At 36.5% G+C, this 68,792-nt stretch overlaps 11 protein-coding genes and 1 long non-coding RNA gene across 13 annotated transcripts in view; 6 read left to right on the forward strand and 6 right to left on the reverse strand.

Annotated features, from left to right (window-relative positions):
- Positions 1 to 12,294: 12,294 nt before the first annotated feature.
- LOC110781359 (uncharacterized) lies at positions 12,295 to 14,356 on the forward strand. The gene is made up of 4 exons (XR_008924748.1): positions 12,295 to 12,354; positions 13,447 to 13,524; positions 13,621 to 13,677; positions 14,300 to 14,356. It is a non-coding gene; the product is annotated as an uncharacterized lncRNA (long non-coding RNA).
- Positions 14,357 to 14,833: 477 nt separating this feature from the next.
- On the forward strand, positions 14,834 to 15,798 carry LOC130463438 (vicilin-like seed storage protein At2g18540). The gene is made up of 3 exons (XM_056832572.1): positions 14,834 to 14,867; positions 14,955 to 15,596; positions 15,686 to 15,798. Exons 1-3 carry the CDS (start codon positions 14,834 to 14,836, stop codon positions 15,796 to 15,798), a joined length of 789 nt encoding a protein of 262 aa, XP_056688550.1.
- A 767-nt stretch (positions 15,799 to 16,565) lies between these two features.
- LOC130463439 (uncharacterized) lies at positions 16,566 to 20,815 on the forward strand. Its single transcript, XM_056832573.1, has 6 exons — positions 16,566 to 16,596; positions 16,728 to 16,832; positions 17,108 to 17,549; positions 18,196 to 18,523; positions 18,614 to 18,787; positions 20,675 to 20,815. Exons 1-6 carry the CDS (start codon positions 16,566 to 16,568, stop codon positions 20,678 to 20,680), a joined length of 1,086 nt encoding a protein of 361 aa, XP_056688551.1. The 3' UTR covers positions 20,681 to 20,815.
- Positions 20,816 to 20,958: 143 nt separating this feature from the next.
- On the forward strand, positions 20,959 to 22,195 carry LOC130463440 (uncharacterized). The gene is made up of 4 exons (XM_056832574.1): positions 20,959 to 21,072; positions 21,368 to 21,496; positions 21,600 to 21,743; positions 21,823 to 22,195. The coding sequence occupies exons 1-4, from the start codon at positions 20,959 to 20,961 to the stop codon at positions 22,027 to 22,029; spliced, it is 594 nt and encodes a 197-aa protein (XP_056688552.1). The 3' UTR covers positions 22,030 to 22,195.
- Positions 22,196 to 24,720: 2,525 nt separating this feature from the next.
- Positions 24,721 to 27,399, reverse strand: LOC130463441 (protein FAR1-RELATED SEQUENCE 5-like). Its single transcript, XM_056832575.1, has 3 exons — positions 27,336 to 27,399; positions 25,344 to 26,448; positions 24,721 to 25,147 (listed from the first exon to the last, which is right to left on the reverse strand). The coding sequence occupies exons 1-3, from the start codon at positions 27,397 to 27,399 to the stop codon at positions 24,721 to 24,723; spliced, it is 1,596 nt and encodes a 531-aa protein (XP_056688553.1).
- An 836-nt stretch (positions 27,400 to 28,235) lies between these two features.
- On the reverse strand, positions 28,236 to 31,112 carry LOC110800654 (uncharacterized). 2 transcript variants are annotated; one of them, XM_056833635.1, is made up of 4 exons: positions 30,807 to 31,112; positions 28,986 to 30,574; positions 28,715 to 28,894; positions 28,236 to 28,604 (listed from the first exon to the last, which is right to left on the reverse strand). In XM_056833635.1, the coding sequence occupies exons 2-4, from the start codon at positions 30,558 to 30,560 to the stop codon at positions 28,335 to 28,337; spliced, it is 2,025 nt and encodes a 674-aa protein (XP_056689613.1). In that variant the 5' UTR covers positions 30,561 to 30,574; positions 30,807 to 31,112; the 3' UTR covers positions 28,236 to 28,334. The 2 variants fall into 2 exon arrangements, with proteins under 2 accessions (XP_056689613.1, XP_056689612.1); XM_056833634.1 differs by having other exon boundaries at positions 30,905 to 31,111.
- Positions 31,113 to 32,035: 923 nt separating this feature from the next.
- LOC110800655 (sucrose synthase) lies at positions 32,036 to 36,420 on the reverse strand. Its single transcript, XM_022005963.2, has 13 exons — positions 36,020 to 36,420; positions 35,795 to 35,903; positions 35,555 to 35,706; positions 35,280 to 35,472; positions 34,846 to 35,181; positions 34,663 to 34,758; positions 34,415 to 34,588; positions 34,187 to 34,303; positions 33,931 to 34,097; positions 33,618 to 33,842; positions 32,951 to 33,514; positions 32,713 to 32,851; positions 32,036 to 32,627 (listed from the first exon to the last, which is right to left on the reverse strand). Exons 1-13 carry the CDS (start codon positions 36,094 to 36,096, stop codon positions 32,595 to 32,597), a joined length of 2,382 nt encoding a protein of 793 aa, XP_021861655.2. The 5' UTR covers positions 36,097 to 36,420; the 3' UTR covers positions 32,036 to 32,594.
- Positions 36,421 to 36,835: 415 nt separating this feature from the next.
- On the reverse strand, positions 36,836 to 40,337 carry LOC110800659 (scarecrow-like protein 30). The gene has a single exon (XM_022005967.2). It carries the CDS (start codon positions 39,165 to 39,167, stop codon positions 37,110 to 37,112), a length of 2,058 nt encoding a protein of 685 aa, XP_021861659.2. The 5' UTR covers positions 39,168 to 40,337; the 3' UTR covers positions 36,836 to 37,109.
- A 236-nt stretch (positions 40,338 to 40,573) lies between these two features.
- On the reverse strand, positions 40,574 to 45,529 carry LOC110800656 (uncharacterized). Its single transcript, XM_022005964.2, has 5 exons — positions 45,370 to 45,529; positions 45,026 to 45,129; positions 41,428 to 41,509; positions 41,226 to 41,308; positions 40,574 to 41,019 (listed from the first exon to the last, which is right to left on the reverse strand). Exons 1-5 carry the CDS (start codon positions 45,409 to 45,411, stop codon positions 40,770 to 40,772), a joined length of 561 nt encoding a protein of 186 aa, XP_021861656.2. The 5' UTR covers positions 45,412 to 45,529; the 3' UTR covers positions 40,574 to 40,769.
- Positions 45,530 to 45,774: 245 nt separating this feature from the next.
- On the forward strand, positions 45,775 to 48,580 carry LOC110800657 (uncharacterized). Its single transcript, XM_022005965.2, has 10 exons — positions 45,775 to 45,926; positions 46,138 to 46,174; positions 46,519 to 46,599; positions 46,906 to 46,930; positions 47,059 to 47,091; positions 47,182 to 47,303; positions 47,376 to 47,506; positions 47,584 to 47,807; positions 47,901 to 48,139; positions 48,247 to 48,580. The coding sequence occupies exons 2-10, from the start codon at positions 46,172 to 46,174 to the stop codon at positions 48,352 to 48,354; spliced, it is 966 nt and encodes a 321-aa protein (XP_021861657.1). The 5' UTR covers positions 45,775 to 45,926; positions 46,138 to 46,171; the 3' UTR covers positions 48,355 to 48,580.
- Positions 48,581 to 62,727: 14,147 nt separating this feature from the next.
- On the forward strand, positions 62,728 to 64,089 carry LOC130463442 (uncharacterized). The gene has a single exon (XM_056832576.1). The coding sequence runs from the start codon at positions 62,728 to 62,730 to the stop codon at positions 64,087 to 64,089; it is 1,362 nt and encodes a 453-aa protein (XP_056688554.1).
- A 4,495-nt stretch (positions 64,090 to 68,584) lies between these two features.
- Positions 68,585 to 68,792, reverse strand: part of LOC110800652 (suppressor of disruption of TFIIS) — a 2,399-nt gene continuing 2,191 nt past the window's right edge. The window contains exon 9 of the mRNA XM_022005960.2: positions 68,585 to 68,792. This exon is cut by the window's right edge and continues 110 nt beyond it. Coding sequence (XP_021861652.1) covers positions 68,759 to 68,792 — 34 coding nt within the window. The 3' untranslated portion in view covers positions 68,585 to 68,758.

Here is a 68,792-nt window from a genome sequence, read left to right on the forward strand (position 1 = left end):
TATACTTGGGCCTTAGTTTGTTGAATAACAAACACTAAGCTCCCACTGAGTTTGGCAACTCTTTAGATATATATTATCGAAAAGATATTCTGAAATTACTTTTCAATAGCTTTGACGAATTTGGTTTAGTTTAGTGGTAGTTGAGCATTTTGTTTAGAAATTATAGGAAAAGTCTTTATGAATCATCATTGATCGAATCAAGTACTATTGACTTCGATCATTCCAACTTAGATATGCCATATCTTATGGAGCTAGATCGTGAAAGTTACTACACAAAATCATTGATGATCATTTTTGGTCTTAAAGTAATCATCGTCATGATCTAACCTAGATCTCTATGATTTCTTGCCAAGTGGATTTTATACTTCTGAATCTTTGAACTAGCCAAACAGATTCAAACTTATATCACTTTTGAGTAAATAAACCTATATTCACTCAAGTTCATATGAAATAATAAAGTCATAAAATCTTTCTTTAGCATTAAACTCTATTATCTAGGTGTTCTAACAATAGTTCATATCTTTTGTTACTTTAAACAAGTAAGACTTGCCTTGTCTTGAATTGATCTAGAAATCAATCAACTTTCAAGAGTCCATCAAAATAGAGCTTTTGAACGTTAACTTGTTGACATGGTCTAAGCAACAATGCCAAAGATTAGTGGAACTCAAATCAAGGGGTTGATTTGAACCTAGTAAAGTTTTAATTGTTAAAGAGTTGTTTGTTTTAATCAAGCATATTGACTCAACCCGTAAATGACCATTTCATTCAAATAAACAAACATACAAGCATTGTTTTCGTTCTTCTAAAGTTCTTACCATTTATGTTGAATATTCTGTTTCAACTAGATGATCTTACCAGAAGCTTCTAAAGTTCTCTAAGCATCGATATATTCGAATGTCTAGGGACTAGACTCATTCGAGAATTAAATGGAAAAAAGATTTTAGGTTGTTAACCATTGGTAAAGCTGAGCGTTTAAACTCAATGCTTTATGATCTCAAAACTACATTGTATTTTGAATTCACAAGCACCAATCGGTTCGCCATTCGACTTTGATACTCGAAAACAACCATAAAAGTCGCTAAAAGAAACGTACATTTTAAATTGCTCATTTTCTCTCATTTCCGTGAATCGTTCTTGGATTCACTACCAATCGAGGAAATTACTGTTACATTTCTAAAAGGATTTACTGCAGTGCAAGATATTCAATTATAAACAATAATTAAAACATACATTGAAGCATGCAAAGTCTAAACATTTATCATGAGTAATAACTTGAAAATTAAAGCAATCATGCAATTTAAACAAGTCATTGGCATTTTATTCGAATTTATTGTTCCGGCAGGTGTGAATAAAATGATTCCAATATCCTTAAATCATTGAAGAATTAAGCACATTATGTATTTAGACTCAATTCTAAAATATTTTAGGTAAGCAAAAGCCTTTTGCTAATAGTTTAGAAACTACTCTTGGTTGATAGGTACGTCTAAGAACTTATTAGGTAAACCTATCGAATTTTCCACAACATAAAATGACTCCTTACTTATATCGTTGAGTTTCACCAAAACTAACATGTACTCACAATTATTTGTGTACCTTACCCCTTTAGGATCAATAAGTAACACCTCGCTGAGCGTAAAACTATTACTAGATTGATGTAAAGGTTATCCAAGTAAGTGTTATTTTGGCATGACACCTTTTAACTCAATTTTTAAAGTTTGGAACTTAAGGCTCTTACTATGTTGGTTAGATTTTAAGTGAACTAAAATCCTTAATCATGCAACATAATCATGCCATAATCTCATGCATAATTAAGACATATTTAAAACAATAAATAACTTAAAGCATGCATAAGATAAATGTGATCTAGTATGGCCCGACTTCATCTTGAAGCTTCAACTTCAAAGTCCGTCTTGAAAATGGATTGGAAACTCCGTCTTGAATTTCACCATGGGAGGCGCCATTTTCTTCAAATAGGATATGCTATAATTAAACTAATTACAACTATTTGATGGTACGCAGACCATATTTGAATTTTAAAAAAAAATTTGGTGCATTAGACCAATTACATTCAAATTAATGGTACGCAGACCGTATTTTCTATCCTATTTGGGCCATACTAGTCACTTCATAACCTGCAAAACAGTACATATATAATATATACCATTCACCCATTCATTGTCATGAGTGGCCCACATAGCTGGTTAGTAAATCACATTGTTATGCATCACATAAATATTTGCAGCAATTAATCAAGGGCACCAATAATCTACCAATTATTCAGTCCTTATTAATTCTAATCAAGTTGTTTAACCTTAAAGGATTTGTAGACCTAATCAAGAGTTTATGACTAAAGGCTCCCACTTAAACCAATAAATTTATATGCTTTACTAATTTTAAACATAAAAATATATTTCTAGTCTAACCGGAAACATACAAGTTTAATTAAAATTTAAAGCTCATATAAAATTATAATCGAATCCATTTAGTTGATTTAAACGAATTTAAATTAATTCAAGGTTTAATTTTAGTAAAATAATTAGTATAAATAAAATTTATAATAATTATAATATTCAAAATTAAAATCCAAGAAAACAATTTAAATTATTAATTTTAAAATTAATTAAAATTATTTTGAATTGAAAATTTCAAATTAAAATTCAAAACGACTCAATCGTAACAAGACGAGCACTTGGGCTTGCGCCCAAGCCCCATCGTGTGCACGACCGATCGCATGGCCATGGCACAATGCAGAAGCAGCCACGCGCAAACGCAGCAAGCCAAGCCACGCTTGTGCGCTGCCTGCTCACCCGCATGCATCACAGCAGCTCTCGTGGCGAGGCAGCGCTCGTTGGTGCGCGGAGCAGTGCTCGCTGGGCGACCCAGCTTGCGCTCTCCCGCGCGCGCGCCTCGTCCTTGTGCCACGCCCCTTCGCCCACCGCCCATCAACACAGCACACACACGCCCAGGCTCCTTGCCTGGCGCGCGCGCCATGACTTGGTTGCTCGCTGCATTCGTACCGCACGGGCGACGAGCTCCCTTGCTCGTCGTCGCGTGCCCGCACTATACAACACCCCTTAAGGGTAACACGTAGCTTCCATTGCTTTGTGCGTGCAACATTTATGGGCGTTTTTCATAAAAATTTAAAATTTATTAATTTCATAATTTTATGGCAAAAAATCGAAAATTTATTAATTAACATGGATTCAAATCTAGGTCATAAAAATTTAAAATTTAACATAAATTAACAATTTTTATGGTGGTTTTTAATCATGGAGACCTAATTAAATTATTAATTAATTATGAAAATCAAATCAATTCTAAATTATTCGAATTTCAACAAATTAATCATAATTACAAATTAGGTTGTATAATTAACAAGTCTAGGCATTCAAAGTTGTTAAACATATACTGTAGGTCAATCAAAAACTCAAGATTTATCAACAAGAATCGCAAATATTCAATTTAACATCTTAAATTTACAAACTTTTGCGTTCGAAAAACTAAAACCTCCGAAAAGTCATAGTTAGGCTTCGAATTTGGGAATTCTGGGTTCGACCGAAAAATAGACCATTGAAATTATAATTAAGAGAATAATGAATTGTCTCCCCAAATTTGTTTTACTTTTATCCCCCTACCCCGCTTCTTGCGGGAGCCTCTATGGGGCAATGGGGTAATGATAATGATGATTCTCCATGTACATTCTACATTACTTAAGAAATTTGCTCCTTAAAAGTTGTGCATCTATCTAATTACAAGAGTAAGAATATATATCATGTAGAACGTACATATATATTACACTTCAACACCGTTTTATAAATGAAATTCTTTCTATCTTTATGTTTTTGTATCTATTCTTTTAATGTCAAGTTGAGTGTGTAAATTAATCGTAGATTTTCATTGGAAATGTTTCACACATGAAAAATGATGGTGTCTCACTGTCTTGCGACATAATACGGAGTACTAAATATCAAAAATATACATAATATGTTTTGGTGGTTCAAATCGCACCCCTGGTCGTAAAATGACACTCCTTTGTTACTAAGATTTTATTAGGCTTAGACGAAGTATGATTTAATTTCAATGCCACTAACTAACCGTGAAATTATATATCCTAATACATAACTTCAGAGGTATTCCTAATTCCTAAATAACTTTTTATTTTCTTTTAGTTTAGTAATTATTTTCTACTCAAATTCAAAAAAAAGTAAATAAAGAGTACCCAATAATATTTAAACATTAAAGAAAATTTTAAGCCAGAGACATTAAGTAGCAGTAAAATGTGATTATAATTTATAACTTTGGATTTTGTTCATAACACATTTGTTTAATTAAACTTTTTAACATTTTATTTATCCCGTGCATTAGCACGGGCATACACTAGTACCCAATAATTAATTAGTAAATACATAATATGTAAAAGTCAAGCAAATCACTAAAATATCGTCATTTTATATGACGTATTTGTTAGGTTATGATACATATGACAAAACATAAATCATGCGGAAAACCTTAATGCCAGGAAACATATTATTTACACATAATCATTTAGCATAATTTAGGTGCATACACTTTGTAGCGTGTCCTCCCTAGCTGCGCCCGAACCGAACAAGAACAAGTCTTTAGGACTCCAAGTGTCGTCCCTCCGTAGATAGTCCACAGCACGTCCGAATCCGCCTTAAGATTGACCAACTAGAATCGCCCTTAAGGTACTATAATTTTCGGTAATTATGGGCAAGAATGTGACTGATTTTTCTGCTAAAAAATCACTGTTTTATTGTATGAATACTTGTTGAAAAACTCGTGTATAAATTTATGACCCTAGGCATATATTTATAGAACCTTGGAAAGGATTTCGAATCCTGTTAGAATACTAATTAATTAATTAGAATCCTATTATAACTCTAAATAATTAATTTAATCTTTTAGGATTAGGATTTAATCTATGCACAAATTCCGATAGCTTTAGGATTCGTATAGCGCACACACACGTAGCACCCGAGCACCGCACGCCCATGCGCAAGCCTTGCGGCCCACGCTGAGCGCACAGTGCTGAGGCCCATTGCTCGCAGCCCATCGCTGAGCGCTCGCGCCAGCCTTGGCTGGGCCTGGCCATGCGCCGGGCCTGGTCGAGGCCTTGGCGTGTTGTTGGATGCGTGTGGCTTGCTGGGCGACGGCCTGGCTTCGTGCTGGGCCTTCGTCTAGCAAGCCTCGTCCGATGCTAATTCGTACGATACGCTTCCGATTAAATTCCCGATTCCGGAATACATTTCCGATACGAACAATATTTAACGTTTCCGATTCCGGAATTAATTTCTGTTCCGATTCCGATAATATTTCCGATTCTGACAATATTTCCGTTTCCGGCAATATTTCCGATTCCGGTAATATTTCCATTTCCGATAATATTTTCCGATACGTACCATGTTTCCGTTTCCGGCAACATCTACGACTTGGATAATATTTATATTTCTGATACGATCCATATTTCCGTTTCCGACAATATCATCTTTTCCGGAGTATTCATTTCTTGCCTTTGACGATCTCAGCTCCCACTGAAACCAAGACCCGTCGATTCCGAATATCCATAGATGGAGTATTTAATGCCATTAGATACTTGATCCATTTACGTACTATTTGTGTGACCCTACGGGTTCAGTCAAGAGTAAGCTGTGGATTAATATCATTAATTCCACTTGAACTGAAGCGGCCTCTAGCTAGGCATTCAGCTCACTTGATCTCACTGAATTATTAACTTGTTGATTAATACTGAACCGCATTTATTACACTTAACATTAAATACATACTTGGACCAAGGGCATTATTTCCTTCAGTATTTATACCAACAATGACTGGCTTAGCAGTTTTAGAACTGATAGAGATACACAATCTAACAAGAACCATCGATGATTGGCAAACATAAGGATCCTCTTGCAACTCCTTTGAAGTATTTTATTGGCTCGGGTCCATTATCCACTGACGAATAGCGTTGTTATTGAAGTTTTATTTAACTATGGTTTAAGGTTAAAGTGAAAATTAGGGTCTTTGATGAAAAAATAAGTTAAGATCCGTTTTGGACCCCGATCCATAGGATCCGTCGGATATGGATAGATCCTCAATTTCATTACCCAGCGGATCCGTGTAGGATCTAGATCCGTGCCTAAAAAACGGATCTGGATCTAGATCCTAGAGGATCCGGTTCAGATCCTACCCGTTACCATCCCTAGCTGGACCACCTATCTTTCGCCAAATCATTCGGGCAGCCCAAATCCCTAAGGATGTGCAATGTTGACTCCTCGTCACTCATCAGCACCACAGATATAACATTTAGGTACATCAGTCATCCTTCTTTTGAACCTATTTAAGTTTCCTAGAATTCAGTCATGGCAAGCTAACCAAAGGAACGCACGAACTCGTTGTTAAACCGGTGCAGTCCAGATCGCGTTCCAGCAGTCATCATCAATAGTCACTCTCGTGTCTCATCAATCTAATTGCTAATTTAATGGTGAATTTGCCTTTCGAATTCCCCTGCCGGTATACAAGGTCTTGAGTAGTAGTGTCTTCCTTCAGTTCGTATGACTGAATTTGTTTGAGTATATCTTGTCTTAAATATGGTACAAAGACTTCCCATCTCCATCCTTCTCCTAATTCCCACATCTCCCCTACTGTTGCCCCAATCAGTTTCACAGGCACCTCTTGATTGACAAGCTCACTAAGTGGTTTATTTTGGCCCAATTGTGATCCCAAAAACAAGGTGTTAGCCCATTACCAACAGAAGTACGCATACCTTCGCAAAGGAACCTTGCATTATCCGTATATACAAGGTGTTAGCCCCATTACCAACAGAAGTCGCATACCTTTGAGTATTTTATTTAAGTGGAACATTTACTGACAGATTTTAATACAATGATAAAATACTTATACAATATTAATATCTATACCTAGTCTATAAAAAAGAAAGACCGTTGATTGTTAGAAGACACGTGTCGCCTGCATCTTTCATCGACACGTGTCACCTCCATCTTTCATCGTGTTTTTGTTTAATTTTTAATTTTGTTATTGTTTGTTATACGAAGTATTTATTTTACATCTTCAACCCCTCTTCCACTTGATCTTCCTCTTTTAACATCAATTTACTATTTACTTTATATATTCGTTTAACGTCATTCACTCCGATCCATCTTCCGCTTCAACACTCAATATTAATTCACCATCTAATTTATATATTTTCAACTTTCAAATTTCATCTCTATATAAATCATATATTCCCACTAAAATCACAAACTATCAATATAAAACTAGTTATTTATACAAATATTAACCATATATACAAGTCAACAACACTTTTATCCATTTTCCAATTTCTTTTCTTTACCTTTTTATTTTATTATTTTAATGTAGTTATGGGCGCGGAGAGACGACGGTTTATCAATTATCACACCTCGTTCAATGTGTACTTTTACTTCATCTGAGTTCCAACGAACATTTAAGTGATCTAGATTATTTGATGTTATGAATCAAACTCTGATAACATTATTGACACCAAACTTAATTTATCTAAGCTATACTCAACAATCAACATAATTGAGCTTAGGAGAGGAGAACTTATTTCAAAACCCTAGAACAAATTTTGTACTTGCCGTCATAAGATTGTACTTCCAACTGCACTTCAAAGGACATTCAACTGCTGACATACCAAAAATATGATACACAACAAAATATGATTAACAAACACAAACAATTGATAAACTAACAGATTGCATGTTAAAATCATCAACTAATTAATATAACTACATTTTGGCACCTGTTAAAAAGGGGCTAATAAAAACTATAACAAAATAAACTACTATCTTACAGAATCATATCAACAAAAGTTTGATGAAATATGTGCCTGCCGCCCAAAATAAAATAATCCCCGAAGATCTAAACCCATACGGTACCTTATACCAAAAATCTGCAAACCAAACACTCCAAAAATCTGAAACCTAAACCATTAGTAATAATTTACACAAACTAAGCACAAGCTTCCTTAACACGAGGGGTGAAAACTAGCTCCAAATCAGGAATATTGAAGTATCCATTCTTTGGCGGCTCCACCCGTTTCTTCCCAAAATAATACCTCTTTTTCTTCGGCGGCGGTGGAGGCGCTATTGACACAGGAATCCGACATCCGTCGTGCTTCGGCGTCGTACAAATGTATTCATAATCGTGATCATTAACATTATATTCATAATTACACTTAATAGGCTCAATTTCCATGATTAGCAAAGGATTACGGAAAGGAGAGTAAGGGGTTTTAGGTTAAGAAAAGGGGGGGAGAAGGGTTTTGTATTTATATTAGAAATTTAAAAATAATTTAGTGAGGAATAATTAAAATAATTAATTATAATTTATAAGAAGAGAGGTGTTTGGCGTACTCTGGAAGTTGGAAGAGAAGAGTGGATAACAATTCATAAAAAGAGATGAAATCGTGTGGTATAGGTGTTGACAGTTAAGCATGAGAATGGGACAGGTGTCATCAAAAGAAAAAAACCAAGCAAAGACACGTGGTTATGTTATCTACCGCAAGTAACGGTGTTACAGAGTTCAGCCGATTATTCAAAATTGGCGGGAAAATGTGCAATGTTGGGTTGAGACTTGAGAGTTTGAGACTTGAGTGGGGTGGGCATTAATGGCAACTGGCAAGTGGAGGAGGACTGCCCAGAATTAGAGGTTTGGTGGTGACTGGTGAGACACCAGAATGTAGCTACTGTCTACTGTATCTTACGGAGTAGATTTTACACATTTTAGGTATGTTCTCCACTCTTTTTTTTTTTTTTTTCCTTAAAAAAACGTATCCCATAGTTTTCTTATCTTTTCATAAATTCGCAAATCAAAATAGCTCGTAGAAAATTTTCGGCGATTAGTTCCAAAATATTATAAGTACATAAAAAGTGTACATGTATATATATATATTTTTTTTTCGAATTCGGAGTGAGTTATTACAATCTCCTCCCAATTATTGTTGTGGACAGTGGCGGAGCTAGATAGGTGCATGGAGGTCCACCGACCCCCCCAAAGAAAACTGGAAAAAAAAACTTATAGCTGAGATCTAAGAGATCGGATATTAAAGACAACCGATCTCTTAGGTTATACTTAAAAACACCCGCTCCCTACGTAAGAGATCAGTATTTTATAGAGATAATCCTAAGCGAACAGTCTTCAAAACAACCGTTCTCTTAGAGTTTTGAATAACTACAGGGGGATTATCTTAAGAGAGCTGTCTTTAGAAACAACTGGTCTCTTATAGTTTTGAATTTGAACATCCTCCCCCACACATATGAAAACCGTAGAGAATAATTGTAATAATTTTTTACGATTGTGATATGAATATTGATTAATTTAAGGACGATACATTTTTTTTTAGTAATATATTGTGTGTTGTGGAGGATCACCCGACACAATACTCTAAAAATCCTCGGAACGTCACTGCCGACACCCCAAAAAAAAATTCCTGGCTCCGCCACTAGTTGTGGAACACGGAGTCCTCACTATAAAGTTTAGTCTCAATCACATTAAATCAACATGCAACTGGTACTAGAGCTGTCAAAACGGTTACTCGAGTCGGGTCCGGGTCTGGTCATCTCGGGTCACGGGTCATGATCTGGTCGGGTCGTGTCGGGTCATTTTATTACCGGGTGCAGGTCGGGTTCGGTCAGGTTGAAAATTTGTAGGGTCATGTCGGGTTATTTTTGCATTTCGGTATAAGTCGGGTTCAGTTCGGGTTCGGGTCGGGTCTTTTTCAAGTCGGGTAAAATTACGAGTTCGGGTCTTAACGAGTCGGGTCAAGTTAGGATCAAAAAATTACCGGTCTGTTAATATTCAAGTCTGGTTTATTATCGGACACGGGTTAAGACCGGGTACGATAGTTATCAGGAGTAATTAACTTTTATAAATTTGGTTAAATTTGGTTTAAAGCTTTTCACTTGTTCTAGATTAGGTAATTATAAAAAAAAAAATTAACTTGATTTAAGTTAGTATTTAGTTAGGTCAATGGCAAATCGGGTTGTCAACAGGTCGCTTAAATTCAGATAACGGCTTATCAGGAATTGAGTCAATAACAGGTTTTATCGGGTTACAATTGGTTTCCATCGGGTCGGTGTTGAATCGGGTTCGGGTTATTTTTCGGTCGGGTAAGCTGACTAGGTTTTGTTATCGGTTATATTTCGGTCGGGTGTCAGGTTCGGGTCCGGGTCATGCATTAACGGGTCGAAATCGGTCTTCGATTTTAACGGGTTGGATACGGTCGAGTTACGGATTTTCTATTTTAACAAATTTCGGGTCTCGGTTCGGGTCCTTAAAAAAACAGGTCGGTTCAGGTCGATTTTTCGGATCGGATCAATTTTTAACAGCTGTAACTAGTACATAAAAAGTGTATTTGGGTGTACTCCCTCCGTCCCGGAATACTCGACCCAGTTTGACCGGCACAGAGTTTAAGGGACTTGAATTGACTTATTTAATTTAATAGGTAATAGTTGATAGTGGGGTATTATTTTAATGTAGTTAGTGGGAAATGTGTAAAGGGGTGGGGTTGGGGGAGAGTAGGGGTTGAATTTTTAATTATTTTTTGTATGGAGTAGGGGGTAGGTGGGTTAATAGGGGTGGAGTGAGAAATAATATACTCCCTCCGTCCCGGAATACTCGACCCGGTTTGACCGGCACAGAGTTTAAGGGACTTGAATTGACTTATTTAATTTAATAGGTAGTAGTTGATAGTGGGGTATTATTTTAATGTAGTTAGTGGGAAATGTGTGAAGGGGTGGGGTTGGGAGAGAGTAGGGGTTGAATTTTTAATTATTTTTTGTATGGAGTAGGGGGTAGGTGGGTTAATAGGGGTGGAGTGAGAAATAATATAATATTGTTAGAATATTTCCATTTTTAGAAACAGGTCAAGTATTAAGGGACGGCCCGATAAGGAAAACAGGTCAAGTATTCCGGGACGGAGGGAGTAATATTGTTAGAATATTTCCATTTTTAGAAACAGGTCAAGTATTAAGGGACGGCCCGATAAGAAAAACAGGTCAAGTATTCCGAGACGAAAGGAGTACCATTTTATATTTTCCCATTACTTAGTCGGTGATGGTATAAAAATACCTTCTCATAAGTCATAAATATGATAAACACGTCTGCATTAGCAACCATCGAGGTAGTTCTTAACTCATAACATTAGCGAAGCACGGACAGGCCCATCTCGGCCCATATTTATCGTTACTTGTGAGTAAAGCACATATAAGATCTAATTATGATATCCGTAATTGCTATACCCAGGTACAGCCAAGATGGCTGTACCCCCTGCCCAAAACGACGCGCAGCGTCGTTTGGGTAAAATACTGTACCCCCTGCCATTGTTAGGCGCGTGAATCCCACGCGCGGGTAGTTAATTTTGAAAAAAAAAATGGCACGTGAGGGTAATAATTTCGCGCAGGAATGGCCTATAAATACAAAAAAAAAAAGAGGAAAATCATTTCGAAAACCGTTCAAATTCTCAGCACGCAAAAAATTTTCTCTCTCCTCTGCCCACTCTTCTACTTCGTTGTTTTCTCTCTCTTAAAACCGCCATTAAACTTCCTGCAACCACCTCAATCAACTTTCTCTCTCTTCAAACCGCTACTAATCTTCATTATTAAAGCTGAATTTCCACAAAATATCAAGAGAAGAAATCTGTGACTTCTTTTTACTGAAAAAAAAGAGAAAAATGGATGTTCGTGACGAAATTGACATGAACAAGCTTCAAAATCCACCGAAAAGCAAAAAGTAAGTAATTACAATTGATTCTGATGTTTCGATTTTATTTTCGAACTAAAATGAAATCTAATTTTGCTTATTTTCGTTCTATTTCAGAAAAACGAAGATGCCGAAAGAAAAAAAGGAAACGTATGTAATTTAATTTCAGATTTCGAACATGCAACTGTTTTATTACTTAAATATTTGTTTAATTCAGTTATTTTCAGTATTTTTCTTTATAATGTTCAAATAATTTCATTATAATGGTCAATTTTTTGGTTTATGATGTTAGCAAACCCTAACTTCTGATTTTTTGGCTATAGGACTGGAACATCTAGTGAAGAGAAAAAAATCGGGAATGCAAAGCAACTAGACATGAAGGAGTAAGTTATTTTAAGTTTTCGTAGATAAATTCATTTTAATTTACATATGTTCAATCAATTTTATGTTAATGTTCAATCGTTTTTAATTTAATGTTCATTTTCGTTGCGTGATGATTTAACCAAACCCTAACTATTGGTTTTTTTATCACAGAACTGGAAAATACGAAATTGAGAAGGAAATTGAAGCTGAAAAGCAAATAGACACATTCCAGTAAGTAATTTTTATGTTTTTGAATATCTATTTCTATTTAATTTGCGAATGTGCCGTTTTTGACATTTGATACAATACAAATACAAATTAATGATACATTGTTCATATTCATAGAGATTTAACAATAATCTTATTGATGATTAAAATTTGGATTGGGAATGTCAATTAATTTAAATATTATTATAATAATGTAAATGTGATGAACTTTTGTTGAGTTTTTCTAATCTTATGTTAGACGTTCAATTTATGTGTAAAATGTTCATATTGTTTAAGCTAGATAGTCATTTTGGTCCACTGAGTTTTGTTCATTCCTCTGTAAAATAAATTAAGTCTTGAGAACTCATGATAACTATCTTATGCAAAATGTTCAATTGATTATAGCAGAATATTCAATATCTTTTTGGAAAATGATCATATATTCCAAACTGGATATCCTTTTTGGTCTACTGAGATTTTCTTTAGGAATACTGAATTATTTCGAATGTTATATATATAATTAAAATAATTTGAACATTTGTTCATTCATATGTCCAAAAACTAAATCCAGAAATCATGGTAAATGTCTGTCTCCAAAATGTTCAATATATTTTGATAAAATATTCATTTTCTTTTTATAAAATATTCAATATATTTTGATAGTTCATTTTCTTTTTATAAAATGTTCAATTTTTTTTCTGGAATATATTTTGTTACAGAGTTTTGTTTTGGAATATACTATGAATTATTTCTAGTATTATATTCATAATGGAAATGTTCTTTGTACTAATATTCAATTTTTCTACAGTAAAATTTTAAATCTACACTCATCTGCGAAAAATGTTCAATTTATTTTGCTAAAATATTCAATTCTTTTTAATAAAATGTTCGTTTACTCTGATATACTAAGTTGGTTTAGAAATCTTCAATTATTTCAACTACTATATTCATAATTTCAATGTTTGAACTTTTGTTCATTTCTTCAGTCCTTTTTATTATTAAAACTCATGATAACTGTTTTTATGTTAAATGTTCATTTTGTTTTCATAAAATATTCATTTCTTCAAACTGAATTTTGCTCTGGACACTCATTAGTTATACATTTATAAAATCTAGAGAACAACCACAAAGGTTAATACTCAAATTTAAGCGAAGACCAACTAAATCCCAGCCAGAGGTTCAGAAAGTATTAAGGTATAAGATAATATCAATTTTTTTATTAAATTTGAATGATTTTTAATATTATATAATATAATGTGTGCATTTACATCATATTAATAAAAAATACAGTGAAGGAGATGGGAAGGCATGTACAACTTCTGAGACAGAAGTTCAAAAACCATTGAGGTATAATATAATGTCCATTTTTTACTACATTATGCATGTAATATAAATGTTCTTTTTCTTAAAGTTATTTGTTCAATTGTGTATGGCTTAATATTCATTCATAAATTGAAAGTTTATCTCATCTGCGTTTATGAATTATGTTCAAAAAATTTCCTCCTTGTGTTCAAAGTTTTTATGAATTATGATCAAAAAATTTACTTATTATGTTTAAAGCTTCTCCTATATGTTCAAAGCTTTTCTCCATTGTTCGTTCAAATTTTTTAACCTTTATGTTCTAAGTTTTTAGTCATATGTTCAAAGCCTTTCTTTCTGTTTATATCTCAGTCAAACTATTTGGTTATATGTTCAAAGCTTTTCTCCATTTTGTTCAAAGTTTTTAACCTTTATGTTCAAAGTTTTTAGTCAAATGTTCAAATTTACCTATTATGTTTAAAACTTTTCTCCATTTTGTTCAAAGTTTATTACCTTTATGTTCAAAGTTTTTACCCTAATGTTCAAGTTTTTAGTCATGGGTTCAAATTTCACAGTATAATATAATGTCCATTTTTAGCTTTTTAAATAATTTTTTATTAATTTTATATAAAATGACTTGTACGTTTACACCTTACTATTCAAATTACAGTGAAGGAGATAAGAAATCTTCGTCAAAATCACAGCCTGAAGTTCAAAAAACATCAAGGTAAAAATTAATATGAATTTTCAATTTAGTTGAATCGTTCATAATTTTTATATAAAATAGCATGTATATTAAAAATATATTATTCAAATAACAGTGAAGAAGATCAAGAAGAGTCTTCAAAATCTTTGGTACAAAGAAAGATTGTTACAAAAAATAGGTAGAATTTGGCATTTTTTTACAATTCATTTTCTTCTGCATATTTGTTCATAATGGTTTCATTGTTTGTTCATTCATTTGGAATTGTTTGTTCTTTATTTTATATGGTTTATTCTTTATTATTGAACAACTCTTTCTTTCTTCTTTATTTGTAACTTTATATATAAATGATATTTTTCATACGTTTTCATATATATGATCACACATTTGTCGTTTTAATTTATTGAATTTTTTTGTTCTTTGTTTATCAGGGGCAACAACTTACTGAAACAACTTTTAGCAAAGAGCATAAAACAGAACAACAAAAAAAAGGCTGCACAAATGGTAGCTGCAGCTGCTGCTGCTGCAATGGCCAGCAAAGAAGCTGACAAAAGGATAGATACAGCTGCCGTTGCAGCACAAATAGAAGCTGAGAAAATGGCACCTGCAGCTGATGCATAAGACAAAAGAGTCGCTCAGGAAAAGGCGTCTGCAGCTGAGAAAGAAGCCAAAAGAGTGGCTGAGGAAAAGGCATCTGCAGCTGATGCAGAAGCGAAAAAACTGGATGAGGAGAAGGCATCTGCAGCTGATGCCCAAAGAGAAGCTGAGCTGAAAGAAGCTGAAAACAAGAGGATCGAGGCTAATAAGAAGAAGGAAGAAGAAGATAAAGCTGAAGCAATGAAGAAGGATTTAGAGGAAAGAAAGAAAGAATATGAAGAAAAAATGAGCCAGCTTATGGCTAAAAACAACAAAGAGTTGATAGAGGAAGCGAAAAGGAAAGAAGCTGAGAGAAAGAAAAGAGAAGATGAGAGAAAGAAAAAAGAAGACGATGATGCCACAAAAGCAATTGCCATGGTGGTTGAAAATGTAAATGCTTCAGAGAGTGAAGCTCAAACCATTGGTGGTAAAGGCACAAAAAGAGGAAAGAAGACAACAGCTACCAAGAAGAACACCATTCTAAGTATTACTATGGATGAAGAACTACAAAAGAAGTTGCACAACATATCAGATTCATACAATCCGAGAAGAAGTACAAGATCAATGGTGAAAGTGCAACAAAATGTTGGTGCTGAAGTAGTTAGCAAAGAAGAATTTGAAGGCAAAGGTAACTATTTACATTGTTCAATCTTATTTCAATAAATATTCAAAATATATTATTATGTAAGTTGTACTTAGTATTTGTTAATAATGTAGATGTTTCTGGAGTTACTTCCAAAGTAACAAATACTCCAAAGAAAAGGAAAGCGGCTGAGAAAGAAGATGAGGATGAGCCTTTGGATGTTGAGATAATAAAAATAAAAAAATAAAAAGGTAAACATATTTACAAAAAAACATTGTTAAAAAATAATTTAAGATAATTGATAAAATGTTAATATGTTAAATGCATTGTAATTTTTTTTACAGGAGTTGAAAAAAAAGCACCTGTTAAGGGAAGAATTCTTCCTCTTAGGAGTGCATTGAAAAGAAATAAGAAAAATGATATTGAAGAAGTGAAAGAAGAACAGAAAACAGGTATTACATTTAACATTGTTCAAAGTTTTTTCAAAGAACGTTCATTTGGTTATCATAAAATGTTATTTTTGTTTGGATAAAAATTCTTTCTGTTTTTATCTCACAGTTATTCAAACTATTTGGTTATATGTTCAAAGTTTTTCTCCATCATGTTCAAAAGTTTTCTATATTAAGTTCAAAGTTTTCTCCATTATGTTCAAAGCTTTACTATTTCGTTCAAAGTTTTTGGGTAATATGTTCAAACATTTTTACTATTTTGTTCTGTTCACAGAACTTGCAAAAGTCAATGTTAAAGGAAAAAGGAAAATGAAAAAAAGAAAGGAAGAAGAAGAAGAGGTTCAAGAAGAAGAGGAGTTAGAGGGAAATGATGAAGAAGAGCAAGAAGAGGAGGAAGAACAAAATGAGGAAGAAGAGGAAGAAGAGGAAGAAGATGAGGAAGATGAGGAAGATGAAGAATGGGAAGAAGAAGAAGAAAAAGAACAAAACAAGATGCCAAAAGGTATATTTAGTATACTAAAATATTAAACATTGTATTACATGTTTATCAAAACTTCTTAATTGTATGTTCTTCTCCAACAGAGAAAACAGTACAGGTGAAAGAGAGGTTGGTTCAGTTTGAAAAACAAAGACAAAAAATAGGTAAAATTAAAATTTATTTGTTCTCCATAAAATTAAAAATTCTACAATTGTTATTAAAACTTACTTATACGTGTTCCTTTTCCAGCATCAAAAAGAAAAGCAGCAAAAGCAAACCTACCTGCTGAAAGAAAAACAAAAAGGAAAATAACTGATGAAGAATATGAAGTGAAGGAAGAAAATATAGAAAAAGGTAAAATAAACTCTTCCTTTCAACAGTTCCATATGTAAGTATAATAATTGATGTTATTTAAAATGTTCATTTTGTTTATATAAAATGATCAATTTTCTTAAAAAGAATGTTCAATAGTAAAACAAGTAATGTTTAATATATTTAAATAGAATGTTCATAATTACAATACATAATGTTCAAAATTTTGAAATACAATATTCATTATTGAAATAATTAATGTTCTACAAAATTTTGAAATACAATATTCATCATTAATTTTTGGTTTTGTTAATCAGCTTTAATTGTGGAACGGGAGGTTTCCCCTTTGGCGATGATTACCAAAGAAGTTCCTGCAAAAAAGAAACCAAAGAAATCAATTGCTGTTTACAAGGAAAAAGTAGCAGAAGAAGAGGAAGAAAAAACTGGAGTTAGAGGAGGACATGGAAAATTCATCAGTTTCATTTCCATGATGAATGAACAGAAGAAGGAGGCCGTTCGGAATATCGGTCTAGGAGCATTGCTAGATTTCCAGCTACCTACTTCATCCCAACAATTTGTTACATGGCTATGTAACAACTTTGAGGAAAACAGCCAATATCTTTATCTGCCGAAGAATGAGAAAATCCTGATAGAATTTGAGGACGTGAAAAAGATATATGGCCTTCCTAGCGGTGAAGTAGACATAGTTGAGGCAAAGTCTGACAAGGCTAGTGAAGAGTTTTCTGCATTCATGGCAAGGTAAATGATCTTAAATTTATACTTATATTTTCAATATATTATAGACTTCAAAAATCTAACTGCATTATGCATGTACTACAAATGTTCTTTTTCTTAAAGTTATTTGTTCAATTGTGTATGGCTTAATATACATTCAGAATTTGAAAGTTTTACTACAATTATAATGAGAAAAAGTTTTTTCTGTGTTTCTCATAGAATTATTCATAGTTTTTCCTTCTTATGTTCAAAGTTTTTATCAATTATGTTCAAAAAATTTCCCTAATATGTTTAAAGCTTCTCCAATATGTTCAAACCTTTTCTCCATTATGTTCAAAGTTTTTTTCCTTTATGTTCAAAGTTTTTAGTCTTATGTTCAAAATGTTTTCCTTAATTAAATTTTGTTCATTAACAAAAACAGATGGAAGAAGACAGTAATACATGAAAAGTGGAATCCTAAATAAATTTTGTTCATATTTATTAAATTTTGTTTTTCTTAATTAAATTTTGTTCATATGTCTATGCTTGTTCTTTTTCTATAACCCTGATTCATATAATTGTTCATAATTGTTCATAGTTGTTGTTGAGTTTGTTCTTTCTTTTTATATTGGTTGTTCTTTCTGTTTGGGAATGTTTATCTTAATTAAATTTTTCTCATTTAAATAAACAGTTGGAAAAAGATCTTTGGGAATAAGGTCCCATCAGTTCAGAAAATTTTAAAGTACTACAGTCAAGAAGACCAAATTGAGGCTGGACCGGATGCAAATTTCATTACAAGCTTCTTGGTGGTCACTGTCAACACGTTGATCAAGAGCACGTTGTCAAACCAAGCATACTTCAAATTTTTGTTCTCAATGATGAATCATGAGCAGATCCGGAACTTGAATTGGTGCAAGTATGTGTGGGAGGCACTGCTCTCAACTACTGCACAGTATAAGAAAAACCTGAAACAAAAGGACAAAGCAACATTTTTCACAGGACCATTGCCGTTATTGACGGTATAACTTCATTTACACCTTCTAAATTGATGATTTTAATGTACTTGATCAATCTTAGGGATTTTCTAACACTTATACTTTGTATGTCAGATTTTCTATTTTGACAGAGTTCAAAGAATGAACTTTTTTCCTCCAAGACGAATTCCACTTGTGTCCTGCTGGACAAAGGAAATAGGACACAAACGGAATAAATTGGAGGAAAGTGGCTTTGGATTGGGGAAGGTGTTACCCAAAATCAATATTGAAGAAAAACAAACTCGCAAGGTATTACTAAATACATCAAATTCTAATAGATTAAATTTAATTCTTCTGCCAAATATAAATATGGGTAATATTAATTTTATGTTCCTTCCTTTAATATGTTAAATAATATTTTTAGAACATATATAAATAAATGCTCATAACCCTTTGCTTAAATGTTCTTTATTTTTGCATATAATGTTCATACCTCTGTAAGACATATCATAACATAACATAATGAAGAATTAGTGCAATATATAAAGATAAAATGTTCAAACTTCTTTAGTTATTTATTCAAACTGTATCAATAAATGATAAAAAATAAGTGTTCAAGCCTATTTATTTATATATTGTATATGTGCACAAGTGTCATTCAGTATATATAGTTGTTCATACTTTTACTTTTAAATGTTCAAACTGAAACACCTAAAAGTTTACTATTCCCTAATATATGTCAATGGGTTTTAAAACACAGGAGTTTATGGATGAGTTTGTCGGTATAATTCAAGTTGTTGGTGACAATTTGTCAAAGCTTTCTGATTCACTGAAGAAGGCGCAAGAATTCTTCCCAGGAAATGAGTTGGTATCTAAAGTGGAAGAGTTCTTGTCAAAAATGGCAAAAGAACCATCATTAAGCCAAGATGAGTGGTCTGATGACTTCATTAAGGCTCTGTTGGAAAAAGAAAAAGAGTTGTTGGATGCAATTGAGCTGGAGAAAAACAAAGCAAAAAAGGATAAGCAGAGATATGAGTATGATATCAAGAATGCATTCGACTTGGGACTTTCACCATCACCGATAATAGATGATGACAAGTTGAAACGTGAGAAAGCTGGTACATCCACCTCTACGCCAAATTTGTCACTTGAAGAAATAGATGAATCTTTGGCTTCTGCTATGCTGAATCTAAAACAAAGAAGGGAGGAAGAGAAAAAAGAAAATGAAATTGCAAAAGCTAAGAAAATGATGCAAGCAGAATCAGAAGTGAGTGAACCAGCTTCAGAAAAACCAAAAACAACAGTGGAGGAGATTGTTGTACAAGAAGAGAAGATTGTGAGCTCGGATGAAGCTACAGTGGAGCCTGAGTTGCATGTATCAGAAATGATGCCTGTAACTAATGTAATTGAAGAGGAGCCTGCACCAGAAGTGAGAAATGAAGAGGTTTCTGCACCACAAGTGATTGAGAAGAAGGTTACACCAGATGGGGTCGAGGAGCAGCCTGCAAAAAATAAGAAAAATGAAAGTGCTGAACCACAAGTGCTTGAGAACACGGTTTCACAACAAATGGTTGAGGAGCCAGCAGAACCTCATACTCCTACACAGTCGCAGGTGCAACAACCAGTGGAAGCTGAACTATCTGTTGGTGCAGAACAATCTTCTCTTCCTTCACCAAAAACTCCATTGAATGAAGTCTCAATATCAACATTAATTTCAAGCACAAAAACAGATTTGAAATTGGACGAAATTTTTGAAGACAAAGGAGAAAAAGAAGATGAAGGAGAAGGGTAAATTTTAACTGTATTAAAACTGAATTAGTATTTGTGAAACTTTGGTTATATTATGAAAACTATTTTAAAGACATAATAATGTTTTGGTTATTTAAAATGTCATAATAATATGTCATACTCTTCTAGTTTTTGTTCTATCTTTTTCAAACCTGTTAAATTTTTTTGGATCATTCTTTTTGAATGTTATGTTCTTTCTTTTTGTACCTTTTGTTCATTCTTTTTACTTTATATGTTCATACTCTTAATCTTATATGTTCATACTCTTAATCTTATATGTTCATTTTATAATTATGTTGATTTTTTGTTAAATTTTTGGTACTCTTAATCTTATATGTTCATATTATTAATCTTATATGTTCACTTTATAATTATGTTGATTTTTTGTTAAATTTTTTGTATATACAGAAATGAGAAAGGTGACAAAGGAAAAAGACCTCAAAGGATTCACAAACTACCGGCTGCCTTCTCTTCTCCATATTTGGTCAAGTATCGAGACTTGTTCAAAAATCTGGACACAATGCATCAAAGCCTAGCAGATTATGTCTTAAGTGGTTAGGACAACAGGTATTTTCTTTAATTTCACGTAAAAATAATTTAAAATTTAAATTCTTATACTTCCTCCTAATTTACTTCCTGTTTGTAGTGAGGTTCTTTATTTTGATGGATACAACTACATCAATAGAGAGGACATGAAAACACTGGTTGATGAAGAGGAAGTGGTTGACTGTGTGATTGATTCATGGTCAAAGTATCTAAATGCAAAGGGCCATAAAGATAAACTCTTCCTTTCAACAGTTCCATATGTAAGTATAATAATTGATGTTATTTAAAATGTTCATTTTGTTTATATAAAATGATCAATTTTCTTAAAAAGAATGTTCAATATTAAAACAAGTAATGTTTAATATATTTAAATAGAATGTTCATAATTACAATACATAATGTTCAAAATTTTGAAATACAATATTCATTATTGAAATAATTAATGTTCTACAAAATTAAGATAAAAATTACAAATGATTAAATTGAAATTTTCATTATCATTGTAACTAATTTTACATATATTTATAATTGAATGTTGATTATGTTTAAATACAGCATATTATGTGCACAAACAAGGTGTGTCCAGCAGGATCCTCCTACGAAAAAAGGCTTGAGGATTTTAACAGAAGGGTTAACGAAGAACTGGTTAACTATAATTTCAAAAACATTCATCAATTTAAACAGGTAAACCTATATAACTACTAACCCATTCTTCAAACTTTAATGTTCATTTTAATGTTTGTAATTTGTTAATTGTTTTTAAGTTAAATAATTACCTCTTTTTCAGATATTCATCCCTGTTCTTGCTGCAAAACACTTCTATCTCCTAGTCATCAACCATTACAATGCAACTGTGGATGTAATTGACAACAGGCCTCTACCAAGAAATGTAAAATTTGAGGATAAATATGAGGGACACCCAGAAGTTGTGGTAAGAAATAAATCATTCATAAAATGTATATTTGAAACATCGTAGATAATTATCTTACATTTATGAACATAAATTCCAGTTGGATGCTTTTGCAAAATATATGGGCACATTTGGATATGAGGTAGAACCAATGCAAAAGTATGAAATGAATTTGGTCAAGATGAAATGGAGAAGCATGAAAGACTATACAAACTGCGGTGTGTATGTCATGAAGCACATGGAGACCTATACTGGTGATCCAGAACATGAATGGATATGTGACTTGAAGGCAAATGATGTAAGTTGAATTTTGTTCATTCTTCTTTTGTATTTTGTTCATTTATTTTTATTGTTTTGGTCTTTTCTGTTTTATTGTTCTGCCTGTTGAATTTCTTTTATATTCCTCAAATTTATAATTTAATATTTGGATTTTATAAAACATTTTTAATTTTTTTATTTTTATTTTTGATATACAGACAAATCAAATAAGGAAGCTTCGTCTCACTTTCTGTGGTCTCCTAATGCTTTCAAAGCAAAATGAAATGCATGAGTCAAACATAAATGAAGCATGGAGGAGTTAATGAAAAATTAAGCAGATAGTATTTCAAGGTTAACAAACAATAGATAGATTTTTAGTACAATGTAAAGACAATATTTTGGTATTTTGGTGGTTTGTTCAAAAACATATAACTTGGTGTTCATTTCCTTTATGTTTAATATTCAGTTTCCTTTGCTGTAGAAAATCCAATGCACAAACAAATACTCCAAATCAATAATGCATACAAAATAAATGTTTTTTAACTGCTTGATTGATGAAAGTTACATATAATGATTAATATCGTTAAACAATGTTCATTGTAAAAATAGGTAATAATCAATATGATTCATACAACGTTCAATTATTAAATTACTGATATTTATTGTATTTCAATAAAATGTTCATTATTAAAATACTTAATGCTCAAAATTTTCATATAGAATATTCACTTTGAAATACGTATTGTTCAAAACCTTTAAAGAAAACACATTAACAAATACGTATTGTTCAAAATCAAGTGAACAAAAGTAGATAATGTTGAATATATTTGATTAAAATGTTCATAAACTTCAGAAGGATGCCTTAAAAAAAAAAAAAAAATTCAAACATAAAATATTATGAAAAAAGGTGATGTTCAAAATGTTTGACCTCAATGTTCATTCTATTAAAACTAAATGATCAAACAGAAAAAGAGCACATACTACTTGAACTAAATGTTCATTCTATTAAAACTATATGTTCAAAATGTTTGAACTCAATGTTCATTCTATTAAAACTAAATGTTCAACTCAATAATCAACAGTTACTAAATCATTGACTTTTAATGGCTTCTTCAGCAGCCATTGATTCATCAAAAAGAGCTAAGAAAGCATCATACTTAAATTTCAAATAAGCTTGATCATTAGCAGATTGATGAGATCCTTTAATACCCAACGGAGGTTTAGTAACCAATGAAACTTGAGGTCCTTGAACCTTAGATCCAACTTGAGTAATTTTTTCAGCCTGAATAGATCCGTGAACTGTAGGTACTACTTGAATAATTTCTGAAGCATGAATAGGTCGTTGAACTTTAGCTTCAGTACAAGATGGAGCTTTAGTAACAGATGAAACTTTAGTAAGCATCGGTGTTGGTGAAAGTCCCAAGTCAAATGCACTCTTGATATTATACTCAAATCTCTGCTGATCCTTTTTTGCTTTAGTGGCTGATGTTCCTTTAGTAGCCAATGGTGCTTTATTAACCGATGGTGCTTTAGTAGCCGATGGTGCTTTATTAACCGATGGTGCTTTAGTAGCCGATGTTGCTTTAGTAGCCGATGGTGCTTTAGTAGCCGATGGTGCTTTAGTAGCCAATGGTGCTTTAACTTTTGTACATGCATCGGTTTTAGTACTTCCATGAACATATGAATCATTTGATGTTTCATTTGTTGAATTGTTTTCCTAAAATTGACACAAAATGTAAAGACATTCAAAAACAGAAATTTAAATATTCACTTTAAAGAATTAAATATTAATATCTACCTTGTCCGATGATTCTACATTTTTATCAACAGCTGCACCTCTTCTAAAATATTTTGGAGGTGGCTTTGGAAAAGAAGCATCAACCTGAAATAATATAGTGATCATTTATCAAGTAAATGTTACTATATTTATAACTAAATGTTCAAACTTCGCAAGAAAAAAAACCTGAAATAGTGATGGATCTAGTACAACTAGATCAGATGAGTCATTAAGAGAATTAGAAAAAATCACAGGAGCACCAACTTCATCCAACTCCTGCAAAAACCAAGCAAAAAAAAAAAAAAAAAACAAAAATGTTCAATTAGTTATAAGCAAATGATCAGTTTATAAAACATATATGTTCAATATTAATAAATATTTACCATGACTGCAGATTGAGCCTTAAACCTTGTTGCATCTGTAAATTTTGCTTTCCTCCTCCTCCAATTCCCTTTAGCTTTATTGTAGATTTTCTCAACTGTACCCTTCAATCTGTCATTCCTCTCACCTTTTTTCCTTAAATTCTGTGGGTTTTTTTACTAACGGCACAAAGATATCTTCACCCTCTTTAGGATCAGAAAAATCAATAGTACCCCTAATACTCTCCACTTTTTCTTTTAAAAGACCAAAGGCAGAATCAACCTCAGCCCTAGCTTGAAGAGAATCTTGACTAGACATAACAAGCTTAACAAAATTCCTAAGGGTCTGTGCCCTCCAAACAGAAGCCGCAACTATATTAGACTTTTCCCCATCATCTTCAACCAAATGACTGCACATAGCCGCTTTTGTCCACCTCTTCAATATATAAAGATTGGGAATCTCTGGGACACAATGCACATGATAAACACGAAGCGCATGAGAACATAAAAAACCCATTTCAGTAAAGTACTGACAAGTACAATCCACTGCAAAAGTCTCTTGGTTAAACCGAACTTCATGTTTAATCAAGTCTTTTTTAGGCCTTCACACATAATAACTTTTCTCTATAGCTGTGTTTCCACGTATTTCTTCTTGAGAACATGCCATCCCTTTAAGAAATTGTTCTTCAAACAAAACATATGCTTCTATAGTGTAAATCTTTCTCGCATGAAGAAGAATTCCGCAATTTGCAGCTGCAACTTCTGGTCTACCTTTCCAATTTCTGTAGTCATGACCATTCTCTTTGCTCCTCCAATCAGAAATAACATCCAAAAAAACATGATAAAAATCACATAACCCTTGTGTCTTATCAAGTCGATGGAAAACTGACTTGTTGGTAGTTTCACATCGCTGTGATGATAACACACCACCAGACCAATAATTCTTAGAATAAGCAGGACACCACATCTCTCTAATTGTATATAAATTCTTCAACCATGGATTTTCAACGCATTTATAGTGAGTCAACATTCTGAAAAACAAAATGTTCAATATAAAAATCAAATTTGTTCATCGGAATATACCTATTTGATCAAAGTCAGAAAGCATATAACTTAGTAATAACATGAAATTCCTAAATGTTCATTTGTTTGTAAGTAGATGTTCATAAGGTTACAAGTACATATTATTTATTAATTAAAAGTAAATAAGTAATCCAAATTAATTACCTTGGCCAATGATATTCAAACTCAGCAGCAGTTTCACAATACTTCAGAAGATAATTGAATATGTCAGAAAAACTATCTAAAGCTCTATACTGCCCAATATGCTTCTTTGAATTCTCCCCAATATGCCACGTACATAATCTATGTCTAGCATCTGGAAAAACATTCCTTATCCCAGCAGCAATGGATGGAGCTTGGTCTGTCATAATGGTTATTGGGGGATTTCCACCCATGGATGTAAGGAAAGTTTGAAAAAGCCAATTAAAAGATTCGGTTTTTTCATTGATAACAAAACCTATTCCAAACATAACATTATTAGAATGATGGTTCATACCAACAAAAGGAGCACAAATCATATCATATTTATTGGTCCTATAAGTAGTATCAAAAACCAATAAATCCCCAAAATAATCATAATCTCTCTTCATCCGACCATCACGCCAAAAGAAACTTAAAAGTCCCTCTTCTTCACTAAGCTCAAAGTCATAATAAAAACCTTCTTCACTAGAATTTCTCTGAGCAAAATACTTGATTAACTGATGACAGTCATGACCTTCAAGTTTATTAGCTTTTGCACGTGATAAAGCATTATAAGCATCACTAGCTGTAAAACCGACCATAGGTGATCCGCCTACTTCTTTCCTCAAAACCCTCAAGGTATCAGACACTTTAACACCACTAGCTTTTAAAGTAGACATAAAGTAAAGAGCCTCCTTACTAACCTTCCTTTGTGATCTTATCAAATGCCTCTTATTTAGAGGAACCATAGCATGATTATGAATCATATTATGATTCACAACCGTCCATACACCATCTTTACCAATAGAAAACTGAACAAAAGCAGTACACCCAGTACGCGTATCCAATCTAGCATAAGACCTTGCTCTCTTCCTTTTTTCATCTTTAACCCCTTCACAGCTACACAAGAACCGTTTCATAGTATAAAATTCACTGTTTTGACGCTTCCGACCTTTCCCAACCCTAATACCAAAACCTTTACTAAAAGCATATTCATTATACAAATCACAAGCTTCGTCTTCATTTTTAACTTCCTTCATCATTAACATAGATTCTGACCCTTCAACAAAAACACTTACTTCCTTATTCACTGCGAAAGGAAGAAATGTTCAATGTTAAACTAGTGATTGTTCAATGTTAAAATAGTGAATGATCAATTTCAATAATAACTAACAATGGAAAATTGAAATGTTCAATATCCTTAAATAAAATATTCAATATTAAAATAGTAATGTTAAAAATAGAATGTCCATTGCTTAATTAGGTGTTGTTCAATGTACTTAAATAAAATGGTAATTACGAACATAGGTAATATTCAAAATCATTAAATAAAATGTTCATTATAAATTATAAATAATGATAAAATACTTGAATTAAATGTTCATTGTAACATAGGTAATGATCAATAACTCTTAATAGAAAGTTCAATATAATACAATACAATGTTCATTATCTAAATAAAAAATATTCAATATATTTTAATGCAATGTTCATTACTAATATACGTAACATTCAAAGTCATTCAATAAAATGTTCATTATTGTTGTAGACAATGTTCAATTTCCTTGAACTGAATATTCATATATTTGTTAAGAATGTTATAAGTAAACAATGAACAATATTTTCTTTTGGGACAGAACAATTCAAAAATTCATAACATAATATGTATTTTATCAAAATATATAATGTTCATAAGATCTGAGGTAAAAATTCATTAACATTATATACATTGATAATAAATAAAATTATGAATAAAAATCGAACAAAAAATAACGTACAATTGCAAAAAAATAAGAAAATCTGCAGAAAACAAAAACAAAGAAACAAATCAAAATCGAAATATCCAGCGAAAACACGAAAAATAACAAAATTCTAAACACATTTTATCCAAAATCAAAATATAAAATCGAAAACAATCAAAACCAAAAACATTGAAATCAAAACAAATAAATGAAAATAATAAAAATATAAACTTACGTTCTGACATCAATGTACTTAAAATTCCAGAATTAGATTCGAAAAGAGCTTCAGAATTTTCCATAACTGCGAGATCCATGGAAACAGAGGAGAGAGAAAATAGGAGAGAAAAAATCGAAATAAACCCTAAGAACAAGATATATCGCAACTTGAAGAAGAAGAAACAAAAAATTAAAGAGTTGTCTAACTTAGGAAACTCAGGAAGGGGATAAAAATACGCTGAACGACGTCGTTTTCGGGGGGTACAGCCAGCGCTGGCTGTACCCGCATCACACGACGTTGTTTGATTAGGGGTACAGCCAGCTTGGCTGTACCCGAGGGCAGCCAAAAAATTGCGGATTATGCCCTCATAAAAGCACGTTCGTTGGGTCAAAGTCAATATCATAAAGAAGCGTATATATACTCCGTATCAACTACTCACTCCGTCTCTTAATACTCGCACCGTTTTAACTAGACACGCTTGTCAATACACAACTTTGACCACCAATATCTTTAACTACATATTATAAATCCTTTTAAAAAATAATATTTTGAAAATATATATTAAGATGAAGCCAACAATATATTATCTACTAACATTTGTTTTCATATACTAGAAATAAAATAGGGTCAGGAGTACAAACATAAGAAATATTTATCCAGTTATTTGTAATATATTCCATGGAATTAAGCAATATTTATTGAGTTGTTTGGTTGAACCACCCTAAATTTGGATTTTGGAGCATCAGTATAAAATAAATTTGCAGGTTGTAGTGAAAGAATTTCCACAAGTCCAGAAGCATGCAAGCTGATGGTCTATCAGATACGGAGTAATACCACAAGCAGCTGCAAATTGCAATCAAAGACGGACTAATTACGAAAACCAGAAAACAGAATGGTGTTTGCTGATCGGACTCCATGTACATCAACCACAATCTTTTTTTAACACAAAAACAAACCCAAAAATCATACTCCGTACTAGACTAAGACTAGTGTAAGTGTTGGATCAAGCATTTTCAATCAATTACATATATATTTGTTTCGCCACTGGAATTTGAAACAAGACTCGTTTCTAGCTTGGTCATCTTGGTACAGCTCCTCTAAAGATACCAACTTCCCCTTGTCTTTATTATGTCGGTGTTTAACTTCATAATCTTGGATGTTGTGCCACCAATATTTACTGCACAACTGTGCCTCGCAACAGCAACAGCAACAGCAACAGCAACAGCAACAGCAACAGCAACAGGATTCATCTTCACCTTTCTTTTTACCTAGTTTTCCACTCAAGTCCTGAAATTCCAAAGGGAAAAATTAATTATCTAAATCAACAACTACTCTTCTACACTCTTGTTGGTTAATGGTTATGCAGACTTATGCTAGCTTGAATTGGAATGCCTTACCTTTATGAATTCATAATAATCACCATCAATATTCAAGGTAGTCGGACGGGTACTCCAAAACAACCCATCTACAAAAGCACCTATATTTTTAATGTTACACCTGTATAGAATCTGCACTTCTAGGTGAACATTGTTTTGGGAAATCTGACTTGCTTCAAAGTTATTCAGAGCAAATTCCACCTAGCAAAACAAAACAGAATACAAACACATCATGAGACTAATTAATTAAGCACATTATTTTCAAAGTTCTGGAATGAAATATTGCACGTACCAACTGCAAACTCCCAACACTAAGATGCAGGAAAACATATTCATGATCTCCCATCAGCTGTAGAAACTTGTTTAAGCTGATGAACCACGACGAGTTAACACCAGACACCCAAAAACCAATGTATATATTCCGTAATGTAGGTGGTATGTTAAGATAAATAACCGTTGGAATCTTGTGATTCCCATTATACGAAAAGTTGTTTAGTTTTGGACAGTTGATATAAACCTCCTCCAAAACCAAACCTGAGTAGTAGAAATCACTCAGATTTGGGCAATCAACATAAATCTTCTTAAGTGAATAAGTTGAAGATAAATCTAAACTCCTTAGATGAAAACTAGTTGCATTAATCCTGTGTACACGTTCAATATCTGTAAGATATGCTCTCTGAATAAGTGGAAAACTAGTTGTAAGGTCTTGAAACAAACTAGCCTGGTTTACAGAGCAACAACAAAGCTGAAGATCTCTTATATTACTACAACTTTCTGGACTGATCATCCACTCCAAATTACCAATATAAATACGAAAATCTTCAAGCTTATTAGTTCCTCTACTGTCAACTTTACGGAGTCTGCTATTTTGTTGTACACCCTGAAAGAAAGCCTTCTTTAGCTTAGGAAATTTATAAAGCTCAAGGGTTTCAAACCAAAACGCACAACCATCAAACTCTAGATGTTCAATCTCTGGACAACAACTTCCTAAGCTACTTATTAATGCTTCATCACCCAACATAACATACGAGAGCCGCATTTGTCGCAACGAAGAATACTTGCCTACATTGTTGCTCATAAGCTTGCACCATCTAACACTAAGGGATTGCAACCATTTTGAGCCTAATAAAGCCATGTAAGGGAATTCGTAATATAGATCTTCCTCAAACATGTCTTTATAATCCCAACCAGAGTCTTTTGTTTGCACAGAAACACACAATTTCTCAACCTTTGTTTTCCCAACCAAATCCATCAGCTCATCAACATGTGAAAACTCATTGTCAATTACAACCACATCCAAATTTAATTTGAACACTGGTAATTTTTGTTGGTTTATGCTTACCAAATTGTTACCCACAAACTCCATGAATTTGTTCCTTATTTCATGAATTTCTGGGTCTTGTCCGATTTGAGCAGAAACTAGTAATTGTAAAGCAAAAGAGTTGTGATCATAATGCAAAGATTTCAAAATGTTGTATGAAGTACATACTTTATTCAAGTCCTTGGACAAAATGCAGGTTCGACCAGCATCTTTTATAGGAACAAATGATAGAATCTGGTGTATAATGTGTTCTGGCAACTGCGAAATCCGGTTAAAGTCTGCCCATACTTTCTTTATGGGATTGTTTTCCGGCAACTTTGAAATCTGATTTACGTGTAGACATCCTTTGTTTGTGAGATTAATCAGATTATTATCCAGCAACCGCAAGTCTAAACATCCTTCGTTTAGGAGATTATTTTCGGCCAACTGATCCAATTCTACACATCCTTCGTTTATGATATTATGTCCCGGCAACTGCAAAATCTGATCCAATTCTACACATCTTTCGTTTATTTCCGGCGACATGTGTATGAGATTATTGCCCATTGATTACACCTTATCTGTTCATAAATTAGAGAAGAGGAATAAATAAACATTATAAAAATAAAACATATACTATGCTATATTTCATAAACGTAAATTAAAAATAGGTTTGCACATTTTTTTCATCATCAAAATTAATCTAAACATACAATAAATTAGTTTTGCAGCGTATGAGCATAAATCCGAACAAACTACAGAATCAAGATTATGATAGAAATTCGGAGTACGTATGGTAAGCACAACCCTAACCTTAAACATTTACGAAACATTAATAACTCCAATTGACGCGTGATATGATTGTATATAATACTGTACAGAGGTAGTAATAAGGAGATTAAGGAATTTACCTAGAAAAGTGAGATTGAGGAAGACGAGACAGGTTGTGCTTCTGTCGTGATGATTTCTGATAAATGGCCGTGTGATCACTGTTATACTCCAAAAAGTTCCTAGGTTTTTTATTTTATTTTTATTCTCCTAAAGGATATAATTTGATTAGATATTAGAATAGGATTGGGACTTCTTTTTTTACTATCTTGATTCTCGAATACATTCGGTAACGGACTATCTTGATTCTCGAATACAAGGTACAGTTGTATCTAAACCATACATTTTAAAATCAATGGAGTCATTTACCAAGTAGTATATCATTTTCTAATATTTCCTTCATTCCAAAATTATAGTTCTGCTAAATACACGCATTTTTAAAAAAGTAGAATATAATGTGTGGAGAATTAAAATATACTACATCGATGATGAATTTGTATGAGAAAGTAAAATATATTACAGGTAAAAATGAATTAAGTACATGGGAGAAGGAGAACTACATAAAAAGGTTTTCAATGCATTTTTTAGTCCCATATAAGGGTAATGTGGGAGGTATTTTATATTTAAATAAGGAAATAAGACTATAATTATAGGACGCTCATTTGGAATACAGGACTATAATTTTGGGACGGAATGACTAGTAAAATTTTATTTGGTCATGGCCCGTGCAATAATATAAACTAAATCATTGCGTTGCTGATTACCGTGATATTCGAGGCTAGAGGTGATCATTTGCGGGTTTGGACGGATAGCGAGCCGGACCTAGGCTTATTTTTTTGTCCGACTGGCCTAGAATGGAAAAACCAAAACCCTTTTTTGCAGGCTTAACTTTTTGTCTGTACCCGCCTATTAAACCGGCCGGGCTTTCCCGCGAGCTAATAAGCCTACAAAAATTTTAGACTTTTTCCTCTACATATAATTAATTTATTTTATGGTTTAAATTTTTGTTTCGCTTAAATTATCTCGAAATTTTCGAGTTCCTTCTTATGAAACAAAGTGTAAAATTAAAATCCGAGGATATTGAATGTGGGAAAAAAATGTGTAATTTTTTTTAATAACATTATGACATCACATTCCGGTGATTTTTGCCGGAAAATAATTTCGGGTTGTAATTTAATATGGATATATAAGTTTAAGGTTGTAATTGACAAAAATAGAAATTTGAGGTTGTAATTGGCAAAGAGAGAACTTTATTAGGTTGTATTTGACAATTTTTCCAAATAAAAAAAAATACAAGTATAAACAACTAACCTAAAAAATAAAAAAAATAAAATTACACAATTTTAATAAACAAGTTAGGTGGGACAAATATTATCTAACATTAACGGGCCGGGCTTAGCCCGACCAAATTTTTATTTTTATTTTTCAAAATTGGTGTCCAAGCCCGCTATTTAAACGGGCCGAATGGAGCGGGCTTAGCGAGCCGTTCCACCCATGATTAGCTCTGCTCGAGGCCTTACCTGCATCACAGATTCATTAAAGAGGATACAAATTTGCTGAGAACAACTCAATCTATGAGTAGAATGAAGTAAACCTATGAAATATATATGGGGGACAAAGAAATCTGTGTTTATTATCATTTCCAATCATCAAGTGATGATACACAATTGCTTGACACTCTCTAGAAACCATAGCCGAAAGAAGTTATAAAATATAACATATTTAGAGCAATCATAGAGAGAATTGTGCAAGGCTCTTAATATCCTTTACCATCTAGTCCTCCACAGCGAGGGGAATTGATTCAACCTGCAGAAATACAAAGACCAATACATGAACAACGCGCTGTTTGAATAGATGTGAATCCTAAATAGAGCTTATATAGTCAACTTACTAGCTTGTTATAACCAATGGCCAACAACATCTCAATGTAGCGATATGCCTGGCTTTTATCAGGCTTAGAAACATACTTTGAAAAGCTATAAATCCCAGCAAGTGTGAGCAGTTTTTTTGAGTATATTTTCCATGTGTATCTGCACAAATTTCGAGGACAGCACATACAAAATGAAGGTAGGCATACAACATGAAATCCAAAACGAACTGTCAGTATTGTGCATAAAAAATGGTCTTACTTGTCTTGAATTCGTTCTAGTCCTCCCTTTGAGATAAGCTCCCAATGGGTAGGATCAACCTTGCACTTATCAAAGAAATCAACTATTAGTTGAGCTGCTTTGTCACCTTGGTAAGGATCAATATGAAACCCGGACTTTCCATGAACTATAATCTCAGCAGGACCACCATTACAAGTCGCGAAAGTTGGCAGCCCTGAGGTCATTGCTTCTATGACAGTTAACCCAAAGGCTTCGTAAACAGCAGGCTGAACAAATGCTCCCTTTGTATCTGCTATATACCTGTAAAGTTCACCGTTTTTCATCCTGCTCATCTGAACAGAAATCCACCTAAATTGCCCATTCAAGTTGTATTTTTCTATCAGTTGATACATCTTCTTAATTTCCTCCCTCTCCTCAATATCCTCAGACTCCTTGCTCCGGTCTCCACCCACTATTACAAGGTTTACCAATTCCCGGAGCCTATTGCTCTTTCCATACCACTCAACAAGTCCTGTAATGTTCTTCACTCGATCTAGTCTTGCCATTGAGAATATGATTGGCTTGTTTCTGTCCTTTAGTACACACCTGATGGAGTCAAATAATCATTGTTTCAGAATCTTAGTAACTAATAACCTAAGTTATTGATAATAACTATTAAGTGTGTGAGGGAATTGAAAGACAACTTTACATATGTTCCTTGTTCTCAACAGAGCCATAAAGCATTTCTTCAAGCCCGGGATTTAATTGGCTAAATCTCAACTTCTTTTCAGTGTAAGGGAAGTAGACGGACGCGTCAGCTCCTGGTGAGACGATGTTAAATTTGGGATCAAATACATTAATCCCATTCACAACTCGAAACAATCCAGGAAGAGTGAACGCCATGTGTGACTCATACTGTCCTACTTTGTTCATACTGCATGCGAAATTAAAGACCATATTAATCACAGGCTGGTAAACAAAGTCATGTTTTGCTCAGAAGAGTTAGAAATGAGAGCACTTACTTTCCAGCAATCTCTTGAAAAGAACTAGTGATGATGAAGTCCGTGTAGTTCATGGCAAGAAGATCAGCTGTAAACTGACAGGAAAAGTGGTACTTATCCTCAAATTTCTTCCAATAAACGTCTGAATTTGGATATTTTGTCTTCTCTAGAGCGTGAGCAATCGTGCACTTCAAATATACCAGTGATAAATGAGGAAAAATATCTCCAATGAAAAAAAAATAAACAAGGACAAGATCGTTTAAGTAAGGGAACACACCATTGTTACACCTAGTTTATGTGCTAAAAGTAAGGCTACCATGTTCCCATCACTGTAGTTTCCAATTATCAAATCAGGTGAGGTCTGCAGCTCCTTGGAAAGTTCATTTGCCACATCCTAAGGAATTTATTTAAGATAACACCATTTAGATTCTTTAATTTGAAGCAAGCAAAAAAAACTGAATGATTTATGTATACAAACAAGTAGGTGGTGGTTTGTGATATTTACCTCAGTGAAAGTCTCTAGGTAAGGCCAAACTTCAAATCTTGAAATCCATCTTCTAACGATTCCTTTCTCTGTTCTGAATGGCACACGAATGATGTCACAGTTCTGGGTCCCATATACCTTCTCAAGGCGCTGTCCACAGGCAGTACCCACCACGTTTGGTAGCAGACGAGTAACCTGGTATAACAATAGAAGTTGGCAGACAGGAAAAACAGTATTCAGTAAATGCGGGAACTAAAGAGAGAACTTACAATAAGGATTCGAGGGATTATGTCAAGTCCTTGTTCCTGAATGCGTTGAAGCATTTCAGCCTCCAATGCGCGAACTTGATCCAAGATATACACCACCTACACACATAATGATTATATGAACAAGTGCTGTTAATTATACGCATAAACAAAAAGAAGAAAAAAAAAAGAAATGTGATGATGAACCTGGCCACCAGTATCAGGATAGCCTAAGACGTTCTCCTGGGCAAAGTAACCATGAGGTGATAGAATTACGAGGTTAAAAACCAAAGGAATTTTGCTAAGAAACTTGTCGAGGGTACATGGATCAGGAGCATCTATGAGGTCTTGAAGTAGGGTGATCATACCCAAAGAACGCTCAGCATTGTTACCCCATCCTCTTTCAAATCCAATCTCCTGTAGCTTCTGCTCGAACTTAGAGTATGGAGTAGTAGGAACAAGGGTAAGCAGATGTTCTTGTGCCATCAACAATGCAGACTTAAGAGAATTCAAGTTCTGAATCCTGTCATTCAACATCAAGGACTGCACCCAAAATACAACACAATGTTCAAACTTGGGTTAGTCACCAATTAAGTGTAATAACTAACAAGTAACAAGTAAAGGATGGGTTTCATTGTTACCTTCTCTTTATAGTGGTGAGCTCGGAGAAAATCAAGAAGATAAACCAGGCGTTTTCTGTCATTGAACATTGTAGCAGAAAGGCTGCAGTTGAGGAACTCAGCCCCATTTCCAATTGACTTGGTAAGAGATGGAAGGTTTAATGATCCAGTGAACGGCTCAAAATCCAGTTCCAGTACAAACTTTTCCTTCAAGCTGCATTATATCAAACCAACATCAACTAAACAATTCTTGTTTTTATCAATACAATTTTCTGAGTGTAATAAGTTATATTTACTTCTCTTCAACCACCATCTCTTTCAGTCTCAGAAACTCTGCCGTTGTCAGTTCCTTAAAGACGATATTCTTGATGTCAAAAGAAATGTAGTTCCAGACACCAGGATTCTGACGAATAATAAGAGCAATTGATGGAGAGAAAACTATTGCTTCCTGCAGAAATCATTAGAGATCAGAAATATAGTTTGGCTTTTACAATTCAGAATTCAAAAGAGAGGTAAGAACAAAAAGCTTGTAGCACCTGAGCGGATCTTATAACTTCAGCAAAAAACCCATCAGCAAGTTTTATCCCTTCAAATTCAGCAAGCAACTGTTGACGCTGAAGGATTGCTCTCCCGTGCGTCTCAACTCTGCATCAAAGTTCATAGATATGTTAAGCAAAGCTTTATAGTCTACGCATTAATATCATGATTATGCAAGTGGGTATATACGTTGAGACTACACTAGTATAAGAAGAAAAAACGACCTTGAGAAAAACATAAGGATCTCATTTTGGTGAGTGGATAATGCTTCATCCAACCGCTCCTTAAGATTAGCAGCCATTTTAATTGTTATAAAATTAAATGTGGCGAATTAATGTGTATGAACAAGGGTGAAAGATTGCAGAATTTATAGCTGATTAGTATTTTGTCCCAAGAAAACCATCAAATACATTTTTGGTAAGTATCTTACCATCATGCTCTGTATGTAATCTTTTACAGGTAATTTATCGACTTGACAAGAAAACAATACGTCCAGATTTTCTACCAAAAAGCTAAAATCCAGTCATAATTATATGAAAGTTTCCATAAATGCATATATTCCTTTGAATATATTGCCCAAGGAGGATTCACTGCTATAGTGCTATCCAAGAAAGACATAATACGTTGTGCAAATCTCTCAATAATTCTCTTTTATTTCTGTCAAATTAAAATACCTTGAGAATCTATGCAATTCTAAACGAGTTGCATTTTTCACGCAACTTACGAGCATAATGCTTTCTAAATGAGTTGCATTCTGTAATTAAAACACGAAAATCCTGTCATAGAAATATAGTACTAATAGAAGATGCATAGAAAATTGTTTAAGCAGACTGATAAAAGATAATTCATTACCTCATAGAAAAATGCGAAAAACATGCCCTGAAAACTCCTTTCTGCTAGCTTGCTTAAGATCAATAAGATATCAGTGCAACTACCAGAAGTTCGACTGGATGCTCTATGGAAATCTCTTAAGATGGAATCCAAAAACCCAAAAAAAAAAGATAAATGTTGATCTAGGTACAGGAATCACCAGGAACAAATAAAAAAAAACTGATAATTGTATAAACATAGAACAGACGATGACTTTGAAAAAATGTTACAGGGAAGAAGTTAATTTATTGATATAATTTAATTTCAGAGTTACCAGCTACAATCAGTCCTAAGTACAAGCCTTTTAAACTACAATATTACAAAACATGTTATGAGTAGTTTTGATTCGATTGCAGCTGCTATATTTGATTCTGATGGAGCAGAAAGATTTTTTATTTTTTGGCTTCATTATAATTGAAAATGTTAATGTTCATTTTGATCTGTTTAAGCAGGTTTCCAACAGGACATTGCACTCAAAATCCTTCCTTTCCAACCGTGAACCAACCAATGCTTGTCTTGTTCCACCATAAAATCCTTGTGGTAATTTGCTCTTACCATTGCCCTTGCTTTATTTACAATTTCCTGATTAAGCGGCACCTGCATGAATCTAGCCCTCTGATGGCGCATTTGCCACTGCTTGTAAGTCTCGGGCCTCTCAATTCTTTCAGTCCCCTCACAAGCTACTATATTCATGGCATCTTTACCGTATAAGTAATTCTCTATCAGTTGCCTATCCTGATCCTCACGAAGCATGGTAACTTCAAACACATCGAACAAACAAGAGTAGTGATAGAGTGCTTCCCTGAATCGAGTGATAAAGAAGGGAGCATTGAATGTACCATTGATAACACCGTGGATGAAAAGCTCAGGATTTAAGCTTCTGACCAATCTCAAGAAAGAATCACGCGGGCTGCTACCATCAACAGTCTCATCAGGAAGCCTTCTTGACTTGTAAAGACAAGAGACTACAACAAGCTCATCACTTTCTATATTGAAATCTTCTGGCTTTGTGGTATGCCATTGCTGTGCAATGGCCTGAAACTCGAAAGGCACCCCAAATCTCTCACAGTAACCTGCTAATCTTCTACCGGTCTCTTCAACTGTTTGTGCAGGTTTGAAACCACTCTTTGGATTTTCTACTCCTGTAATTTTAAGCCTAGGAGGTCCAAGAGGTCTTCTTGAGAGAGTTTGAATAAGACATGGCCATTGGAAACCCATAAAGATGCCAAAATCAATAATGTGTAATTTTGATGCTTTTTCAGCCAACTTTGCTATTGTTTGATTTGCTAAGAAATAGGACGTTCTCTGGAAAGGAAGAGCTGAAACATATAATTTGTAACCTTTCAAGATATCATAGGAAGAAAATCTCTTCCAATCAGAAGCTTTGTATAACTCTGATCCTGTGCCTGTCATGCGTGCTTCAAGGCCATCTGCAAAATAATGTGCTACTCTCTGTACACTATCCCCAAATGGTGTAGCATGTTGCCTAATTTGCTTCAGTAGCTCATTTGCATTTCTAATCTCAGCGCACGCTACAGCTTCTGCACACTGAATCAGGAGAGTCCTAAGATCCACCACTTCTGTATTAATCTTTTTCTTACCACGCTTTGTTTTACGCTTGCTCTTAGACCCTTTTGGATTTTCATCCTGCTCTGAGTTTTGACTGCCTTCCTTAACAGAACTTTTGCTAGTACAAGGTGAAATATCATTGTTTTCTTCCTTGCTAATCAATACATCATCAAACTTTTCCATTTCTGAATATTCCTCATTATTAGCAGCTAGTTGCTTTGCACTCCTCTCTTCCAGGTCACCAGCATTTTCTCTTTGATGGTGATTCTTCCTTCCCTTAGATCCATTACCAAGCTCTTCCCTTGTTTCTCCGCCTTCAACACCCTTATTATAATTCATCTCCCTGTAAACCCGACTCATACCGGAATTGACTACATTGCTCAGCTCATTGTCAAATAATGTGCTGACAGGAGAGTCTGCAATCCCATCCCTCCAATAATTGAAGCTACTGCTTGACCCAGAACCCTCTGAAGTTGACTCCAACACATGATGAGTATCATCAAATTGTTGAAATCCCACTGATTGACTTTGATGGATCATCCAATTGGACTTGACACTGGTACCATATCTACCAGTGCCCCTCTCACTGCTGCAACTAATGTTGAGATCATCTGATAACGGTCTTTGATCGGCGCAAAGAACATCATAAAATGACTTCTCAGTGGCTTGGAGGGCATGATAATCCTGCAAAGTAGCAGGCCTATCATCTAAATCCTCTTCCATGAGAATATCATTCATATACTTAAGACAAGCATCAGGAAAATCAGGTATTTCTGAATTATCTTCATGGGTTTGATAGTATAAATCATATTGTCGGTCATTTAAGGAGATGGGTTCTTCATATAAACCACACTCTTTAAAAGACCCATTTCCATTAACACAATCTACAGTGCTTTGAAAGCTCGGATACCCTTCCGCAGGATCGAAATTCATTTGGTTTCCCAACCAAAAATCAAAGAAAAGTTGAGAAAAATCAACGAGTTTCTTACAGATAAAACATCAAACAGTTGGTGGGCAACGAAACAGTAATCCCAAAATCTGGGTTACAAAAAGATCAAGAATTAAAATAAAACGTACTTATGTTCAGATCAACGTAGTGGGGGAAATTGAGGAAGACAACAACGAAAACAAAAGGTAGAAATCTGAAGAGGAAATTGAAGAAATGTCAAAGGCAGGACTTTTGAGGAAGTGTTGACTTTTTAAACATAGATTCAGGTATCTAATCAGAAATGACGCCAAAATATATACGAGTATTTCTTGGAGTAGTATGGATATGGAATTCTTAAATATTAACCAAGAAACTTGGTAGAACATGCTTACATAAAAAGAATAACATACATTTTGTTGCATTATTTTTGTTGGAGTGTGTTAGTCTTGCATGAATGTTATTGCTATTAGTTTTGAATCGTGATTGAGCATAGTTAACGGGTAATTTAGTGGGATTTACAGTGAGTTGAAAGTAAATCCACGTGAAACGGGGAAATGTGTAGGATTAATGTCGGAAACAAATCTTAACATAGTAGTCGCATAAGATTCCTTAGTAATTGAGATCATGTGCCCATTTGCCGTCCATTTTTTACAAACATTAACAATACCTTAATAATCATACCCATTGTACCAACAAAAATACAATACCAACGTGGAATTGTGCGATTTCAGACCACTTTCGTCATTTGTCATTTGTCATTTGAGCCAAGGATTGAGTAAGTAGAATATTTTAGACTAATTAAACTAGTCCACACTAACTCCTCTCTAATCAATAATCATGATTAAAAAGCATAATCTTACTCCAACTAATCAACAAATAATGTGTAACGAACAAACGTCAACAGTGACGCATGCAATTGCATGCGTTGACCCAGCTGCCTGGTCAATACATGAATGGTCCACTGTTTTGGCTTATCTCCCAAGCTTCCCCTTCCAATAATGGGCACCAACCCCATATGTTCTAGAAGCTCACATTCAAGTTTTCTTTGGGATCCACCAATCACCAATCACCAATATAGGATTACAGGAGATTGGACCCGATCCCAAGGCCCAAACTAAAATGGACACATCCATGCCTTTTGAGAAGGCACCTTCGGCCCAAAAGTATCATGAAATTGGGCTCAATCAGCACGTCAGTACAACTTAAGTCATATCAGCAAATGTTGTTTTCTGTCCCAACATTAACAAACTCTCTGATGGACAGAAACTGCACCGTAGGTTAACAGAATTCTAGGGCACACATTCTTCAGATTACACAAATACAATTGACAGCAAATCTTAAATTATACTTGAAAACATTGGACCAATTTGAGATTACAAGCATACATAATATCAGCAATGTCAACTCATCCTAGTAGAAAGGGCAGCAGCATAAACACTAAATCACAAACTTGTCATACAAGGAATAAGCTTTCTATGTATCTATCATCCAACTAAAAGTTTCCTTGACAAAACCAACTGCTAAGAATACAACAAACTTTTATGAAATTCCAAATCCGCAATCTGACAACACAACACCCTAAACATCAATCAGTCAAAAAGAATTGACTAACCTCCCCTTCTCTTGCTTTGAGACTTTGGGGGAACTAACACATTGTAGTCCAGTTTATCACGCTTTGATTGTTTGCCGGAACTGTTCTCACTTGGGGATGGCTGTTTCTTACCTTTACTATCTTTCTGCAGCTTTTTTGGATGGCTTTTCTGAGATAATGCCTCAGACTCTTTCCGTTTGAGTTCTCTATCACCATTATCGTCACCCATATTCATTTCAGTAAGCTCTTCTTGTGTGCCATTTTCCCTGTAATTGAAAGCACATCAAGATAACTTTTAACCGATAAGATAGGACTAAAGTCAAAATTACGGGGTGTTAGTTTTTTAGGAACCATTAGACATTTACCCTACTATTTCAGGAGAAGTCACTCATCTCTTTCCATGCCTTGTCCAAATTATTCGTTTCTATGCTACATAGTTACGGCATACTTGACAGTGGAAAAAGCAATTTACCTGCCAAAATTTCTTCCCGTCTGAAAGCCGGAAGATGTTGATGCTTCTGCTTCATGACCATTAGCCGCCTCATCCTTCAGTTTCTACCAAGACAAGCTTTGGAGTGAGAGTAGAAGGCAGAAAATAAGTGCAGGACAACCAAAAGGCTGAAAGTTTTGGGAAAAATTTCAGGTCGCTCGGCCCTGGATACAGTAATACTCACATCTATAGAAGGATTGAAGTTCTGAAATGACATGCGACCTCTTACAGTCCCTGGATGAGGGTCTCCTTCCATAATGACCACACTGCACAAAAAATTAAAGTGATGTCAATATTTCTATTTCAGCAAAAGTAAAGAGCAAATCTAGATAATGCTTTTATTCCAATCTGCATGTTCAAAACATCCAGATCAACCAGCCAAATGACAAAAGATGACAGCTAATATGTGTTCATTATCATCTAGCTCTCAATTAAACTTAACCAAACTTCAAGCCCAACCTTCCCCCAACCTCAAAAGTAATTCCCAAAATATTTTCTTCAATATTTTTTTTTTTTGTTGAAGGAAAAATATTTTCTTCAATTGATGGCTAATATGCCAACCAAATTGTTGATGGCCAAGACAAGTCACAGCATTTGCATGCATGGGTAGCCAATAAAAATTCCTAAGCCAAAGCAATCATGGGGGGCCAATGCCAAAATAAAAAGCCATTCCATTTCCTAAAGGAGCAAAACATTAAGACCCCGATCATGAACCAGAAAAAAGACCAAGCATTAAAGGGCATTAGATCCGAACACCACAAATTCGGGGAAGACCCAAGAAAAATACGGGCAATCAGACCACAAATGGTGTGACCAACCGGTGTAGAGCCTAACACAGAAAAATGGGTCAAGAGTGAATAAAAGACCCTACATGCAGGATCAAGACGCGGAAAAAGATAGAGAATGGAGTTCAACAAAATCTATTCCAGAGAAAGCATGGCAGAAGTACATATGAGAGGGACGCAAAAAGGAAGCAAGTTACAGCAGGAGCAAACATGAGAAGAACATCAACACAGATGCCAAATAAAAACAAAGCAACAATGGAGTATTAAAAAAAGTAACACGAATTGTTCAGACTCAAAAAATAAATACAACACTATTCAAGAAAAAAGTCATAAAAGCCGGAGAGAAGCAAAAAATGTTAACGTGAAATTCTGATTTTTCAAGATTAAGGGAGAGTTTGAAAAAATAAATCTAATAAGATTAAGACTGAATGTAATACAAAATTGAAAGCCTAAAAAACCTAGCATAGGAAACAATATAATAAAGCCTAGAAAGATCCAGTACAAATTAGAAAAGAAAAGAACAGGCAAAATTGGTGCACCAATACAGCCGACATTCAGCTCGTTATACATATCATCATCATTATCATTATCATTACCCCATTGCCTCAAAGAGGCTCCTGCAAGAAGCAGGCTAAGGGGGGTCGAACGTACGCAACCTTACCCCTGCAATTGCAGAGAGGTTGTTTCCAATTGACCCAAAAACGATAACGGTATGACAACGGGACAACCATCTTCTACGTCATGGAAAGGAAGCGAAGAGGTATTAAGAGCCATTTTGATTTAGTCCATTACATCCAACGGCAAAAAAAAAATGAATCTTTGGCTCCATTGGAAATGGACCTTCTAGAATTTTGTATTTGGGTGAAATCATGTACATCTCTTTATGAGCAAGAGTTTCTTTATGGAACCTTGCATATCCACCAAATATCACCCCCACCACCAACCCCCCATATTGTAACAAATATATCATGTTATTAATCTTATTATTCAAAATACATGAGAATTGAATAAGGTTCCGTTCCAAAGATCTTAAAGAACACCACCACCCCGGAAAAGAAAAGGAGGTCAGGGAGATGAATCTGCAGAAAGAAAAGGAAAAATCAAACTTTCCAAAGGAACTTTTAGGGCAAAGAGAAATATATGTTGACAAAATACTGTAAAAGGCCTATTGATTCGGAAGGTACAAAAAAGGAGGCAGTCGTTGTGACGAGATTGTTTTCTTTCACCTGGGGCATATAGGAATTCATGGACAATCAGACACTCAAGTCTAGGGGATTCATTATCAAATACTCAAGTCCTAGGCCTTCATTATCAGATACTTAAGTCTAGGACCTTCATTACCAAATATTCAAGTCTAGGGAAAATCTGCCTCCGGAGACATCTACATGTCAGATAGACGGGTACTAGCAGTTTAGCACCAAAGTTAAATAACACACTAATAAGTTAACAGATCAGGAATAAAGCAAACAAAGAACCTCAGCAAACTAGCTTATATCCAAAAGTTTTAATGATAAAAATAATAGAAATGGTGCTATAAGCTAGGAGAACCTACAATCCTACATGATAGCATATAGGACTATATTGCTTATGCAAGTTAACAACATATTCAGACTGCAAAAGCCTCTTGCAGCAAGCTGACCTCTGGCGCAAATCTAGTTTCTTAGAAGCAGTGGCGGATCTTAAAAACATTTCTTTTAGGGGCCAATATATTAAAATGCTATGACTTATTTATAGTTCCGATATTCTATCAAATTTATTTATACAAGGTGTATTGTCCTTATAGAAGATCCGCTTCTGCTTAGAAGAGACCGAGGTAATAACCCCACAACATAAATCTGCATGACCGCATAAGAAGACCAACAAAATCAAACTTCAACGTGACCAGAAAAAATTGAAGTAAAAGGGTGCAATTCACTAGACTTGAAAACAACCACATAGTATGGATAGCTTGCCGTTATTTTTTTTGAGTTAAATCCAGATATATGTGCATAGCAATTTAACCAGTCCTTATTTTTATAAAGAAATTTATACCTAACAGCAGAAACAATTACAGTTTACAACAGAATAGAGGACAAGTAAGTTCTCCTCGTAGAATCTTACCTTTAGGCCAATTGGTTGGACATAATCATAGGACATTACGACCTCCAGGAAGAAGAAAGAGTTGCATGGATTATTTAACTATTTAACCATCTTCCATGAAACTTGAAGTTCTCAAAGTAACTTGTTTCCTTTGAAACTCTGGAAGTATCTTATACCCTTACCAACTGGGTAAGTTGCATTAACATAGATCATCTATTATCTAAGATACTTTTTTCCGATAGGAGTGTTAGCGGAATTAACATTGTCTTTTTAGGAGTCTTATTTTAACCAACCAGAAAAAAATAGATCAGGGTTAGCTTACGATTCCGTGAAACCTACTTCTAAGGAACTAATACTTGTGCAGGAAATCCAGACTTAGCAACCAAACAGTATTTGTTTAAATCTTCTACACCATCAGAAATATTTTGTCAATGGTAGATGCAGAAACTGAAAGACTAACTGATTAATAAAACTACACATTCAAATTCTCCTTCGTCAACTCGGTTCCTAAATATACATAGTACAAGCTGACATTATCCTCCATTTAAATTCTCCTTCGTCAACTAGGTCCCCAAAGTCGTAGCTTCAAAATCAAAAAGACAAAAAGAGTTTATTTGAGATTGAATGATCTGTCCCTAAAATAATGGGAAACAACTACAAACAAAATTACCCCTCTTCAAGATAGGTAGCATTGCAAACAATTACAAGTTCATAAAGGGTCTCCTCCAAAACACACCAGGAAAGCGGTAGAAACGATAGCATCTAACCGGTCCTTCAAGATTGCAACACAATGGACACTTAAATACACATGCAGTGATAACAAAAATAGACAATAGCTACAAAAACACAGTTAATCAGCTGAAAAACGAAAGCAATGTTGAGAGGGGTAGCAGAAATCAGAAAGGATAATACTCCTACCATTTTCTATTAACATTACTAGGGAAAACAAATTTCCCATCTGGCTTGGGTTCTTCCACTTCCTTCTTAGGTTTCTCCTCTTTCTGAGCTGCCCTTTGCATAAACTTTTACACAGCAATTTCCCAACACAACCAGCATACAAATATCCCAAAAGAAAAATCAAGAAAATTTGATGAGTTCAAATTGGATTTATAACATGAATCTTTACCACAAATCTCAACTGAAAACACTAAAACGAGAGATACCTACATGAATTTGAAACATACCGAGTTCAAATCTCAAAATTATTAACATGAATTACAAACATAAACGCACAATCACAAGAATTAACAGTATGTTTTTACCTTCAAGTTCTTCAAAATAGGCGATATCTCTAGTTTCACCATACTTTCTCTCTCCTCTTTCTTAAAGATGCAATCTTTCTCCCAAATATTCGCTGGTTTTCTCTGGGTTACCAACAAGGGTTTGTGGTTTTAGAATTGCAGAGCGAAAAAACAAGGGTTTGGTTTGGTTTGGTTCCGAAACAAAAACACTTAAAAAATTGTGTATTTACTAAAACACCCCTATATTTATCTTCTGTTACGCGGTCTACAATAAGTAAACTTAAAAACACAAAATTATTGGTGGATGTGGAATCCTAAGGTCCAAAACATAAGATGTACGCCTAATAACACCTGCTTATGCTGGTTCACTAACTCTTTGAGAAACACACGATAAAATTTTGAGAAACTATAAAATCAAAAATACCTTATTTTTCTCTCTCCACCTCTCATATAAAGGGATCTCTACTTAAAATCCTCTTCCCATCGTCTTCTTCATCTTCAGATGATAAAAAACCCTTACTTTCCTACAATTTCTCGAACCCAGAATTATAAATAAATAAATTATAAATTAAATTGTGGTAATTCTTTATCTCCCCCGTTCTTATTAACTTAAAAAGTTTGTTTTTTATTGTCATTTTGTTTGATCGATTTTTTAGGTATTTTTCTTGTTTATTAATACAGTAAATGATGATTGATTAATGGAATTTTTTATTCAAAGATTTGAACTTTATTTTGATTTTATATGATTCTCATCAATAATTTGATTGATTGTTTTGTGTGTTTTCGCAGGTTATTTGGTGCTAATTTTGTGAATCTTATAATTATGGTATGTGAAGGACTTATAGTAGATGATTGATTTTTCTTGCTACCTAGCTTATAAGTTAATTGATTGTGTTCACGTCGCGAAATTGGGTTTTTTGGATGAACTGGTTGTTTAATTGGAGTTGAAGAATGAGAATTTTTGATGATGAATGGAATTACATATAGGAATGTACTGAATTAGAGTTCAGTTATTGTAATTGGTTATGAACTGTGCAATCTTTGATGACTTGTTTCAAATGATTGCATTAGTTAGTAACCAATTAGGAAGAATCGGTGAAGCTTAATTGCTCAATTTGCAGCTAAAATTCTTGTGGCTCCATCATTGATTGGTTTGTTTTGCTTGTTCAGTCTTACAATGAAGATTATGGTCGACAGGATTCGGCATTTACTCAAAGTTATCGGTGCTACCCTGCTTCTTTTATTGAGAAGGTTTGCGGACCTTTAACTTATCTTGTTGAACAAAATTTAATCAAACAACTGATTGATTAGCCCTGTTATTGATTCATGATGTTGCCATAACTCTTCTTCTCTACCAATGCCTTGAGTTTTTGTGTTGTTTAGTGGGTGAATTCGCTTAAGTTAGAACTTAAACTTGACAAAGAAAATTGATTATCTACAAGTTTGTTTCACTTTAATTATCATGCTTGTATTTACTTTGATGTTGTTCATTATTCTTCAAGACAGTGCTTTGTATTTATCTTGATGGTGATTCAAGTCCCTTTTTTGTTTGTGCAGCCACAACTGGAGAAGGGCGATAAGAGTATGTATATACATGACAGATTTTGTGACCTGCACAATTTGCTTATTTACGTACATGTATTTATTTAGTTGCGAATGTAGCTGCTTGAATTTATTTACTTTGTGAGCTTACAGCCTTCTCTTTTGCAGTCATAATGCCTCCATCAGCTCTAGATAGACTTGGTAAAATCTGTTTTCTAGTACTTCCTTTATAAATTCATTCTTGTATTCCTTATCTGGTTGAAATAACTTTGATTACTCTGTACTCTGTAGCATCTCTGCATATCGAGTACCCAATGTTGTTTGAGTTGAGGAATCCATCCGCTAGTCGTGTGACTCATTGCGGGGTGCTGGAATTTGTCGCTGATGAAGGCCTTATATATCTTCCATACTGGGTAAAGGTCTTGTTTTTGCATAGAATTTAAATTGAAGCTATAGCATTGAATTCCTGGTTGTCTTGGTATCAGATGATGGAGAACATGCTCCTCCAGGAGGGAGACATTGTGCAAGTTAAGAATGCCAGCCTATCAAAGGGTAGATTTGTAAAACTCCAACCTCACACCAAAGACTTTCTAGATATATCGAACCCCAAAGTCGTGTAAGCTGCTACTAGCCTGAGCTTGATAGTTGATTGGAAGACATGACTTTTAAAGCAGTATTGTTCATGTGTTGCAGCTTGGAGACAACTTTGAGGAGCTTCTCTTGTTTAACCACAGGGGACACTATCATGGTTGCTTATAACAACAAAAAGTTTTACATTGATGTAGTGGAAACCAAACCCTCTTCGGCTGTCAGTATAATTGAGACTGACTGTGAGGTTGACTTTGCACCACCTCTTGATTATAAAGAACCTGAGAAGCCATCACGTTCAACTCCAACAAAGAAGTCAAGGCCAGAAGGTGGTTGTTCATAGAATTGGGCACCGTTGTTGTTCTTTTAATTACCTTTCGAACATGGGGCTAATAAGTATTTTATGAAAACTGTTGTTTCAGTAGCTGAAGAAGAGCCGGCTAAGAAAGTTGCCAAATTTAACCCATTTACGGGACCAGGGAGACGCTTGGATGGGAAACCTTCAACAGCTGCTGATGAAGCAACTGTTGGTCCATCAGTCTCTACTTCTACTCTGTGCAAAGAGAATGAAACACCATCCAGCTCAAATGGTGCTAATAAAAGTTGCGGGAAGCTTGTTTTTGGGTCAAATTCAGACCAATCTTCAAATGGGAAACCAAAAGTAAGACTACATACTAAGGGCTATTTATTTTCATTTCATGCATCCATCTATGATTTGGTCTATTTGTGATTCATTTGGTTGATGCAAATGCATATCCTGTGATCCAGGGCAATCAGACAGTGAAAAACAAAGAGCCACCTGTAAAAGAAGGAGAAGAAGAAGAAGAAACAAAGTTCCAAGCATTCACCGGGAAGAAATATTCACTGAAAAACTGAGCGTATGAAGTCCTATTTACCGACTGCTGGACTGGACCTCTTTTGTTATCATCTGGCCAGAACGCTAAATTCAACGAAATTATTATTAACCAATCATTTACATATTGTAGGTTTATGATCACGTTTGGTTGATGACTATGTAAAAAATTTCATGCATCAATGTATGATTGCAAGTTAAAGCCAGTGTATGTTTCTATGTACGTCATATATATGATTGCAAGTTAAAGCCATTATATGTATTTCATCCATCACTGGACCACTACTTCCCCGTATTCGTCCTACATATAGCTTCCAGATTTATGGCTTATTATACATGAGTTAGTTCGATTAAATCTGGCCTGCACCTAAGGAAAACCCGTTTTATGACGGTAACCTTACCATTCTGTGATAAACTGATAATTTTTAGCAGAAAATTAATGACAAAAATATATTTAATTAGCTTGATGGATGAAGAACACAAAAGGAGATAAAAGTAGTGACTTGAGGCCACCAATCTCTAGGTTTAGTGATTTGAGGTCACCACTCTCCAAAGCCTAAGCTTTATCAAATTCTCAACATGCCTTCTAAACCTAGTGTTCTCTTATTTAAAGTCTCTACTCTAACCACCTAATTTGTCTTCTAGCATTAATACTACTTGCACTACCCATTATAACCTTTACTATTTAGTTCTTTACAATATCGACCCCCTAAACTTCCACCTTGTCCTCAAGGTGGGTAGTAATTCACATTGAATTGCCAGCCTTGGTAGTAATCATTTTTATCGTTCCCAGGTCTAATGCCTGGCTTCCACTTCCGCTCAAGCTCTTGGTTGATGAGGTCTCTTGGTGACTCTGGTGGCAAGGTGAAATGAACATGAACATCATGGAAGGCAGTCATGATGTGAGTGAGGTCGGGTAAACTGATTATGGGTGGAGAAAGTGGGTTTTGTGTGAGAATGGGTGGGATGGTTGGGTTTAGAATCAGCCTCTGTGGGCCGTAATTCTCCTCTTTTGCATGAGTTGTAAGTGTGAGGGTTGGGAAGTAAGAAGGGTTTTCTTTTAAAATTAAAGTGGAGTAAAATGGGTTTAGAAATTGGTTGGAAGAGGTGGGCTTTAAATTGACAATTGCTAACATGGGCCAATCCAACACATTCATGTTTGGCCTTAATATGAAAAGATTTTGCATCACAAATCTGATGTTACCTAGCTCCAACTCACCATTTTCTTTAAATTTCTCTGAAATCTTCCCCAATGATGAGTGGTGAGCAATGAGCAGCAATCATGGTCCCACCACCAACTCCCTTGTCCTCATATAATCTGTTTTGGTCAACAATAAGCCCATTTACCATATTACCCCTACTAACAGCATCTTCTAAACTTGTCTTCTTCCCTAAGCCAATGAGCAACTCAGCAAAGCTTCTCCCACACACCACTCTTTTTGGAATATTGAGGAAATCTCCATTGATGCACTATCTTTTGCCTCCAGTCATACCTCCGGCGACACCAGAACAGTAGTGCATAGCAGCCACCCGCGGAGTAACCCGGCCCCCCACATAGAACCACTAGCTCCTGATCCTCCCTTCGCGAATCTCTCTCCTTCCCTCTCCAGGCCACCGCAAGTGGTGGTTCCACCACCGAAATTGCACTTACCGTTAAAGGAACCACGGCCACCACCGGATCCGCAACCTCCGTCACGTCCCCTCGCAAATAACCACTCCTTCCCTTCACCTATGAGAACATCAACCACGCCACTAGCAATTCCTTCTAGTCCCTGACCTCCGCTCATCCTGTCACCCGAATCCTTGACGGTGAAGCCTCGCCTACGTTCGCCAGGGCGACCACGTGGAAAAAAATGGGACTCACGGCCTGAGGCGCCTTTTCCACACCCTACACCATTTGGTGCCACCGGATTTTCGCCGGCGATGAAGGGTGAATATGTTAGGTTATGATACATATGACATTACATAGATCATGCGGAAACAACCATTAACCCAGGAAACATATTATTTACACATAATCATTTAGCATAGTTTAGATGCATACTCTTTGTTGCGTGCCTTCCCTAGCTGCGCCCGAACCGAACAAGAACAAGTCTTTTAGGACTCCAAGTGTCGTCCCTCCGTAGAAAGTCCACAGCACGTCCGGATCCGCCTTAAGATTGACCAACTAGAATCGCCCTTAAGGTACTCAGAAAATTCGGCACTTTTGGGGCAAGATGGGTGTTTGAATTTTCTCTCAAAAAACTCACTTTTGAATACTTTGAAACTTATGTATAAATTATGACCCCTAGGCCTTTATTTATAGAGTTATGGAAAAGGAATCGTAATCCTAGTAGGATGCGAATTAATTGGAATTAGAATTCTACATGAATTCTACTTAATCAATTTATCCAATAGGAATAGACATTTAATCATACACTGACTCTTGCAGATTCAGGAATCTCGCATGAGCTCAAACTCACACACACACGGCAGCCACAAGGGCTGCCCACGCATGCGAGCAGCAGCCCACGCAGCGCGGCCCACGCATGCGTGGCCTTGTGCGCGCTGGGCTGTGGCGTGCGTGCTTGCTGGGCGATGGCCTGGCTTCGTGCTGGGCCTTCGTCCGGCAGGCCTCGTCCGATGCTAATTCGTACGATACGCTTCCGATTAAAATTCCATTTCCGGAATCTATTTCCGATACGAACAATATTCAATATTTCCGATTCCGGAATTAATTTCCGTTTCGAACAAATATTTAATATTTCCGTTTCCGGAATTATTTTCCGATTCCGGTAATATTTCCGATTCTGACAATATTTCCGTTTCCGGCAATATTTCCGATTCTGGTAATATTTCCATTTCCAACAATATTTTCCGATACGTACCATGTTTCCGTTTCCGGCAACATCTACGACTTGGATAATATTCATATTTCCGATACGATCCATATTTCCGTTTCCGGCAATATCATCGTTTCCGGAGTATTCATTTCTTGCCTGTGACGATCTTAGCTCCCACTGAAACCAAGATCCGTCGGTTCCGAATATTCATAGATGGAGTATTTAATGCCATTAAATACTTGATCCGTTTACGTACTATTTGTGTGACCCTACGGGTTCAGTCAAGAGTAAGCTGTGGATTAATATCATTAATTCCACTTGAACTGAAGCGGCCTCTAGCTAGGCATTCAGCTCACTTGATCTCACTGAATTATTAACTTGTTAATTAATACTGAACCGCATTTATTAGACTTAACATAGAATGCATACTTGGACCAAGGGCATTATTTCCTTCAGTCTCCCACTTGTCCTTAGGGACAAGTGTGCATTTCCTAATTCCTTTGTCGCTCGATGCTTGCTCTTGAACATAAGGTAAGAGTTGTCATCCTTATTATGTCCAGAGGTGTTCCTCGGTTTCAGAGTTCAACTGATCAAATAAACAGATAATCATAGCCTATGATTCATCCGAGCACGGCCATGCATTTCACAGTTTCTAGCTCTCCGAGTGGCCTTGTACAACTTTTAAGCATCTCATCCCGATTTATGGGAGGACAATCCCAATCTTGCGATCTTGAGATTAGACTTCGTTTGATAGGTGATTACCTGAGCGTTGCCTTTATAGCCTCCTTTTACGGTGCGACGGTTGGTCAACGTCAAAGCAACCAGTTCTCAAACAAGTAATCTCAAATCACTCAGGTATTGAGGATTTAGTGTCTAATAATTTAATGAAATTTACTTATGACAGACTTTCATCTCTTACAGTAAAGTTTCATAGGTCTTGTCCGATACTAGTCTTCCCAAAGTAAGTATCTATGCAAATGATTATGACATTGCCATGTCCACATAGTTCAAGAAACAGAACTACTAGTCATCTTGCATTCTAATCGTCTAACGTTTTCTATGCGTCCAATTTTATAGAAAACTCCGACTAGGGACCATTTTCAACCTTTGACATTTAAGTTCACTTGATAGACATTTCTTAGTCACAGGACTGGTCCTGACAGTCTATCTTGAATATATCGTCAAGTTGAAGGGACTCATCATTTAATAAACCACAAATTAAATGGAAAAATGAATTCCTTTCATTTATTGTGAATGATTAACCAATAATGTTTTACAAAGATTTAAACTCTAAAACTTTAAAACATTAAACAGAGACATCAAAGCCATTCTCCAATATGCTTGATTCCCATAGCTGCAGTGTGCGAGTTGTGCTTCGCTTGCGGCAGAGGTTTAGTTAATGGATCTGATATGTTGTCATCAGTTCCAATTTTGCTTATCTCGACTTCTTTTCTTTCAACGAACTCTCGTAGAAGGTGAAATCTACGAAGTACATGCTTGACTCTCTGGTGGTGTCTAGGCTCTTTTGCCTGTGCAATAGCTCCGTTATTATCACAATACAGGGCTATTGGTCCTTTAATGGAGGGGACTACACCAAGTTCTCCTATGAACTTCCTTAGCCATATAGCTTCCTTTGCTGCTTCATGTGCAGCAATGTACTCCGCTTCAGTTGTAGAATCCGCAATGGTGCTTTGCTTAGCACTTTTCCAGCTTACTGCTCCTCCGTTGAGGCAGAAGACAAACCCAGACTGTGATCTGAAATCATCTTTGTCGGTTTGGAAACTTGCGTCCGTATAGCCTTTAACAATTAATTCATCATCTCCACCATAGACCAGGAAGTCATCTTTGTGCCTTTTCAGGTACTTCAGAATATTCTTGGCAGCAGTCCAATGCGCCTCTCCTGGGTCTGACTGGTATCTGCTCGTAGCACTGAGTGCGTACGCAACATCCGGGCGTGTACATATCATAGCATACATTATTGAACCAATCAATGATGCATATGGAATCCCATTCATTCGTCTACGCTCATCAAGTGTTTTTGGGCACTGAGTCTTGCTTAGAGTCATTCCATGAGACATGGGTAGGTAGCCTCGCTTGGAGTCCGCCATCTTGAACCTATCAAGCACCTTATTGATATAAGTGCTTTGACTAAGTCCAATCATCTTTTTAGATCTATCTCTGTAAATCTTGATGCCCAATATGTACTGTGCTTCTCCTAGATCCTTCATCGAAAAACATTTCCCAAGCCAAATCTTGACAGAGTTCAACATAGGAATGTCATTTCCGATAAGCAATATGTCGTCGACATATAATACTAGGAAAGCAATTTTGCTCCCACTGACCTTCTTGTATACACAAGATTCGTCCGCGTTCTTGATGAAACCAAAGTCACTGACTGCTTCATCAAAACGTATATTCCAGCTCCTGGATGCCTGCTTCAATCCGTAGATTGACTTCTTTAGCTTGCATACCTTTTTAGCATTCTTTGGATCCTCAAAACCTTCAGGCTGTGTCATAAACACAGTTTCTGTTAAAACGCCGTTTAAGAAAGCAGTTTTGACATCCATCTGCCATATTTCGTAATCGTAATATGCAGCGATTGCTAACATTATTCGAATAGACTTTAGCATTGCAACTGGTGAAAAGGTTTCATCGTAATCCACACCGTGGACTTGCCTGTAACCTTTCGCAACCAATCTAGCTTTGAAAACTTCAAGTTTCCCATCCTTGTCCTTTTTCAGTTTGAAAACCCATTTGCTTCCAATGGCTTGGTAGCCATCTGGCAAATCGACCAAATCCCATACTTGGTTTTCAGACATGGAGTCTAATTCAGATTGCATGGCTTCTTGCCATTGCTTGGAGCTAGGGCTCGTCATAGCTTGCTTGTAAGTCGCAGGTTCATCACTTTCAAGTAATAGAACGTCATAGCTCTCGTTCGTCAAAATACCTAAGTACCTTTCCGGTTGAGATCTATATCTTTGCGATCTACGCGGGGTAACATTTCTAGATTGACCATGATTCTCACCAGATTCTTCTAAAGATCTCTGAGTTTCATCCTGAATGTCATCTTGAGCATTCTCTAGAGTTTGTTGTTCGACTCGAATTTCTTCGAGGTCTACTTTTCTCCCACTTGTCATTTTGGAAATGTGATCTTTCTCCAAAAAGACACCATCTCGAGCAACAAACACTTTGTTCTCAGATGTATTGTAGAAGTAATACCCCTTTGTTTCCTTTGGATAGCCCACAAGGATACATTTGTCAGATTTTGGATGAAGTTTGTCTGAAATTAATCGTTTGACGTATACTTCACATCCCCAAATCTTAAGAAAAGACACATTTGGAGGCTTTCCAAACCATAATTCGTATGGAGTCTTTTCGACAGCTTTAGACGGAGCTCTGTTTATAGTGAGTGTAGCTGTATTTAGTGCATGTCCCCAAAATTCTAATGGAAGTTCGGCCTGACCCATCATTGACCTGACCATGTCTAGCAAGGTTCTGTTCCTCCGTTCTGACACACCGTTCCATTGTGGTGTTCCAGGAGGAGTCAATTCTGATAGAATTCCACATTCTTTCAGATGGTCATCAAATTCATAGCTCAGATATTCACCGCCTCTATCAGACCGCAGTGCCTTGATCTTCTTGCCTAATTGATTCTCTACTTCACTCTGAAATTCCTTGAATTTGTCAAAGGATTCAGACTTATGCTTCATTAGGTAGACATAACCATACCTACTGAAGTCATCAGTGAAAGTGATAAAGTAGCTGAAACCACCTCTAGCATTTGTACTCATTGGTCCACATACATCTGTATGGATTAAACCCAATAGTTCATTTGCTCTTTCTCCAACTTTAGAGAAAGGTTGCTTTGTCATTTTGCCAAGTAAACATGATTCGCATTTACCATAATCCTCTAAGTCAAATGGTTCTAGAATTCCTTCCCTTTGAAGTCTTTCTAAGCGTTTCAAGTTTATATGGCCTAATCGACAATGCCACAGATAGGTGAGATCTGAATCATCCTTTTTGGCCTTTTTGGTATTTATGTTATATACTTGTTTGTCGTGATCTAATAAATAAAGTCCATTGACTAATCTAGCAGATCCATAAAACATCTCTTTAAAATAAAACGAACAACTATTGTCTTTTATTATAAAGGAAAATCCCTTAGCATCTAAGCAAGAAACTGAAATGATGTTTTTAGTAAGACTTGGAACATGGAAACATTCTTCCAGTTCCAAAACTAGCCCGGAGGGCAACGACAAATAGTATGTTCCTACAGCTAATGCAGCAATCCGTGCTCCATTTCCCACTCGTAGGTCGACTTCACCCTTGCTTAACTTTCTACTTCTTCTTAGTCCCTGTGGATTGGAACATAAGTGTGAGCCACAACCTGTATCTAATACCCAAGAAGTTGAATTAGCAAGTATACAGTCTATAACGAAAATACCTGAAGATGGAACGACTGTTCCGTTCTTCTGATCTTCCTTTAGCTTCAAGCAATCTCTCTTCCAATGCCCCTTCTTCTTGCAGTAGAAGCATTCGGATTCAGAAGTGGGTTGACTGACCTTCCTCTTTGCAGATTTGGCGCCAGTTTGCTTAGTTGGGCTGGCCTTGTTGCCACCTTTCTTAGCATTCCTCTTCTTTCCAGATTTCTTGAACTTGCCCCCACGCACCATAAGCACATCCTGCTTATCACTTTTGAGCGTCTTTTCAGCGGTCTTCAGCATACCGTGAAGCTCAGTGAGCGTTTTGTCCAGACTATTCATACTGTAGTTCAGTTTGAACTGATCATACCCGCTATGAAGAGAATGGAGGATGGTGTCTATAGCCATTTCCTGAGAAAATTGCTGATCCAGCCGACTCATATTCTCAATGAGTCCAATCATTTTGAGAACATGTGGACTTACGGGCTCGCCTTTCTTAAGCTTGGTCTCAAGAATTTGCCTATGAGTCTCGAATCTTTCGACTCGAGCCAGATCTTGGAACATGTTCTTCAACTCACTGATGATTGTGAAAGCATCTGAGTTGATGAACGTTTTCTGCAGATCCGCACTCATGGTGGCGAGCATTAGACATTTCACATCCTTGTTGGCATCAATCCAACGATTGAGGGCTGCCTGAGTGATCCCGTCGCCTGGAGCTTCGGGCATCGCCTCATCTAGGACATACTCCTTTTCTTCCTGCATAAGAACTATTTGCAAGTTCCTTTGCCAGTCAAGGAAGTTTTTCCCGTTCAACTTCTCCTTTTCGAGAATTGATCGAATGTTGAATGAATTGTTGTTTGCCATATTAAAAACTACAATTGAAAAGAATAAACAAATAAATAACCATTCACAGTTTCTCTTAATAAACTTAAATTCTAGCATTCATGCATAATTCAATGTTTATTAAGCATTTTATTCAAGTTATGTGTTCCGGCAGGTGTGAATAAAATGATTCCAAGATCCTAAAATCATTGAAGAACTAAGCACAGTTTGTCGACTTAATCCTAGAACATCTTAGGTAAGCAAAAGCCTTTTGCTAATAGTCTAGAAACTATTCTTGGTTGATAGGTACGTCTAAGAACTTATTAGGTAAACCTATCGAATTTGCCACGACATAAAAGGACTCCTTACTTATATCGTTGAGTTTCACCAAAACTAACATGTACTCACAATTATTTGTGTACCTTGCCCCTTTAGGACCAATAAGTAACACCTCGCTGAGCGAAAACTATTACTAGATTGATGTAAAGGATATCCAAGCAAGTGTATATTTTGGCATGGCACCTTTTAACTCAATTTTTTAAGTTTGGAACTTAAGGCTCTTACTATGTTGGTTAGATTTTAAGTGAACTAAAATCCTTAATCATGCAACATAATCAAGCTTTTGATCTCATGCATTTTAAGACATATTTAAAGCAATAAATAACTTAAAACATGCATAAGATATTTGTGATCTAGTATGGCCCGACTTCATCTTGAAGCTTTGACTTCAAAGTCCGTCTTGAAAATCTCCGTGGGAGGCACCATTTTCTTCAAATAGGATAAGTTATAACTAATTACAACTATTTGATGGTACGCAGACCATATTTGAATTGAAAAACAACTTTGGTACTTTAGACCAATTACATTCAAATTAATGGTACGCAGACCATATTTTCTATCCTATTTGGGCCATACTAGTCACTTCATAACCTGCAAAACAGTACATATACAATATATACCATTCACCCATTCATTATCATGAATGGCCCACATAGCTGGTTAGTTAAACACATTATGCATCACGTAAACATTTGCAGCAATTAATCAAGGGCACCAATAATCTACCAATTATTCAGTCCTTATTAATTCTAATCGAGTTGTTTTAACCTTAAGGATTTGTAGACCTAATCAAGAGTTTATGACTAAAAGCACTCCCACTCAAACCAATAAATTCATATGCTTTACTAATTTTAAACATAAAATTGTATTTCTAGTCTAACCGGAAACATACAAATTTAATTAAAATTTAAAGCTCATATAAATTTATAATTGAATCCAAAAATTTAATTTTAATTTCAGTCACATTTAAATTAATTTATGATTTTAATTTTAGTAAAATAATTAGAATAAATGCCATTTATTATAATTATAATATTCAAAATTAAAATCCAAGAAATTAATTCAAATTATTAATTTTAAAATCAATTAAAAATTACGTGAACTGAAATTTTCAAATTAAACATTCAAAACGATCTAATCGTAACGCAAACACCCTACGCGTTGCACGCCCATGGGCTGTACGCACACAGCCATTGCTGGCCATGTGCGCGCAGCCCATGCGCTCGTTGCATAGCTGCTGCTGTCCCATACGCAAGCCTCCGCACAGCGCCCACCGCACGCGAGCTATCGCTCGCAGCGCGCGCGCGTTACCGCGCTCGCTGGTGCGCGAGATCGCTCGCTGGTGCGCGCGAGCCATCGCTCGCTGGGGCGCTGCATCGCTCGCTGGCGCGCGAGATCGCGCGCTGGCGCGCGAGATCGCTCGCTGGTGCGCGCGAGCCATCGCTCGCTGGGGCGCTGCATCGCTCGCTGGCGCGCGAGATCGCGCGCTGGCGCGCGAGATCGCTCGCTGGTGCGCGCGAGTGATGCTGGGCGCAGCGCTCGTGGCACGCGAGCTTGCGCTCGCTGCGCACGAGGCTGCGCGCTGTTGTGCGAGGCAGCGCGCGCTGTGGCGCAGCTCGCTTGCTGCCCACACGCGACTGCCTTGGCTCGCCCCTCGCCCATGCCCATACGTTCATTGCTCGTGGCACACGACACAAGGCAGGGCTGCTGCCTTGTGCTCGTGCACTACGGCCTTGCTCATTGCATTCGTGCCGCACGGGCGACGAGCTCCCTTGCTCGTCGTCGCATGCCCGCATTATACAACACCCCTTAAGGGTAACACGAAGCGTCCATTGCTTCGCGCGTGCAAGTTATTTGAACGAATCGCATAAAATTTAAAATTTATATTTAAAATTAATGACAAATTAATAAATAATATTAATTTCATAATTTTAGGGCGAAAAATCGAAAATTTATTATCCAATTGATTTCCGATTGATATGGATTCAAGTCTAGGTCATAAAAATTTAAAATTTATCGTAAATTTACAATTTTTTATGGTGGTTTTTAATCATAGGTTTCTAATTAAATTACAATTAATTATGAAAATCAAATTAATTCTAAATTATTCTAATTTTCAACAAATTAATCATAATTACAAATTAGATTGCATAATTAACAAGACTAGGCATTCAAACTTGTTAAACATATGCAATAGGTCAATCAAAAATTCAAGATTTATCAACAAGAATCGCAAATATTTAATTTAACATCTTAAATTTACGAAATTTTGCATTCGAAAAACTAAAACCTTCGAAAAGTCATAGTTAGGCTTCGAATTTGAGAATTCTGGGTTCGGCAGAAAAACACTATTTTTGTCAAAATTTTAGAATGCCTTTTACATGCGGAATTGACACAAAAATCACTCAATTCGGATGAGTAATGAAGAAACTGCCGAAAAACTGCGTACGTATAATTAAATAAACGCAATTTGCAACTAATTAACAATTACGAAAATTAATCACCCCTTTTAATTCTTGCAAATTTGTAATATTTAACCATGTTCATGCAATTTAGATTATGAAAATAATAAGGGGCTCGTGATACCACTGTTAGGTTATGATACATATGACATTACATAGATCATGCGGAAACAACCATTAACCCAGGAAACATATTATTTACACATAATCATTTAGCATAGTTTAGATGCATACTCTTTGTTGCGTGCCTTCCCTAGCTGCGCCCGAACCGAACAAGAACAAGTCTTTTAGGACTCCAAGTGTCGTCCCTCCGTAGAAAGTCCACAGCACGTCCGGATCCGCCTTAAGATTGACCAACTAGAATCGCCCTTAAGGTACTCAGAAAATTCGGCACTTTTGGGGCAAGATGGGTGTTTGAATTTTCTCTCAAAAAACTCACTTTTGAATACTTTGAAACTTATGTATAAATTATGACCCCTAGGCCTTTATTTATAGAGTTATGGAAAAGGAATCGTAATCCTAGTAGGATGCGAATTAATTGGAATTAGAATTCTACATGAATTCTACTTAATCAATTTATCCAATAGGAATAGACATTTAATCATACACTGACTCTTGCAGATTCAGGAATCTCGCATGAGCTCAAACTCACACACACACGGCAGCCACAAGGGCTGCCCACGCATGCGAGCAGCAACCCACGCAGCGCGGCCCACGCATGCGTGGCCTTGTGCGCGCTGGGCTGTGGCGTGCGTGCTTGCTGGGCGATGGCCTGGCTTCGTGCTGGGCCTTCGTCCGGCAGGCCTCGTCCGATGCTAATTCGTACGATACGCTTCCGATTAAAATTCCATTTCCGGAATCTATTTCCGATACGAACAATATTCAATATTTCCGATTCCGGAATTAATTTCCGTTTCGAACAAATATTTAATATTTCCGTTTCCGGAATTATTTTCCGATTCCGGTAATATTTCCGATTCTGACAATATTTCCGTTTCCGGCAATATTTCCGATTCTGGTAATATTTCCATTTCCAACAATATTTTCCGATACGTACCATGTTTCCGTTTCCGGCAACATCTACGACTTGGATAATATTCATATTTCCGATACGATCCATATTTCCGTTTCCGGCAATATCATCGTTTCCGGAGTATTCATTTCTTGCCTGTGACGATCTTAGCTCCCACTGAAACCAAGATCCGTCGGTTCCGAATATTCATAGATGGAGTATTTAATGCCATTAAATACTTGATCCGTTTACGTACTATTTGTGTGACCCTACGGGTTCAGTCAAGAGTAAGCTGTGGATTAATATCATTAATTCCACTTGAACTGAAGCGGCCTCTAGCTAGGCATTCAGCTCACTTGATCTCACTGAATTATTAACTTGTTAATTAATACTGAACCGCATTTATTAGACTTAACATAGAATGCATACTTGGACCAAGGGCATTATTTCCTTCAGAATATTCTCCAGATCAACTTTTCTGCAGATCTTCATGTTCCATCACTTCCGCTTCAACCACCTTCGAATCTACTTGGTTCTCCAGAGCAATCGCTTCTTTCTCTTCCTCTTCAAGTATCTCTTCTCTAATTTCAGTAAACTTTTCTGCAATTTCCTTCAATTCTTGCCGGAACAAAGAAAAGATCAGAGAAAGACCTTCCATATCACATTTTTGGAAAATCTCATCCCACTTCTCCTGGGATTTCTGATCAGATCCTGCAAACACCATCTTTTTTTTTCCCCAGAAAATCAGATGAGGTACCCCTCTCAGAATTGTACCGCTCTGATACCAAGTGTGATAAACTGATAATTTTGAGCAGAAAATTAATGACAAAATTATATTTAATTAGCTTGATGGATGAAGAACACAAAAGGGGATAAAAGTAGTGACTTGAGGTCACCAATCTCTAGGTTTAGTGACTTGAGGTCACCACTCTCCAAAGCCTAAGCTTTACCAAATTCTCAACATGCCTTCTAAACCTTTTTTTTTTTTGTACCAAAGAGTAACTAGATTAAAAGCTTAACAAACCATCATACAGCATATTCTAGTTGTTATGTTTCTTCACTCTAGTGGGTGAAATACTACAGCCACAAATGGCCCAAAAACTACGAAGCAAACATGCTTCCAAAAAATTAGTTTCATTGTTTTCTGAGATATCATCAAAGAGACAAGGGGGGGCAATGTTAATGCACTGATCCAACAGACTCAGCTGGCTCCTGGCTTTTCTTGCTATGTAGTCCACCTCCACGAGCTGTTGTCTTCTTCTGGACTTCAACCATAGGTGCTCTTGGCTTTTTAGCAATTCCCTGCATTTGCCATACAAATTTGTGAGTAGTGAAACTGGTGCTTGGTCATTGTTGATGTTATCAACTGCTTCTTTGCAATCAGAGATTATTGTAGTGTTCTGCCAATCCTTAGCTATGGTCCATGAGGTGGCCATTAGGATAGCTTGTGCTTCTGCTGCAGTAGCTGTAATGGTAGTGAAGGTTTCAGCTATTCCAGCAAGAAACTTATGGTCTTCATTTCTGCAGACAATGGCATAGGAGGCAAGAAGAGTAGAAGCACAGAAGGAAGCATCACATTTAACAATAAACTTGGTTAGGATTGGGGTTTCTATATGCATTGGTTTACCCTGTTTTATGATGGAATTGTCTCTGTTTTCAAACTCATTTGCCAACCATATAGTTTGATTACACCAAGGACCAATGGACTTATTTTCTTTTTGAAAAACCCAAAGATTTCTTCTATTCCACAACCTCCAAAGACAAAAGGCAAATACAGTTTGGTTGGGAATTTCCTGGTTAGAGGGATCATTGCATTTTAGATTTTCCAAAATCCATTTTTCAAAATCATTGTGCAGATATTTAAATTTGTCAGTAAACTCAATGTTATTCCAGAACTCAGTACCTCTAGGGCAGTGGAGGAACATGTGTTCAATATCTTCCTGAGTGTGAGGGCAGAATTGACAATTGCCACTTGGGATTACATGTCTGCTGGCTAAATGGGAAGCAGTTGGGAGCCTACCCCAAATGATTAGCCAAAGAAAGAACTGGATCTTTGGAGGGCATCTGGCTTTCCAAACACAACTCTATTTTTCATTTGGGGTAGTTTCTGAGAACTTGTTGTTCCAAACTTCATTATAGGCACTTTTTAGGTTGAATTTAAGACCTTTGAACAGGTTACATGCCTTCTAAACCTAGTGTTCCCTTATTTAAAGTCTCTCTACTCTAACCACCTAATTTGTCTTCTAGCATTAATACTACTTGCACTACCCATTATAACCTTTACTATTTAGTTCATTACACATTCAAGCTGGGAATTGTTTTAGAATGTACAGCTTATTATTCAACGATTTTCATATGAAGCCCCGTTGTCTTTGTTAGGTATAAAATTCAATTATCAAGCTCCCTCGAAAGAAAGGGTTTCCTCTCTACGTGAGAACGATAGAAAAACCCTACCGCAAGTTCGGCCAATCTGCCAAATTTCCGGCAATCCTGATAACTCGAATCGCGGCGCTTGGCCATGGCTGAGGAAATTGCACAAATCTGCTCTAAGCTGAGTATAGAGGACGTAGGGGGAGACATTATTGACCTAGGAGCCATAACCGCAGATGAAGAGGATGAGAAACTAACCCTAATGCTTGTGGGGAGATTGCTAACGGAGAGATCGTATAATGTGGAAGATTTTAAGCGTACTATGATGAGTGTCTGGAGTCCTGCTCATGGCATGGTGATTAGGGTTTTGAGCCCTAATTTGTATGCCTTCCAATTTTTCCACTGGCGAGACAAGGAGAGGGTGCTAGAAGGAAGACCGTGGTGCTTTGACAATATGTTGATTCTGTTGAAGGAGATGGACGGAGACGAACAGCCTGAGAAGGTCACAATTACTCACTCTCCTTTCTGGGTTCGGGTCAAAAATCTACCGTTCAATTGTAGGTCGGATGCTTATGTAAGGGCATTAGCTGGAGGAATGGGGGAGGTGATCAAATTGGAGGAAGACTCGTTGGGGGTAGGTCGTTACCGCCGGGTGAAAATCATGCTTAACACTCGGCTGCCCTTAAAACAGGAGCAGAGAATCAAAGACAAGAAGGGGAGGGAGGTGAAGGTGGAGTACGTGTATGAGAGGCTACCATACTTCTGTTTCGCGTGCGGTGTAATGGGCCATTCGGAGAGGGAATGCCATGCAGTATTGGAGGAGGATAAGAAAAAGAAACTGGGTTGGGGACCGGGACTAAAGGCGACACCGAGGAAAGGGAGGGCTAAGGAGGTGGAGGAAATAGAGAGCATTGTCTCGGCCAAGAAGGCGTTGTTTGTGACGAAAGGCAGTGGGGACAAAGAAAAGGGCGAGACAGTGGAGAAGGAGACATCGAACAACACTAGTGTGGAAGCTCTCTTAGAGGGGAGGATCGAGAAGGGGAAGCATGAGGAGAAGACAAAGGCCAAGTTACTGACCCTGACTGTGAGTGAAAACATCCCCCCAGGAACTAACAAGCCAAATGAGGTGGAGATACCCCAAGAGGACTCTACGGGAACCTTTGAACAAGTAAACCAAACCACTACCTTGTCCTTTGTAATGGGGACGACTGGAGGCAAGGAGAAGAAAGGAGGTGGGAGGTCATGGAAGAGACAAGCAAGGGACACGGGGAGAGTGCAGCAGGTGGGACACACAACCACTGGCATGCAGAAACGTAACCTGGAGAATGTAGACATGGAGATTGAGAACGATGATGGGTTTGGGAAGCGAGCAAAGCAGGGCTCCCTCTCAGAAGTACTTCTCACTAATCCGGCGGAGGTTGGGGCAGACCAACCCGCCACGCCCAATGAATCTTTTATGCTGGAACTGTCGGGGTATGGGCAATCCCCGATCAGTTCGCCAGCTCCGTAAGTGGAGCACTCTCTATGCCCCCGGCATTATCTTTTTGTCGGAGACTATGGTGAAAAAGAACGAGGTGGAGCAGTTGAAAGAGCGCTTTGGGTGTTCGAACGCCTTCGGTGTGTCGAGTAGAGGTAAAGATGGAGGCCTCTGTATGTATTGGAGGGAGGAGGTGGAGGTGACGATTATCTCTTTCTCGCAAAACCATATCTGTGGCGACATCAGCTATAATGGGGCGCGAGCATGGAGGTTTGTGGGAGTGTATGGGTGGCCGAAAGAAGAGGACAAACATAGAACTTGGAGTCTCCTTAGGTATCTTTGCGGAGAGGCGGACGTACCTGTTATTCTTGGAGGGGACTTTAATGAAATAATGAGTTACGAGGAGAAGGAGGGAGGGTCGAATAGGGAAAGAAGAGAGATGGTGAAATTTAGGGAGGTAGCAGATGACTGCAATCTTAAGGACCTTGGCTATGGGGGTCTGTGGTACACGTGGGAGAGGGGCACGTCAGTAGAAACGCGAATTAGAGAGCGCCTGGACCGATTCCTAGCTTCGCACTCATGGGAGATCATGTTTTCAAATGCCAGAGTTGAACACCTGATGAGATATAAATCGGACCACACTGCGCTCCTTTTGAGACACGAAGGGAAGGAGAGAAAGAAGAGCAGGAAGAAGGAGTTTAAATTTGAAACAAGATGGCTCTTAGACGATAGTTGCGAGCATGCAGTAAAGGGGGCTTGGGACTCTTCGGTTGGGTGTTCTATTCTGGACAAGCTAGCTGCGGTTAGTAGGGAACTGGTGGTGTGGAGTGGTGAGAAGTATGATAAGCTTGGGAAGAAAATATCAAAGATAGAGAAGGAGCTTTATGCGGCACAAAAACAACCTATCACGATGAAAAGTTGTGTTGAGTGTACGAGACTGGAGAAAGAACTTGACGAGCTTAATGATAAATTTGAAGCGTATTGGTACATCCGATCGCTAGTCTCGGAGGTGAGGGACGGAGACCGAAACACAAAATATTTTCATCACAAGGCCTCTCAAAGGAAGAAACGGAACAGGATCAAGGGGTTGTTTGACAATGAGAATAACTAGCACACGGAGGCAGACAACATTGAAAATATTGTCTCAAATTATTATGATGGGTTGTTTACTTCTGCAAATCCCACGCAAAGTGCCACTGAGGAGGTGTTAAAGCTGGTACCTGCTTCTATCACGCAGGAGGTCAATCAGGAGCTACTAAGGCCGTATACCAAAAAAAGAAATTCACGAAGCACTCCAACAAATGCACCCTTGCAAGGCACCGGGCCCGGATGGTATGCATGCTATTTTCTACCAACGGTTCTGGCATATTGTAGGGGATGATGTGTTTGCCTTTGTCAGTGATATTTTACATGGTATTACTTCTCCTAGCCGTGTCAACAACACTAACATTGTTCTAATCCCTAAGGTCAAGACTCCCACTAAAATGGCGGAGTTTAGACCCATAGCTTTATGTAATGTGTTGTACAAGTTGGTGTCAAAAGTGATTGTTCTTAGGCTCAAGAATGTCTTACCAGACGTTATCACAGAAAATCAAAGTGCCTTTGTTCCGGGGCGCCTGATTACGGACAATGCGCTTATTGCAATGGTGGTTTTCCATACCATGAAAAAGAGGAGTAACGGGAGGAGGGGTTTGGTGGCGATGAAGCTTGACATGAGTAAGGCTTACGACAGAGTAGAATGGGGGTTCTTACGGAAGTTGTTACTCACTATGGGCTTTGATGGTAGGTGGGTAAACCTGATTATGGATTGTGTATCGAATGTTTCCTACTCCTTCGTAATTAATGGAGGAGTTTGTGGAGCAGTAAGACCGTCTAGAGGGCTCCGTCAAGGGGACCCTCTGTCCCCGTATCTCTTTATTATTGTTGCAGATGCTTTTTCCAGAATGATACAAAATAAAGTGCAGGAAAAGAAGTTGCACGGGGCGAAAGCAAGCCGGAACGGACCAGTTATCTCACATATTTTATTTGCAGACGATAGCCTTTTATTTGCTAGGGCCAACCGACAGGAATGCTCAATTGTCGTTGACATCCTCAACTAGTATGAAGTAGCTTCCGGACAGAAAATTAACTATGACAAGTCGGAGGTCTCTTTTAGCAAAGGGGTGAGCGAGTTGCAGAAACAAGATTTGATGACAGTCCTAAACATGAGGCAGGTTGATAGACATGAGAAGTATCTTGGAATACCAACTATTTTGGGGAGATAAAAAAAGGCTGTGTTCGGAGCACTACTTGACATAATATGGAAGAAACTACAAGGGTGGAAGGAGAAGCTGTTATCAAGGGCGGGGAAGGAGATTTTGTTAAAGTCGGTAGTGCAAGCTATCCCGACTTATCTGATGGGAGTTTATAAGTTACTGGTCACCGTGATTGAGTGTATACAAGCAGCCATGGCTCGTTTCTGGTGGGGAAGTGATGGTACAAAACGCAAGACGCATTGGAAGAAATGGGAGGTCATGTGCACTCCCAAGTGTCTAGGGGGAATGGGCTTTAAAGACCTATCATGCTTCAATGATACCCTTCTAGGGCGCCAGGCGTGGAGATTGATTAGAGCCCCTGAATCACTGCTAGGAAGGGTCATGAAAGGAAAGTATTACCCCAACAGTACGTTCCTTGAGGCATCGCTGGGGTACTCCTGTAGCTTCTCGTGGAAGGGTATTTGGAGCTCTAAGGCACTAGTGATGGAGGGTCTGATTTGGAGAGTGGGCACTGGTTCAAATATTAATATATGGCACGCCCCATGGCTCACAGACGAGGGTGGCAGGTTTGTAACAAGTGAGGAAGTGGAGGGGCTTCAAAGCGTTAGTGACTTAATAGACATGGAGCGTATGGAGTGGAATGTGGAACTTATAGAAGGGAACTTCAATGAACGGGACCAACGCTGCATCTTGGCCATCCCCACGAGTTGGCAAGGACAGAGAGACGAACTCACTTGGGCGTACTCGAATGACGGTAATTACTCAGTCAAAACCTCATATATGTTGGGAAAGGGGTGTAATCTTGATGATTTCCACCAATCCTTTGTCGATATTTGGAGAATGGAAGCTAGCCCGAAGGTACGCCATTTCTTCTGGAAGGTATGTACCAACACTCTACCCACTAAAAGCCTACTTCATTCACGCCACATGATTGACGATGCAATGTACCCCTGGTGCTTAGTGGAAGAGGAAACGGTAGACCACGCCCTTTTTGATTGCGTCCGAGTTCGGGATTTATGGGACGAGTGTGACTGCAGTGCCATGTTAGGAAATCGTGCTGTGAGTAGTATGAGGACACAAATAGAAAACTGGAAGGCAGTGGATGCAAGAACAAAGCAGCGTGGGCTGTACCTCTCTTGGTGCATATGGGGGGAAAGAAACCAAAAAGTTTTCAACAACAAGTTCACTCCGAATGCAGTGTTAATTGAGCGAGTTCGCCGGTATGTGGAGAAGTATGGAAAATACACAGCCAAGGTTTATGGGGCAGCGAGGCCAAGGGTCCACAGGAGCCCGAAAGTGTGGACAACACCACCACCAGGCGCGATAAAGATCAACGGTGACGCCTTGCTAGGGGTAGAAGGGTGGGTTGGCTTAGGAGCAGTGGCTCGTGACAGCACTGGTAAAGTCGTCTTTGCGGGCACGAGACATATGAGAGCCCATTGGCCCCCAGAGATTGCTGAAGCCAAAGCGTTGGCCATGGCAGTGCGGCTAGGCGCTAAGTATGGGGTGAGAGACGCAATCATCGAATCAGACTGCCAAGGTCTGATCACGAGACTGTCGAAGGGTGCAACGTACTTCTCGGACCTTGACTCTGTCTTGAGTGACATTATGGCTTTGTGTGTTAAGTTTAATTCCGTCAATTGGTCTCACGTTAAGAGAGAAGGCAATTTCGTAGCCCATCATCTTGCTAAGCTAGTTCCTTTTGGTGTCGAACAAGTTTGGGAAAACCATTGCCCCCAAGAAATCGACCCGTATGTAACAATGGACATTTTGTCATTGAAGTAATATACTAGCTTACATTTCCTTTCAAAAAAAAAAAAAAAATTCATATGAAGCCAAAAAGTTTGAGAATGATTAGCTTGAAGATGTAAACAACAAGACATCACAGTGGCCGTGGCATTGAATCTCCAATTTTCATTATAAGTACCTAAGAACTCTACACCAATGAAAGTGGAATAAGAGAATGTCAACCAAATCTTTTCAACTTTACAATACAAGTCATCCTACATTCCTACATTCCTACATTCCTACCCCATATCAAAATTCAACTTGCAAAATCAAGTGAACGTCGCTGTCAAATGCATCTCTGAACTCATGTCCTATTTCGCATTCATCTTGTGTTCATCAATTCGAAGATAAAACATTTGATTGAATGAATTTGGGTGAGATGGTACACTCGATTCATAAACCGTTACTTGATTCATAAACCGTTACTTGTTTAGACCTTGGTAAGTAATATAAAGATATGTTACAAAATTGAATGAGATGCAAAATGTGACAAATATACAATTCCAATAAACTAGGATAAAACATTCAGCCAAAAGGCTTACATTGACATCAAATTCGAAACTATTCTACATCCACACATTATTTCCTATTTTTTTTGGGGACATTTCAATTAGTTAAATCAGAAACAAGGGAGATCATCTTTAATTCTAAAAGTTAGATTAAGCCTCCACTGCAATCTTCTGAGCATAACCG

The sequence above is a fragment of the Spinacia oleracea genome, chromosome 6 (assembly GCF_020520425.1).
Source record: "Spinacia oleracea cultivar Varoflay chromosome 6, BTI_SOV_V1, whole genome shotgun sequence".
In the NCBI taxonomy this organism is placed as follows: Eukaryota; Viridiplantae; Streptophyta; class Magnoliopsida; order Caryophyllales; family Amaranthaceae; genus Spinacia; species Spinacia oleracea.

What these genes read in the sequence shown, in the direction of transcription:
- LOC130463438 (XM_056832572.1), top strand. Translation starts at nt 14,834, where the DNA reads ATGGTAGCTGCAGCTGCTGCTGCTGCAATGGCCA. An exon ending in TGCTGCTGCTGCAATGGCCA is followed by an intron (nt 14,868 to 14,954) that starts GCAAAGAAGCTG and finishes CTGATGCATAAG; the next exon opens with ACAAAAGAGTCGCTCAGGAA. An exon ending in AGAAGAATTTGAAGGCAAAG is followed by an intron (nt 15,597 to 15,685) that starts GTAACTATTTAC and finishes TTAATAATGTAG; the next exon opens with ATGTTTCTGGAGTTACTTCC.
- LOC130463439 (XM_056832573.1), top strand. Translation starts at nt 16,566, where the DNA reads ATGTTCTTCTCCAACAGAGAAAACAGTACAG. An exon ending in CAACAGAGAAAACAGTACAG is followed by an intron (nt 16,597 to 16,727) that starts GTGAAAGAGAGG and finishes TTCCTTTTCCAG; the next exon opens with CATCAAAAAGAAAAGCAGCA. An exon ending in GACCATTGCCGTTATTGACG is followed by an intron (nt 18,524 to 18,613) that starts GTATAACTTCAT and finishes TTTGTATGTCAG; the next exon opens with ATTTTCTATTTTGACAGAGT.
- LOC130463440 (XM_056832574.1), top strand. Translation starts at nt 20,959, where the DNA reads ATGAAAACACTGGTTGATGAAGAGGAAGTGGTTGACTGTGTGATTGAT. An exon ending in ACATTCATCAATTTAAACAG is followed by an intron (nt 21,497 to 21,599) that starts GTAAACCTATAT and finishes CCTCTTTTTCAG; the next exon opens with ATATTCATCCCTGTTCTTGC. An exon ending in AGGGACACCCAGAAGTTGTG is followed by an intron (nt 21,744 to 21,822) that starts GTAAGAAATAAA and finishes CATAAATTCCAG; the next exon opens with TTGGATGCTTTTGCAAAATA.
- LOC130463441 (XM_056832575.1), bottom strand. Translation starts at nt 27,399, where the DNA reads ATGGAAAATTCTGAAGCTCTTTTCGAATCTAATTCTGGAATTTTAAGT. An exon ending in AAGTACATTGATGTCAGAAC is followed by an intron (nt 26,449 to 27,335) that starts GTAAGTTTATAT and finishes TTCCTTTCGCAG; the next exon opens with TGAATAAGGAAGTAAGTGTT. An exon ending in TTTGAATATCATTGGCCAAG is followed by an intron (nt 25,148 to 25,343) that starts GTAATTAATTTG and finishes TTTGTTTTTCAG; the next exon opens with AATGTTGACTCACTATAAAT.
- LOC110800654 (XM_056833635.1), bottom strand. Translation starts at nt 30,560, where the DNA reads ATGGGCAATAATCTCATACACATGTCGCCGGAAATAAACGAAAGATGT. An exon ending in GTGTTGGGAGTTTGCAGTTG is followed by an intron (nt 28,895 to 28,985) that starts GTACGTGCAATA and finishes TTGTTTTGCTAG; the next exon opens with GTGGAATTTGCTCTGAATAA. An exon ending in ATTATTATGAATTCATAAAG is followed by an intron (nt 28,605 to 28,714) that starts GTAAGGCATTCC and finishes TTGGAATTTCAG; the next exon opens with GACTTGAGTGGAAAACTAGG.
- LOC110800655 (XM_022005963.2), bottom strand. Translation starts at nt 36,096, where the DNA reads ATGGCTGCTAATCTTAAGGAGCGGTTGGATGAAGCATTATCCACTCAC. An exon ending in GAGATGGTGGTTGAAGAGAA is followed by an intron (nt 35,473 to 35,554) that starts GTAAATATAACT and finishes GATATAATGCAG; the next exon opens with CTTGAAGGAAAAGTTTGTAC. An exon ending in ATCCTGATACTGGTGGCCAG is followed by an intron (nt 34,759 to 34,845) that starts GTTCATCATCAC and finishes TTATGTGTGTAG; the next exon opens with GTGGTGTATATCTTGGATCA.
- LOC110800659 (XM_022005967.2), bottom strand. Translation starts at nt 39,167, where the DNA reads ATGAATTTCGATCCTGCGGAAGGGTATCCGAGCTTTCAAAGCACTGTA.
- LOC110800656 (XM_022005964.2), bottom strand. Translation starts at nt 45,411, where the DNA reads ATGGTGAAACTAGAGATATCGCCTATTTTGAAGAACTTGAAG. An exon ending in CTATTTTGAAGAACTTGAAG is followed by an intron (nt 45,130 to 45,369) that starts GTAAAAACATAC and finishes GCTGTGTAAAAG; the next exon opens with TTTATGCAAAGGGCAGCTCA. An exon ending in AGTAATGTTAATAGAAAATG is followed by an intron (nt 41,510 to 45,025) that starts GTAGGAGTATTA and finishes TTTTTTGTGCAG; the next exon opens with TGTGGTCATTATGGAAGGAG.
- LOC110800657 (XM_022005965.2), top strand. An exon ending in TTATATATCTTCCATACTGG is followed by an intron (nt 47,304 to 47,375) that starts GTAAAGGTCTTG and finishes TCTTGGTATCAG; the next exon opens with ATGATGGAGAACATGCTCCT. An exon ending in ATATCGAACCCCAAAGTCGT is followed by an intron (nt 47,507 to 47,583) that starts GTAAGCTGCTAC and finishes CATGTGTTGCAG; the next exon opens with CTTGGAGACAACTTTGAGGA.
- LOC130463442 (XM_056832576.1), top strand. Translation starts at nt 62,728, where the DNA reads ATGGCTGAGGAAATTGCACAAATCTGCTCTAAGCTGAGTATAGAGGAC.